Source organism: Bombina bombina, chromosome 4 (genome assembly GCF_027579735.1).
Source record: "Bombina bombina isolate aBomBom1 chromosome 4, aBomBom1.pri, whole genome shotgun sequence".
In the NCBI taxonomy this organism is placed as follows: Eukaryota; Metazoa; Chordata; class Amphibia; order Anura; family Bombinatoridae; genus Bombina; species Bombina bombina.
In genome coordinates, this window is record NC_069502.1 from 698,513,450 (window position 1) to 698,585,538 (window position 72,089).

Below are 72,089 nucleotides of genomic sequence, written 5' to 3' on the forward strand. Positions count from 1 at the left end.
GCACTCTTCATCATCTTCGTCATCTGCTAGAAGTTCTTCTCCAACCTAGATGGATCCCTAGAAGGATTCTTTCCTGTCTCAACCTCAAGTTTATTCATTCTGTTTTCAGAAAAATTTTAATTTTTTTGTATTGGTAGTTCTTTTTTCAATTGTTTTTGTAACCTTTTTCTACCTTCTTTAATGTCCTTACCTTTTCACATCAAACAAGAAAGAGGAGGTATTGGTGCGCTCTAGACTGTTTATAGACATTATGAGCATGCTGATTTCATCTTCTCTATCCATTGTCCTTTCCTTATTGTTTTCTCTCCTTTTTCACATGGTGCGTGTTTACTAATGTTTTAAGTCTATATACTTTCAAAAGCTGTCAGAGCAGTAAATTGAAAGTGAAGCAAAATATTCGTCTCTGTGTCTTTAATAAAATCTAAATTATAGCTACACTAAAGCTAGGATAATCAGAATTTTCATTATAATACTGAACTTGTGCACAGGTGAAATAATCAGCTGATTAGTGACCATGGTTACTAACCTGTTCTCACCCATCTGCTGATTATATCACCTGTGCTCTAATTCAGCTATAATGAAAATCTGGCCTGTTATGGGAACTTGAGGACCATAGTTGAGAAACACTTTATTACCCAGTAAGCTCATCAGGAACTATACAGTGCAATGTATATACTCTTCTTATGCAGATATTTTATGTTGGCTGTCTATAAGTGCACATTAGGGGCTGCATCAGTGTATACATGTATGCTGATAATCATCTTGCATCTGCCAAACCTGTGCCTAGTGGTGAACACAGTTTCCTTCCAGCTAAACATACCAAAATACCTACTGAAAATACATAGCAAGTATGGCATCTGCAAATGTTAAAACCACAAAAACAAAAATAAAATATCCATCTTGTCAAAACTTGTTTGTTACTTACTATTTTTTATTTCCACTCAGCTACAATACTGATAAATATGACACAATTTTATTATGACTACCCTGCATCAATTATTTCAGTTGAACTCTGTAGCAGCAATTGTCATGACAAATATAAATAGGCTGTAGTCAACTCTGAAAGATATTTCACAGTATAGTGAATGTAATAGAAAGCTAGATGGTGGAAAGTGATTCAACCCAGATAATAATGTAAAATGACTTGGTGCTGGCGATCCTGTTTCATTTTGGCCAAGTTACAACTCTGCCTTTGGTGATCCTGTTAATATCAGTGTGCTGTTTCTCCATCTGTTATTTTGCATTTTGTCAGGATTGCTTATCTTTAACTTACTTTTCAAATGCGCCTAGTCTCTCTAGTTCCCTGTTGTTTTACTTCAGCTCAGCCAACTTTCTGTTACTAGTTAAATAACAGCTAACTCAAAATCACTCAAATCTATATTACAAACTTAAAGTGAATGTAAATTTAGATGATAAAGTGCCAGTTTTTTAAAAAAAATCAGATTAAAATCAAGGACACTTTAATTCATCAAAATTTATATTTCACTCGTGTTGTGAAAAAAATTACCTTTTAATCTTGACAGCCGCTCCAGCGATTCCCCAGGTCATCATGCCATAGTCATGGCTTAATGTGCATATCAAGTCAGCCTCTTTAAAACAGGTAAAACAGAACCTTATTGGTGCACCGCAGCATGACATCATTCAGACATTTAAATACTTAAAGGGACATGTATCTATCGGTACACTTGTACCAGTTATCTGAAGTTTACACCTTCTAATGGTTATATTCTAGTTTCTAATACCTAACCATCATAGTATATTAGCAATGTTTCCCTAATCTCTTCTTAAAGGTACAGACTAGTGAGGTTCTATAGGAGAAAACTACAAGTTTACACAGTAACTTAAAGGACCAGTCAACACATTAGATTTGCATAATCAACAAATCCAAGATAACAAGACAATGCAATAGCACTTAGTCTGAACTTCAAATGAGTAGTAGATTTTTTTTAACAAATTTCAAAGTTATGCGTATTTCCACTCCCCTTGTACCATGTGATAGCAATCAGCCAATCACAAATGCATATACGTATAGTCTGTGAATTCTTGCACATGCTCAGTAGGATCTGGTGACTCAAAAATTGTAAATATAAAAGACTGTGCACATTTGTTTTAATGGAAGTACATTGGAAAGTTGTTTAAAATTACATGCTGTATCTGAATCATGAAAATTTAATTTAACCTGAGTGTCCCTTTAACAACAATTCAAACAAATCCCTATATCACTAATGTTCCTACAAAGGGGATACTATGATCTGATGTTATAGAATTTACATATATTCCAAATATATATAAATATTATACAAAATGTGTTAGGGTATTGTTGTTTCAGTTATTGTACAATACTCCCAATAAATTATCAAGTCATATTCAGTATTCAATCCAGCAGGTAATCTGGTTCCTAATTGGAAAATCCAGAACATTTCACGTTTATTTAGGATTTTATCCCTGTCATCCCCTCTCTTTGGTTTCTGTACTTGTTCTATTACTTTCCACCTGACATCACTACAGTAATGCTTCTGAGCAAAATACTGTACCAACGGTGTTGTTAAATAACCTATTGAGATGGAAGACAAGTCTTCCCTTATATGCAATTTAACATCCCGATAAGTAAGGCCTACATATTGTACATGACAGGATACACATGACGCTAGATATATGACATAAGAGGAGGTACAATTTAAATATCTCTTTATGAGATAAGTTTTCCCAGTTGTCACTGATGTAAACGTATCTCCAACCTCGATATAGTCACATGTTCTTCACCTAGTGTGTCCACACCTGTACATACCACAATGTGTAAGCCAAGAGCTTTGTGTAGTAGTTGTAGATTTCAGAACTGACAGTGACAAAATGTTCCCTAGGGATGACCGTCTCCTATATGAGCATCTAACTCCCCTCTCTACTAGCCCTGTTAGTTTGTCATCAGCAGCCAGAATTTGAAAATGTGTCTTCACTATTGTACAGATCTGATCATATTGAGAGCTATAATCTGTTACAAATGTAATACCAGAAGAACCACCCCCATCTTCCTTTGACCTATCCTGTAGTAGACTGTTTTGATCTATCTTAGCTACCTCACATGCATCCTTTTGGATAGCTTTTGCAGAATAACCCCTAGCCTTCTAACATTTAGTCAAATCATTTGCTTGTTGATCATATTGTGAATCTTGTGAACAATTCCTCTTAAGGTGAATGAATTGTCCTTTCGCTATGGCATAGGGGACATGTCTAGGGTGGCTGCTGCTTGCATGTAGCAATGAATTGCCTGCTATTGGTTTACGAAAAACAGTGGTCTCTATTTTTCCATTTTTAAAACCTTTGACTGTCACATCCAAATAGTCAATGGAGTTAATATGAACGGAGGATGTAAATGTTAAATTATTTTTATTGTTACTGATCCAATATACAAATTCACTGGCTTCACTTTCTCCTCCTATCCATTTTAAAATCAAGTCATCAATGTACAGTCTGGTATTGTTTTTAAATGGATTCCCAGATGTATAGACGTTTGACAGCTCCCACCAACTTAAGAACAAGTTGGCATAGGAGGGAGCAAACTTATCCCCCATTGCCATCCGACACCTCTGCAAATAGAATTCACCATAAAATTTGAAGTAATTGTCAGTCAATAGGTATAAAGTTACATCTTTAACAAATTTTTGGAAGGGAATGGTATAATTTGAATACATTGTCAAAAAATATTTTATAACCTCAATTGCTTTATTGTGAGGTATAGAGGAATATAATGAGGCAACATCTATTGTAAGCCAATTATACTCTTCCCTCCAAGATTCCATCTGTAGAAAGCCAAATAAATGTTTGGCATCTCTGAGAAAGCTGGGTAATGCTGATACAAATGGTTGTAGTAAAGCATCTAGCAACTGTGATAGATGTTCTGTAAAAGATCAGATACCGCTAACAATGGGCCTACCCTGTACATTAGTCAAGGTTTTGTGCACCTTTGGAAGGTGATGAAAGATGGGAGTTACCGATGAGTCAACCTGTGGAAATTCAAAGGTGGATTTATCAAAAAAGCCCTGCTCATATCCATCAACTGATAAATCTTTGAGCTCTTTTTTAAAACTTTGTAATGGGATTTCCCCTAAGCTTCTCATAGCCTACAGCATTGTTGAGTTGTCACAAAGCTACACTAATGTAATCTTGTTGATTCAGGAATACAACCCTTATCTGCTGATTTGATAACAATCTGTCTATTCTCTTGTAGCTTACTAAAGCACTATTTTTCTGATTTAGACAGATTGCTAGCAACAGGTACCCAGTGACTCTTGTGATTTACAAGATCAGACTCAACCATTTTGAAAAAAAGTCTCCAATGTACATTTCCTTACTCTGAATAGGATAGAAACTGTTTCTTAAAACATGAAAAAATGTTTATTCTTGAAGAATCTGGAATAATTTGATTATCTCTCAATAAAGCATGTAAGTAAATGTGGATGTTGTAATGTTGGAAATATTCATCAATAGCCCAGATGAATCCTCCACCCTTGCACATTGATCACCAAAGTGTTTTTTCAGGGTAACATTTTGTATGAAATGGTTGACATCAATCATGGTTTTAAATATGTCAAAATCTTTACTGGGGACAAAACCTAACCCATATCCTAAAACCTTCTTATCCCATTCTGACAAGGTAATACCAGATAAATTAATTACTTGATAGGTTTGTATCTCTGTTTATAGATTTAGATTTATAATTCTCCTCCCTCCCCCTTTTTGTGCTGACCCTGGTACGGAAAAAAACCTGTTCTACATCCCTTCTATCGATATCATCTTTATTCTCTGTGCTAGAGGGAGAAGCTCTATAGTTTGTGACAACTGAGTTTTAAGAAACAGCCTACTTTCTATCCTTCCAAATGTACAGGGTAGGGCAATTGTTAGCGGTATCAGATCTTTTACAGAACATCTATCACATTGGCTAAATGCCTTACTACAACCATTTGCATCAGCATTACCCAGTTTTCTCAGAGATACCAAACATTTACTTGTCTTTCTTTAGATGAAATCTTGGAGGGAAGAGTATAATTGACTTACGATCGATGTTGCCTCATTATATTCCTCTATTCCATACAATAGAGGAATTGAGGCTATAAAATATTTTTTGAAGATGTATTAAAATTATACCATTCCCTTTCAGAAATGTGTTACTGAGATAACTTTATTCCTATTGACTCACAACTTGTACTTAGGTTAGTGGGAGCTGTCAAACATGTATACATCTGGGAATCCATTTAAAAACAACATCAGATTGCACAAAATATTTAGTGATGACTTGATTTTAATATGGATAGGAGGAGAAAGTGAAGCCAGTGAATGTGTACATTGGATCAATAACAATGAATATAATTTAACATTTACATCCTCTGTTCATATTAACTCAATTGACTATTTGCATGTGACAGTCAAAGGCCTTCAAAATGGAAATATAGAGACCACTGTTTTTCGTAAACCAATAGCAGGCAATTCATTGCTACATGCAAGCAGCAGCCACCCTAGACATGACCCCTATGCCATAGCAAAAGGACAATTCATTCACCTTAAGAGAAATTGTTCCCAAGATTCACAATATGATCAACAAGCAAATTATTTGACTAAATGTTTGAAGGCTAGGGGTTATTCTCCAAAAGTTATACAAAAGACTGCATGTGAGGTAGCTAATATAGATTGAAACAGTCCACTATAGGATAGGTCAAAGGTAGATGGGAGTGGTTCTTCTGGTAATATATTGGTAACAGATTATAGCTCTCAATATGATCAGATCTGTACAATAGTTAAGGATTTTTTTAATTCTGGCTGCTTATGACAAACTAACTGAGCTAGTAGAGAGGGGAGTTAGATGCTCATATAGGAGAGGGGAATCCCTAGGGAACATTTTGCTACAACTACTACACAAAGTTATTGGCTTACACATTGTGGTATGTACTGGTGGGGACACACAAGGTGCAGAGCATGTGAATATGTCAAGGTTGGAGATAAGTTTACATCAGTGAAAACTGGTAAATCGTATCCCATAAAAAGATGTTTAAATTGTTCATCCACTTATCTCATATATCTGGCTTCATGTGTATCCTGTCATGTATAATATGTATGCCTAACTACCTGTAATGTTAAATTGTGTATAAGGGAACACTTGTCTTCCATCTTAATAGGTACTTCAACAACACCGTTGGTACAGCATATTGCTCAGAAGCATAGCTGTAGTGATGTCACATTCATGTGGAAAGCAATAGAACAAGTACAGAAACCAAAAAGAGGGGGTGACAGGGATAAAATCTTAAATAAAAGTGAAATGTTTTGGATTTTCAAATTAGGGACCAGATTACCTGCTGGATTAAATACTGACTATGACTTTATACATTTTTGTGAGTAATGTACAATAACTGAAACAACGATACCCTAACACGTTTTGTATAATATTTATGTATATTTGGGATATATGTAAATACTATAACATCAGATCATAGTACCCCCTTTGGAGGAACATTAGTGATATAGGGATTTGTTTGAATTGTTGTTAAATTACTATGCAAACTTGTAGTTTCTTCTATAGAACCTCACTATTCTATACCTTTAAGAAGAGATTAGATAAACATTGCTAATATACTATGGTGGTTAGGTATTAGGCATTAGAATATAACCATTAGAAGGTGTAAACTTAAGATAACTGGTACAAGTGTACCTATAGATACATGTTCCTTTAAGTATTTAAATGTCTGAATTATGTCATGCTGCAGTGCACCAATAAGGTTCTTTTTTAACTGTTTTAAAAGAGGCTGACTTGATATGCACATTAAGCCAAGACTACGGCTACGTGCTGAAATGCGTAGCCTTTTACCTGCATGACACATTGTTTGTGTCTTCACTCCATGGGGCCGATTTATTAAATATCAGATGGCCATTTTGGTGAAATGCTTGTGTAATGCCACCCCGTGCACATTTGGGGCCAATCGGCTGATAGCATGGGGTGTCAATCATCCCGATCGTATCTGATCGGGATGATTGCAGTCCGCCACCTCAGAGGTGGTGGATCAGTTAAGGCTTTCTCAGAAACAGCTGCATTCGCAGCTTCATAAATTGTCCCCCTAATGTTTTATTCACCAATAAAGGTTATGTTTTATCTTTTGAATATCACTGAATTTTTTCTTTCTTTGATTTATATATATTTACAGACATATAAAATACAGAGAAGAGGAGTAGAGTTGGGATGGTCCTTTAAGATTCAAATTACTTTGTGAAGGAACTAGTAGATTATGTGTATGTACACAAAAAGTGCATCAGAATAGGCCAGAAACTACTCAGTAATTATATAAATTTAAGCAGTGAGTGTATCTTGGGCGTCTGCTCCGTCAGCCAATCCGTGTCGACCTTTTCCAGTGCTACAGTAAAGCAGTTATAGCCCTTGGAAACTGGATGCTCTTGCAGGAAACAACCCCAGTGGAGATCCACAGCTACACATCAAAGGAGGCTCGTTCATAAATACTTAACTTTATGCGTCCTGGAACAGCATCGGCTCCAGCAGTGGTATGAAGCTCACGATGGGAGGCAAGGGGGGATATATGCTCTAATGATGGCAAAAGGAATAATGAAGAAACAAAGCAGAGCAACATCCAAGTATCCTTTACATAAAAGTTAGTGTTTATTCTTGGTAAAGTTAAAAGTCCACAAGTATGGTAAAAATGATGAAACAAATGAACAGCTGTGCAGGAGATGCTTACGAGTTTTAGATAAAGAGTCGTAGTCATAGCTTAATGAAAAACATAGGAAACACACTATTTAAAACCCTTCCTTCACACCTATTGGGTAAAAGACACAATACACAGCTGAAAAGGTTTTGCAAATTAACCTTAGAGAGAGTTATCCATCTTAGTCTGGATACTACAAAAAAATATGAAGACCCAATGTTATATAACGATTAAATCGTAATACTAGAGAGACTAATTTAACAGTATATTTTCTCTAGTGAGCTGATAAAGATAAAATCTAGGCTATACAACTATTGTAGGGCACATATATTCTCTACATATTGGGATACTGAAATGAAATTAATTTACTGTTAGTTAAAAAAATAATAGTTGGCTGGAGGAGAGAAGCCATTCCTAACATATGGGCCTCTATTTATCAAGCCGTCAACTTCCCTGCATTCGACGGCCCCAATACTCTCGCCTAAGTTCGCCTAACTTCGCTGCCACGGACCTGAATATGCTCTCCAAAATTATTTAAAAAGCTGTCAAAAAGCAGCGCACCAAGTACGGAGCGATGAGCAGCGGACTGTTGTTAACTAACAGTCATCAATCTCGCTGCTCTTCGGCTTTTTTACAGCTTTCTTGCTACCCTGTCACTAAGCACCCACACTATACTATACTGTTTACCCCCTAAACCGCCGCTCCCGGACCCCGCCGCAACTCTAATAAATATATTAACCCCTAAACCGCTGCTCCCGCACCCCGCCGCAACTCTAATAAATATATTAACCCCTAAACCGCCGCTCCCAGAGCCCCCCACAACTAAATAAAGTTATTAACCCCTAAACCGCCGCTCCCAGAGCCCCCTGCAACTAAATAAAGTTATTAACCCCTAAACCGCCGCTCCTGGAGCCCCCTACAAATAAATAAAGTTATTAACCCTTAAACCGCCGCTCCCGGAGCCCCCCGCAACTAAATAAAGTTATTAACCCCTAAACCGCCGCTCCTGGAGCCCACCGCCACCTACATTATATTTATTAACCCCTAATCTTCCCCCCCCTACACCGCCGCCACTATATTAAATGTATTAACCCCTAAACCTAAGTCTAACCCTAAACCTAACTCCCCCTAACTTCAATATAATTTAAATAAATCTAAATAAAATTACTATAATTAACTAAATTATTCCTATTTAAAACTAAATACTTACCTGTAAAATAAACCCTAAGATAGCTACAATATAACTAATAGTTACATTGTAGCTATCGCAGGGTTTATTTTTATTTTACAGGCAAGTTTGTATTTATTTTAACTAGGTAGAATAGTTATTACATAGTTATTAACTATTTAATAACTACCTAGCTAAAATAAATACAAATTTACCTGTAAAATAAATCCTAACCTAAGTTACAATTACACCTAACACTACACTATAATTAAATTAATTAAATAAATTAAATACAATTAAATAAAATTAAATAAAATTAACTAAAGTACAAAAAAAACAAACACTAAATTACAGAAAATAAAAAAATAATTACAAGAATTTTAAAATAATTACACCTCATCTAATCCCCCTAATAAAATAAAAAAGCCTCCCAAAATAATAAAAAGCCATACCCTATACTAAATTACAAATAGCCCTTAAAAGGGCTTTTTGGGGGGCATTGCCCCAAAGTAATCAGCTCTTTTACCTGTAAAAAAAAATACAATACCCCCCCAACATTAAAACCCACCACCCACACACCCAACCCTACTCTAATACCCACCCAAACCTCCTTAAAAAAACCTAACACTAACCCCTTGAAGATCACCCTACCTTGAGACGTCTTCACCAAACTGGGCCTAAGTCCTCAATGAAGCCGGGCGAAGTCTTCATCCAACCGGGCAGAAGAGGTCCTCCAGATGGGCAGAAGTCTCCATCCATGCGGCATCTTCTATCTTCATCCATCCGACGAGGAGCGGCTCCATCTTGAAGACGTCCGATGCAGGGCATCCATCCAGACCGACGTCTACCCGACGAATGACTGGTCTTTTAAATGACGTCATCCAAGATGGCGTCCCTTGAATTCCGATTGGCTGATAGAATTCTATCAGCCAATCGGAATTAAGGTAGGAAAAAACCTATTGGCTGATGCAATCAGCCAATAGAATTGAAGTACAATCCTATTGGCTGATTGTACTTGAGGTCCGTGCACCAGCAGCTCCTCCTGAGGAGAACATCCCCCCAGAGGTGCCAGAGGTGGAGATCCTGAGGAACTTCCTTGAAGAGATGCGTGCCTCCCGGAGGGAACAGGCAAAATACAGGGTGTTCATGACAGGAGTAATGAACCAACTGCTCGAAGGACAAACTAATATCTTGTATATGCTAAATACTATGTTGCAGGTCCTCCGGGAGGTGCCAAGCGGAATGGGGGAAAGAGCATCTGCTCCTAGACCATCTGCTCCTGGGCCTTCATCTTCTCCTCTGCCTCAATCTCCTCCTCAGCCTGGTGATCCCTTAACCACTCATAGTACTCCTCCTCCCCTTGTTCCACAGCCATCTCCTAGGAGAACTTGTCGGAGGGGGCAGTTGCCCTCCCCAGAGCCTCCAGCTCGTGGGAAGAAGGGAAAGAGGAGGAAGTAATTATGAATATAGATATATTTTTTGTAATTTAATGTGTAAAGGATAGGTATGTGATGATGTTGTCTTCTTAAACTTGTGGAGCACACTCTGTATTTTATAGGCTTCTATGGGACCGGGTCCATGGAGGCATATTGTTTGCAGAGTGTGTTTTACATGTGTGTGGATACAACATCATCACATGCTGTCCTTGTTGATTAGATCGTTTTTGCTTTGTGATGTCCAAACTGTTCTCCTAATACAAAATATTGACCATTACTATTTGATAATGAGCCTGTATGCCATATTTCTCTTGATGTGTTAAATACATTGTATATTTCTCAAGCTACATTATAGTGTTTCACTCATTTATTAAATCTATTTAATTTAAAAAGTGTATGAAAGCAGAACATTCGCTTACATGATTTTGACAGAGCATAACATTTTAAACAACATTCATATTCAGGCAAATTATCTTTTTAGCTTTTGCTGAAAGGTTTATCTAGGAAAGCTCAGGGGCAGTTAAGAACATAGCTTACATCTGCTGATTGGTGGAGGCATATATCTACCGATTGTCATTGAATCACCCATGTGTTCACTTAAAAAACAGTAGTGTATTGCTGCTCCTTCAAAACTTTATACCAAGAGTCTGAAGCACATTTTGAGAATAGAAGAGAATTGGAAACCTGGTTATAATTGTATGTTTCACATAACTAATGAAAGATACATTTAGTGTTTCATGTCCCTTTAAAAGTTACATTTGAAAGATATGCTCACAGTACTATATTTGGAGAAAAACAATGTGGAATCGATACATGACATGATATTGAGCATTTACATTAAGAAGAAATATCAGGACATAACATATAGAATAATTAGACATCTCATATATATTTATCAGATTATAAAAGTCAATGCATATTAAATAATTAAAATCCAAAAGCGCATGTTTAGTAATTATATATGTAGAAAATTAAACACAACACAATAATTATTTGGTAAATTTAAAATATTGTTGACAAACATATTAAACAAGATGGAGTATATTAATCGTTGAACATTCATGGATTAGCATTTGCCTCAAAATATATTCTGGATCAAAAACACATTGCCTTCATTCGTTTCTTCCACGAGACAGCCAGGAATAGATATTTATTTGCTCTTTATCATCTATGTTTCAACAATGTACATGATTGACATAATCCATAATCTAAGAAAATCATGGTTTCAAACTTGTATTCTCATTCGCAAACGTGGCAAATCCAATCAAAGGACGGATTTGACACCTTTGCATGAGACATCTTACGCAACATGGCGCATCCGAGATCGCGTAAAAATGTCATCCAATCAAAGGACAGATTTAACACCTTTGCATGAGACGTCTTACGCAACATGGCGCATCTTAGATCGCGTAAAAATGTCATCCAATCAAAGGACGGATTTAACACCTTTGCATTAGACGTCTTACGCAACATGACGCATCCGAGATCAGGTAAAAACATCATACAATCAAAGGACGGATTTAACACCTTTGCATGTCAATAACAAATGTATTTATATTTTAAAAAATAGAGTATGTGTTATATTGTCATCTATGAAGCGTGTTTGTTTCATGTAATGCACAGCTTCACATAATGTAACGCTAGATAACATAATACTCTGATACATGAAATATAATCCATTGATGGTAATAAGTATATATTTCATTACAATAGGAAGATTAGGAAATACTTTAGAAGCAGCAGGGATTAACAAAAATAATGCTACTATATACATTACGAAAATGTGGATTGTTTATACATTATATGTTACCTATGTAGCAATATATTGTTGTATAATTAAATATAATCACAAATAACAAAAAGAGATTAATCATCTAAAATGTGTGCATTACACACAGTGATTTCTTTGGTTATACTACTACAATAAGATGTAAGGAAAATTGGAATAAATGTGTTGTCAACATTCAGATGTCTGTTTTAAAGATATTATATGTGTATGTTGATGTCAAAAGAAATAATTTTAAAATGTTCATTATGATTGCATATCCATAAATTAATAATTGTGGTCAGCATCTTTTAGGGATTATCAACATAAAATATATTTTATTAGAAATGACATTAATAAATAAAGAAGAAACATAACAGTTTAATGACATTCTTTTTATTTTGATAAATATGATTTATGAATGTAATAAAACATAAAGAAATAAGATAATTTGAAAAACAAGTCAGAAAGAGAAAACAGCCCCTTTGGAGCCATCTGACAATGTGACATAGTGCATCACAGTCCTTGGAGGGAGTTGACAAGGGCAAACAAAGGCCAACACAGCCCCTTTGGAGCTATCTGACAAGGTGACATAGTGCATCACAGTCCTTGGAGGGAGTTTACATGGGCAAAAAAAGGCCAACTCAGCCCCTTTGGAGCCATCTGACAAGGTGACATAGTGCATCACAGTCCTTTCAGGGAGTTGACAAGGGCAAACAAAGCCCAACATGGCCCCTTAGTATAAATCTGACAAGGTGAAATAGTGCAACAGGCACAACATTAAAAACAAAATAGGACAAATGGCAACAAATTCGAAAAACCAAATAACAACATGTGGATGGAGGAGTTATTATTTCTCCCTCGGGCCATCTCCGGATCCTCCGCTTACGGGGCATCTGCATCACCTTCATCGTCCTGCGCCCCTCCAGCTGTGGCTTCATGCATTGCCTCTAACCACATTATTCAGGCTAGAGTCAAGCGATGAAGCCGCAGCTGGACATGCATGGTGTCATGCATCCTTCCCAGCAACTGATTGGAACTCAGCATTGTTTGCTCAATCTGAGCTAGAGCCTCTAGCGTTAACCATGCTGAGTCACAACCTAAACAAAAATAAATAATAAAAATGAATAATAATTACAGATTATAATAAAAATAGAGCAAAGAGACATTGTACTAATTAAAATACAAATCATTAATATAATAAAATATGCTATAGAGAAGAAGATTTACACATTAAATATGTTCTTCAGAGATAAACCATTAATATATTAAGAAAAACCAAAGCACTATCAATCTTGAAAAAAATCTTTCTTTGGTTTATGACACACTTTGAAAAGGGCGGTGATAACAAATCCAAAATATTGTCATATATACATAATAGATATCCAACATCTAGGCAATATCATTTAGATATTACAAAATGTGGATGTTGATTTCAAAAACTGTAAATCAGAAAGATTTACATTAATCAAATAAATAAAAGGGTTATGAAAACATTTTCTATTCAAAATCAGTTTATGTATAATTAGATCAGTATAATGTCCCTTTAAGAATGTATGTTCTAATGTTGATTTGTAATGATTACTTACAATGGTGGCTGTGAAGGACAATCCGACACCCAGGAAAATGAAGGTGGGGATTAGGGTAAAGGTGTGGCTGGGGAGGGATGGGGCGAGGGATGGGGTGAGGGGGAGGGATGGGGCGAGGGGGTGGATGGGGTGAGGTGGGGGATTGGGTTCCTGCACAGCTGGGGAGTCATGGGCTGGGGGATTTTGTGACTGTGTAGGTGGGGTGGAAGCAGGACGGGCAGAATGGGGAGAGTGGCGAGGGAGGGCAAGGATTTCTTGGGGGGAAGGGCAGGGAGAGGGGTCAGGACGGGAAGGGCCGGGAGAGGGGTCAGGATGGGAAGGGCCGGGAGAGGGGTCAGGATGGGAAGGGCCGGGAGAGGGGTCAGGATGGGAAAGGCTGGGATGCTGTTGCCCAGAAGTGGAAGTTCCATCTGAAATATTTAATACAATTTTATAAATACATATATTATATGAAAATATATTATTATCTTCAAAGAATTCAATATTCACCATCATTTAAAATCTGTATTCTTGTTCTCAGAAAATATTTATACAACGTCACAATAATGACTATGTTTAAAGGTATTGATTGATTGGAATCAAGTCTAATTTATAATAATATTTAATTGATCCTTGAAACTCTGATTGTTCAATGGTATTTTTAATGGAACATTTGATCAATACATCAAAAACTATATTTTTCAAAGTCAACATTATGTGCTAATCTATATGATTATGCATTTGAGATTGAAACGCCATAGAGTTCTTTTAGACATATGCCCGTGGATTGACTTTGGAGACTTCAACAATTGGATAATATGGGAGTGTGTAATATAATCAAATCTAAATGGCCACTCCACATAGCATTTGAAACAAGGTAATCACTGATTAACATATAGATTAAGATGATTGCCTTTGTAATCTAAAATAGAATTATTTTAAGCTTGATGGTTCAATCAATTACTATTCAGAATCTATACATGGTAGATACTTCCGTTCATATTAAATATTAAGAATAGAATGTTATCTATCTGACATTACTTTTACAGAGTATGTTTTGTGAATATCTCTTTTACATTAGGATTAAATATATGTCATCCCAATATTAATAGACACATTAAGAATTGCATTTTCTAGGTTAGAGGAATATTAATGTTTGTTTGAGGGAAATGGACACTCTACACATAAATCATTTGCAAATCCCTTTACATATCATACATCATGAAATTAAATTAATGAATTTCAACATGATTATGTTTTATGTATACTTAGAAGTGACTGAGAAGCTCAGAACAGTGATGACATAATGAGATAGTCTGCATCTAGGCACTCAGATGAATAGCAATGACTGCCTGTACAAACATAAGATGATTATTGGGGATTTGGATGTAATATGCATGTGACATCATGATGTCATTCATGACAATTCATACATAAATAGGAAAAGAAATAAAATATATGTCCATGCTGCATGATATAGAAAGGGGGGCAGTAGTGTATTGAAAAAATAATGGAATAATATATTTTAAAGGGGCAAAGCTGTAGACTGTATTTTTCTTCAATATTATGATTTGGAAACAATAATACACGTTAGATACATGTTATATATATTTGACGTACTATCAGACTCAAAGGGAGCCACTTCCTCCTCCATCACACATGTTGTTACATCAATATCTGTAAATCATAATATGTTGTGTACACATTAAAATCAAATATTATAACATGTGTTACTGGTGCTCAAGGACACACATCAATGTTGCATTTAAGAGATACTTAACCAAAGTTAGGAATGTCATAATTTTGATGGATAATTATCGATGATTAATAATTAAATGTGATTGTCTGTATTTTTAAAATCAGGAAAAAAGCATAGTACATGGAACATTTAATAGTTCTCATGTGTGTATCGCTTGATGATTGTTGTCTACATTTATCCAAAATATCAAAATGTGCTAGCCATGTTCTGAAGCACAAAGGTGTAGACTAAGAAGCTTTGAGATCTTAACATTAAAATAACAAATATATATATATATATATATATATATATATAATTAGAGGAGTCCATTATAAGTTTTATTTAAATGGAATGCTTCATCATAATCATGATCAGAATATTTTTGAAAAATACACCTTTAATGACATATGAATGAGTCAATGGACTTACCAGAACCCTGCAAAGGCAGGTCTGTGTCAGTGCTGGATCCCTCTGAGTCTGTCACAATAACTAAATGTCAGGGTGCCAGGAATCAGACTGAGACAAGAAGTGCAAAAATAATCATACCTTTCTTAATAGCAAAAAATAATAAAAAGTCCACAAGTCAAATAACAAGCCAGGAAACAAAACCAGAACTGGTAGTCAGACGAGCTGAGTCAAGAGCCAAAGCAAATAGTCAGACGAGCCGGAATCAGGAACAAGGAGAACAGCAGAGTCAGGAACAAGCCAGGGATCAGGAACCAGGAGGGACGTCAGACAACCAGGTAATACACAGGAGCTCTCACAAACAGGTCTGAGACAACGCAAGGGCAAAGCATACTGAACAGAGGCCCTTTAAATAATAAGTGATAGCATCACAATTCTGAGACTGCATCCTGTCTCACACAGATGATGTACACCAGTCTGGCCATAAAAGGAAGTGCAGGAAATGAGCAGCATCACCCAGTATGCAGCAGAGTCAGCAAGAGAGGTGAGTAAAATGGCTGCCAGCAACACATGGCAAACAGATCAGGGAAAAAACCCTGACAGTATCCTCCCCTCAATGACCCCACGGGAGGACAAAAGGCTTATTGGGATAATGGGCATGGAAGGCACGGAGGAGGGTGGGAGCATGAACATTAGAGGAGGGAACCCATGAACACTCCTCCGGACCGTAGCCCCTCTAGTGAACCAAATACTGTACGCGGCCCTGGACATACGAGAGTCAATAATGCTGCTGACCTCATACTCCTCATGGTTGTCAACAAAGATAGGGCGGGGACGAGGCAACACAGTGGTAAACCGATTACAAACCAATGGTTTCAAGAGGAAGACATGAAAAACATTGCAGGAGGAAGGTCAAGAGCGTAGGCCACAGGATTGACCCGTTGAAGTATTTGAAAAGGACCAACATAACGGGGAGCCTGTTTATTGGAAGGCACATGAAGGTTCAAGTTGCGGGAGGACAGCCAAACTCTCTCACCAATCTGGTAGGAAGGTGTGGGCAGACGCCTACGATCAGCCTGGAACTTTTGGCGCTGCATAGAACGATGAAGGCAATCCTGAATCTGCACCCAGATGGAACAGGGTTGCCGGAGATGCTCCTCCAAAGCCAGAATACCCTGAGACATGAATGAATCGGGCAATAAGGATGGTTGAAACCCATAATTCGCCATGAACGAGGATATACTTGGAGGAAGCATTAATAGCACTATTACGAGCAAACTTTGCCCAAGGTAACAGTTCAGACCAATTAATGTGGTGATCTGAGACATAGCAACAGAGGAACTGTTCCAGAGCTTGATTAGACCGTTCCGCAGCCCCATTGGATTGAGGGTGATATGCCGAGGAGATGGAAAGCTGGATGCCCATCTGAGCACAAAAGGAACGCCAAAATCTGGAGACAAACTGGCTACCCCAGCCCGACACTATCTCCTTGGGTAACCCATGTAAACGGAAGACCTCCCGGGTGAAAATTGAAGCAAGCTCCTGAGCGGTAGGCAACTTCTACAAGGGAATGCAATGTGACATTTTAGAAAAACGATCAACCACCATAAGGATAACAGTATTGCCATTGGAAACAGGGAGCTCGACAATGAAGTCCATGGAAAAATGTGTCCAAGGATGCTCACCATTAGCAATAGGTTGAAGAAGACCCACAGGAAGATGTCGAGGACTCTTATTCTGTGCACAAACTGAGCAGGAGGCAACATACGCAGCAACATCAGAATGAAGAGCTGGCCACCAGAATTGTCGATTGACAGACCAAATCATTTGGTTCTTGCCTGGGTGACCTGCGGCTTTAGGATAGTGGTAAGTGTGCAAAAGTTTAGTTCGAAGATTCTCAGCAACAAAACACTTACCACTAGGTTTCTCAGGAGGTGCATTGGTTTGTGCAGCCAGGATCTCTTCCCCCAAGGGAGAAGTCAAATTAGTATGTATGGTAACCAAAATATGGTCAGGAGGTATAACTGGAGTAGGTACAGACTCATCCTAGGACAGAGGCAAAAACTGTCGAGAGAGGGCATCAGCCCTAATATTCTTACTACCAGGCAGGTAGGAGACCACATAATTAAACCAAGACAAACGTTTTGCTTCAGATAGATAAGTTAAATTCTTTTGGTCAGTAAGAATGAGCACTGGCACGCTAGTACCCTCGAGAAGATGCCTCCATTCCTTAAGTGCCAAGATTATGGCCAGTAATTCCCTGTCACCAATTTCATAATTGCACTCTGCTGGAGACAATTTCTTAGAGAAGAAACCACACGGATGCAAGGAACCGTTAGGCGTAGAACATTGAGACAAGAGGGCACCTACTCCAGTCTCAGAAGCATCAACCTCAAGAGCGAAAGGAAGGACAGGGTTAGGATGAGCCAGAACTGGAGCGGCAGCAAAGGCAGTCTTAAGACTATCAAGTGCCTTAATGGCAGAAGGTGACCAATGGAATGGATCATTCTCTTTACAGGTCATGCCTGTGATAAGTTTGACCAAGGAAGAAAAGTTTTTAATAAACTTTCTATAGTAATTGGCGAACCCCAAAAAACGTTGAATAGACCGAAGACCAACTGGGTGAGGCCACTGCAGAACTGCAGATAACTTGTCAGGATCCATGGAGAACCCTGCAACGGAGATAACATAACATAGGAAGGTTACTTGAGTCTGATGGAACTCACATTTCTCAAGTTTACAAAACAGGCCATTCTCACATAGTCTCTAAAGAACCTGTGTAACATCAGAACGATGAGCCTCAAGTGTAGGTGAGTGTATAAGGATGTCGTCTAAGTACACCACAACACACTGTTGCAATATATCTTGTAGGACATCATTAATAAATTCCTGGAAAACAGCAGGAGAATTACATAGGCCAAAGGGCATTACAAGATACTCATAATGCCCGCTCCTGGTGTTAAATGCTGTTTTCCATTTGTGGCCCTCCTTGATCCTAACGAGATTGTACGCTCCTCTCAAATAGACAGAGGGTAAACCCGGCCCCGAGGAGGAATGGCTCCGGGTTGCAGGTCTATGGCACAATTGTAAGACCGGTGAGGAGGAAACGTACTGGCACGCACCTTGTAAAAAACATCTAGGAACTCTCTGTACTCCTCTGGCAATTGAGATACCGAAGAAGTGCACAAGACTTTAACTGGTGTCCGAAGACAAGTGGAAATACATTGCGGAGACCACGACAAAATTTCGGACCTGCACCAGTCGAGACTGGGATTGTGCTTTTGGAGCCAGGGATAACCCAGAATAACCGGAAAATGTAGAGTCCCAACAGCCATGGATAATGGAGCAGTTTCGTGAGTAACGAGTGCGGGTTGAAGGGGCCTGCAATCAATGGCCTCAATAGCAAGCGGGACGGACCGAGGCAAATCAGGAATGTAGTACTTAAATACAAAAGCACTGTCAATGAAATAACCCGCAGCACCGGAGTCCACCCAGGAAAGGACAACCGTGACCAAAGGTTTCTCCTTTAGTGGTTCCGGGGACGAGGATAAACCACCCAAGGTCTGCCCCCAACAGGACCTTAGGTGTGAGCGTTTCCCGGCCGTGTAGGACAAGACTTCAAAAGGTGGCCCTGTAACCCACAATAGAGGCAGAGCCCCTCCCTCCTCCTAAATGCCCTCTCCGCCGCGGAGAGATGCGTGAATCCCAACTGCATCGGCTCAGCAGTACCTGGTGACTCGGGACCAGGAGGCATGGGAGGAGAAGGAGGCATGGGTGGGAACGAACACGTAGGAGACAACGGAACAGGAGTCTTCCGCAAGCGCTCCTTGAAAGAGGGCCTCTCACTTAGTCTGATGTCAATTAGGATCAAAAAAGACACCAATGCCTCGAGATCTTCTGGTAAATCTCTGGCAGCAACTTTGTCTTTAATCGCATCAGAGATCCCATGAAAGAAGGCGGCAACAAGGGCTTCATTGTTCCAACCTCTGTTGCAAGCGTACGGAACTCAATGGCATACTGAGCAACAGATCTTGTACCTTGTGGAATGGACATGAGTCGTTTAGCAGCAGAGGAGGAGCGAGCCGGAACATCAAATACCCTTCGAAAGGAGGCCACAAATTCAGGGTAATTTGAAATCACAGGTTTATTAGTCTCCCACAAGGGATTATCCCAGGCAAGAGCTGTGTCAGAGAGTAACCTTAGTTCTGTCAGAGGGAAACGCCTGAGGTAACTTCTCAAAGTAAATGCCCACCTGGTTCAAAAACCCTCTGCACTGATTAGGATTGCCTCCATATCGCTGAGGTAGAGGTGCAGAACCAGACATGTTCCTGGTAGGACTAGGTGCAGCAGAGGAAACAGGAGCAGCCATAACTTGCGTGACACTTTGGTCCAAATAGGCAGTGCGAGTCAGCAGGGTTTGCAGGGCTAGTGCAAATTGATCCAAGCGGTGATCCTGTTCATCCATCCTGAAAATTATGGCAGGTAAAGGTGGATTATTAGCACCATCAGGATTCATGGCCCTTGCGTAATGTCAGGGTGTCAGGAATCAGACTGAGACAAGAAGTGCAAAAATAATCACACCTTTATCAATAGCAAAAAATAATAAAAAGTCCAAAAGTCAAATAACAAGCCAGGAATCAAAACCAGAACTGGTAGTCAGACGAGCCGAGTCAGGAGCCAAAGCGAATAGTCAGACGAGCCGGAATCAGAAAACAAGGAGAACAGCAGAGTCAGGAACAACCCAGGGATCAGGAACCAGGAGGGACGTCAGACAGCCAGGTAATACACAGGAGCTCTCACAAACAGGTCTGAGACAATGCAAGGGCAAAGCATACTGAACAGAGGCCCTTTAAATAATAAGTGATGACATCACAATTCTGAGACTGCATCCTGTCTCACACGGATGATGTACACCATTCTGGCCATAAAAGGAATTGCAGGAAATGAGCAGCATCACACAGTATGCACCAGAGTCAGCAAGAGAGGTGAGTAAAATGGCTGCCAGCAGCACATGGCAAACAGATCAGGGAAAAAACCCTGACACTAGATCTATTAATGATATAAATAAATATTATGTAACACAATTTGTACATCAACTTTAAATATACATATTTGGTATTCCAAAATGACATTATTCTAAACTATTAGAAATAATTTATTTGTTAAATGATATATATGTTGAAATGTGAAGACTAGACCACTATTATGAAAAATAAATTCATTCGTTTATCAAGGTGAGTGGAAAGAAAATTATGTCTTTCACATATGTCCGAATTCTTTAAATATTAGACAGCCAATTCTTATCATATTAATCTATGGCATATCTACAATTAACTACTGATCCCTGTGGGAGTTTTGCGGTTTAGGGGTTAATAGGGTAAATAGGTTTATTGCGATGTAAGGGTTTTGCGGTTTAGGGTTTAATAGGATAATTAGGTTTATTGCGATGTGGGGGTTTTGCGGTTTAGGGGTTAATAGGGTAATTACGTTTATTGCGATGTAGGGGTTTTGCAGTTTAGGGGTTAATAGGATAATTAGGTTTATTGAGATATGGGGGTTTTGCGGTTTAGGGGTTAATAGGGTAATTAGAAAATATTTTTGATATATTTAAGACAGTAGTCCATTAAAATTATAGTATTGCTACACCTGTAGCTTAAATATTTATATAAAAGAAGAGTTACAAAATAGGTTGTTTCTACATCTGTAGTTTAAAAAATAGTTAGACTGTCCTCTGTGCAGGCTTATCGACTAGTCAAATAATTTAAATTGTATTAAAAACAAGAGGCAAAGAACATTTATTTTCAATAGTCCTCACTCAAAAAAGTGTGGGGCATATATTCAATGTAGTCTAGATTATTTCTGTATCTAATTATTGCTGTTTCATTTCAAACAATTTATTTGTCATAATATAATGCATTTCTTTCATGTCATATTTTGATTTCTGTATATTGTTTATTTTCAGTGTAATTGCCAGCCAAGAATAATTACTGGATTATTTGGAAACCCAGGCTAAAATAATTGACATAAAAAACTACTATGTTCATATTAATTAAACTCAAACATAAAACTGTATTGCTTTGTTTCTAAATTTAAATATTTTCATAATGAAACAAATATAGATGTAAGCAATACAACCTCTGAAATAAGCATTTTTTTTTCATGTCTACCAATATAGTTTAATAGAATTCCCTTAGGAACTTTGCCTTATATCATGAGTTACTTTGACTTTGTTGGAGTTTACAATAGAATATGACTTATTATAAATTATATAGAGAAATGTGGGAAGTCCTCTTCTAATATGCAATATGTAAGTGCAAATGCAAGGTGCATACAGGTGAATACTGTTGTGTCCGGGACTTACCCTTAAGGAGCCTAACCGCCCCCGGAATCTGTATGTGCCGTGCAGTACCTCAGACTGGAAATCAAGAATGCCGGGGGACCTCCGTGGTCAAACCGAAATCGATTCGGTGGGCTGTCTGCTCCAAACCAACCGGCAAAATGTGAGAATCTCCAGCAGCGCTTCAGGCTGAACACAGGTGCACCGCGTTGTCTGTTTGTGACGTAGCAGGATCTCCGGTAGGGGGGCGGTGCTCTTGCTTCACCCGGGTTTTACAACAGAAGTGCTCCGTATGTAAGGGCTATAGGCTGATCCAACTGGTGCGATACAGGCAATCAAAGAAGAAGTATAGGATCCAGCTTTATGCAAATAAAATCCATCTTTATTGGCAAAGTTAAAACGCCAAGAGTGGCTCAGCGAACAGCATACATAGATAGTAAGCAAAAACCAGTGTGTGAGCGTGACACCACGGCTTACATGTTTCGGCACTCAGCCGTAATCATAGCCATAGGTGTCATGCAGGTGAATGCAAGTTTAAAAAACTGTGTTACAATTGTGATTGGTTAAAAACAATGAATACAAAGCACGCCCACACCAGGTAAAGAGTAATTTGATTAACCCTTAGTATCCAAGCTACGCTACAGTAAGAGTGTCTTTCAATATCTATTCTGAACTATCCTTCCATACGTATTGAAGGTTACACTTCAGCTTGCCCTGCAAGCTGTGCGAATATATATGCGTATCTCGCACGTACCTGTGTATGTATGTATATTCACACATGCGAACACATAACTACATTCTTTAATGGGGTATATACCTGGGAGACATAATACTGTAAGGGTTCTTATTACAGTTAATTAATATTATTACTACTCTACATTCAAGTTTCAAGTTGCCATTTGAGAATCTGTAAAATGTAAAACATATACATGATGCTTTAGTGCTTGCTAACTATAATGACATTTAGCGTAGAAATAATTTGCGACAGTTAGGGTAATTCTTCCCACAATGTTCCCTTATCATCATTACGAGTTTTCTATTTTAGATATTTGTTCATATTTCTAAGGATTTATCTTATATATACTTTAGTGTGTGTACTCTTACTGTAGCGTAGCTTGGATACTAAGGGTTAATCAAATTACTCTTTACCTGGTGTGGGCGTGCTTTGTATTCATTGTTTTTAACCAATCACAATTGTAACACAGTTTTTTAAACTTGCATTCACCTGCATGACACCTATGGCTATGATTACGGCTGAGTGCCGAAACATGTAAGCCGTGGTGTCACGCTCACACACTGGTTTTTGCTTACTATCTATGTATGCTGTTCGCTGAGCCACTCTTGGCGTTTTAACTTTGCCAATAAAGATGGATTTTATTTGCATAAAGCTGGATCCTATACTTCTTCTTTGATTGCTTATTATAAATTAGAAATATATCACCACAAAACGGCGGACTCAAACTTCCGCTACTGTTCGCGAACCGGCGAACCGGGCGAACCGCCATTGACTTTAATAGGCAGGCGAACTTTAAAACCCACAAGGACTCTTTCTGGCCACAATAGTGATGGAAAAGTTGTTTCAAGGGGACTAACACCTGGACTGTGGCATGCCGGAGGGGGATCCATGGCAAAACTCCCACGGAAAATTACATAGTTGATGCAGAGTCTGGTTTTAAGCCATAAAGTGCATTAATCACCTAACATTCCTAAAAAAATTTTGAATAACGTGCTAGCAAAATGATGTAAAAGTTTTTTTTTTGAATTTACAATAATGTTAAGCAGATATCAGTGGTGGCAGAGAGCAATTAACCACAGTATATGCTGTGTGAGCCTGACACACAGGACTGATTGAAAATGAAATTAGATTACACTAGCAAAATGATTTAAAAGTTTTTTTTTTAATTTACAATAATGTTAAGCAGATATGAGTGGTGGCTGGCACAGCAATTAACCACAATATATGCTGTGTGAGCCTGACACACAGGCCTGATAGAAAATGACATTAGATTACACTAGCAAAATGATTTAAAAGTTTTTTTTTTAAATTTACACTAATGTTTGTTAAGCAGATATCAGTGGTGGCACAGAAAAATTAACCACAGTATATGCTATGTGAGCATGACACACAGGCCTGATAGAAAATGAAATTAGATTACACTAGCAAAATGATTTAAAAGTTTGTTTTTTTTAATTTACAATAATGTTAAGCAGATATGAGTGGTGGCTGGCACAGCAATTAACCACAGTCTATGCTGTGTGAGCCTGACACACAGGCCTGATAGAAAATGAAATTAGATTACACTAGCAAAATTATTTAAAAGTTTGTTTTTTAAAATTTACACTAATGATTGTTAAGCAGATATCAGTGGTGGCACAGAGCAATTAACCACAGTCTATGCTGTGTGAGCCTGACACACAGGCCTGATAGAAAATGAAATTAGATTACACTAGCAAAATGATTTAAAAGTTTTTTTTTTTTTAAATTTACAATAATGTTAAGCAGATATGAGTGGTGGCTGCTGGCACAGCAATTAACCACAGTATATGCTGTGTGAGCCTGACACACAGGCCTGATAGAAAATGAAATTAGATTACACTAGCAAAATTATTTAAAAGTTTTTTTGTTTAAATTTAGAATAATGATTGTTAAGCAGATATCAGTGGTGGCACAGAAAAATTAACCACAGTATATACTATGTGAGCCTGACACACAGGCCTGATAGAAAATGAAATTAGATTACACTAGCAAAATGATTTAAAAGTTGTTGTTTTTTTAACCCCTTAATGACAACTGACGTACCAGGTACGTCATGCATTAACTAACAGTTAATGACAATAGACGTACCTGGTACGTCAGTTGTCTAAGAGAGTGCTGGAAGCGATCGCAATCGCTTCCAGCAGCTCTCAGGGTATTGCAGTGATGCCTCCATATGGAGGCATCCTGCAATACCTTTTCAGAAGACTCCGATGCAGAGAGAGCCACTCTGTGGCCCTCTCTGCACCGGTAGCGATGGTGCTGGTTCGTTGGTGGGTGGGAGCATATCAGGGAGGCGGGTGGGCGGCCCATCGCTACCCGGCATCCGGTTCCTGTAAGTGCTATGTGCACGCCGGGTGCCGGGAGCGTGCGGGGGCGAGCGGGGGCGTGCGTGCGCGCCCGATTACATGGCCACTGACACCAATGAGAAAGGAAGAGGGATGAAAAATAAATAAATATATAAGGATCTGGGAGGGGGAGGGGGTTGGGGTATTGTGGGGGGCTGCTACACTACAGAAAACATTAAAAATGGCCAAAAAAGTGCAAAAAAAACACTTGTTTTTGGGGCAAATTGGGTACTGGCAGACAGCTGCCAGTACCCAAGATGGCGGCAATTAGGTAGGGGAGAGGGTTAGAGAGCTGGGGGGGGGGGGATCATGGAGGTTGGGGCTAAGGCAGGGGTCCATCACAGCTAAAACATTTTAATTTTTTTTATTAAAAAAAAGAAAAACTCCTTTTATTTAGTACTGGCAGACTTTCTGCCAGTACTTAAGATGGCGGGGACAATTGTGGGGTGGGGGAGGGAAGAGAACTGTTTGGGAGGGATCAGGGGGTGGGATGTGTCAGGTGGGAGGCTGATCTCTACCCTAAAGCTAAAATTAACCCTGCAAGATCCCTACAACCTACCTAATTAACCCCTTCACTGCTGGGCATAATTTACGTGTGGTGCGCAGCAGCATTTAGTGGCCTTCTAATTACCAAAAAGCAATGCTAAAGCCATATAAGTCTGCTATTTATGAACAAAGGGGATCCCAAAGAAGCATTTACAACCATTTGTGCCTTAATTGCACAAGCTGTTTGTAAATAATTTCAGTGGGAAACCTAAAGTTTGTGACAAAATTTGTGAAAAAGTGAACTTTTTTTTTTATTTGATGACATTTGGCGGTGAAATGGTGGCATGAAATATACCAAAATGGGCCTAGATCAATACTTTGGGTTGTCTTCTAAAAAAAAATATATACATGTCAAGGGATATTCAGGTATTCCTGGCAGATATCAGGGTTCCAATGTAACTAGCGCTAATTTTGAAAAAAAGTTGTTTGGAAATAGCAAAGTGCTACTTGTATTTATGGCCCTATAACTTGCAAAAAAAGTAAAGAACATGTAAACATTGGGTATTTCTAAACTCAGGACAAAATTTAGAAACTATTTAGCATAGGTGTTTTTTGGTGATTGTAGATGTGTAACAGATTTTGGGGGTCAAAGTTAGAAAAAGTGTGTTTTTTTCAATTTTTTCCTCATATTTTATATTTTTTTTTATAGGAAATTATAAGATATGATGAAAATAATGGTATCCTTAGAAAGTCCATTTAATGGCGAGAAAAACAATATATAATATGTGTGGGTACAGTAAATGAGTAAGAGGGAAATTACAGCTAAACACAAGCACCGCAGAAATGTAAAAATAGCCATTGTCATTAAGGGTAAGAAAATTGAAAAATGGTCCGGTCATTAAGGGGTTAATTTACACTAATGATTGTTAAGCAGATATCAGTGGTGGCACAGAGCAATTAACCACAGTCCATGCTGTGTGAGCCTGACACACAGGCCTGATAGAAAATGAAATTAGATTACACTAGCAAAATGATTTGAAAGTTTTTGTTTTTTAATTTACAATAATGTTAAGCAGATATGAGTGGTGGCTGGCACAGCAATTAACCACAGTATATGCTGTGTGAGCCTGACACACAGGCCTGATAGAAAATGAAATTAGATTACACTAGCAAAATTATTTAAAAGTTTTTTTTTTTAAATTTACACTAATGATTGTTAAGCAGATATCAGTGGTGGCACAGAAAAATTAACCACAGTATATGCTATGTGAGCATGACACACAGGCCTGATAGAAAATGAAATTAGATTACACTAGCAAAATGATTTAAAAGTTTTTTTTTTTTAATTTACAATAATGTTAAGCAGATATGAGTGGTGGCTGGCACAGCAATTAACCACAGTCTATGCTGTGTGAGCCTGGCACACAGGCCTGATAGAAAATGAAATTAGATTACACTAGCAAAATGATTTAAAAGTTTTTTTAAAAAAATTTACACTAATGATTGTTAAGCAGATATCAGTGGTGGCACAGAGCAATTAACTACAGTCTATGCTGTGTGAGCCTGACACACAGGCCTGATAGAAAATGAAATTAGATTACACTAGCAAAATGATTTAAAAGTTTTTTTTTTTAAATTTACAATAATGTTAAGCAGATATGAGTGGTGGCTGCTGGCACAGCAATTAACCACAGTATATGCTGTGTGAGCCTGACACAGAGGCCTGATAGAAAATGAAATTAGATTACACTAGCAAAATGATTTAAAAGTTTTTTTGTTTAAATTTACAATAATGTTAAGCAGATATGAGTGGTGGCTGGCACAGCAATTAACCACAGTATATGCTGTGTGAGACTGACACACAGGCCTGATAGAAAATGAAATTAGATTACACTAGCAAAATGATTTAAAAGTTTTTTTTTTTTTTAATTTACACTAATGATTGTTAAGCAGATATCAGTGGTGGCACAGAGCAATTAACCACAGTCTATGCTGTGTGAGCCTGACACACAGGCCTGATAGAAAATTAAATTAGATTACACTAGCAAAATGATTTAATTTTTTTTTTTTTTTATTTACAATAATGTTAAGCAGATATGAGTGGTGGCTGCTGGCACAGCAATTAACCACAGTATATGCTGTGTGAGCCTGACACACAGGCCTGATAGAAAATGAAATTAGATTACACTAGCAAAATGATTTAAAAGTTTTTTTGTTTAAATTTACAATAATGTTAAGCAGATATGAGTGGTGGCTGGCACAGCAATTAACCACAGTATATGCTGTGTGAGACTGACACACAGGCCTGATAGAAAATAAAATTAGATTACACTAGCAAAATGATTTAAAAGTTTTTTTGTTTAAATTTACACTAATGTTAAGCAGATATCAGTGGTGGCACTAATCACAGTATATGCTGTGAGTCTCACACACAGGCTGACAGCCAGGCAAATGCAAATACAAAAAAAAAAAAAAAAAAAAAAAAACGACTGAAGTTCTAGCCCTAAAAAGGGCTTTTTGGGCTGAAGTTCTAGCCCTATAAAGGGCTTTTTGGGGTGCTGTCCTTACAGCAGAGATTAGATGAGTCCTTCAGGACTGTAGTGGACACTAAATACACTAGCCTAGCTATCTATTTCCCTATAATATTAGCAGCAGCAGCACTAAACCTCCTCTCACTAACAATGCAAGATCGTAATGAATCTAAAATGGCTGCTGCCCAGGAGCTGGGAGGGTCTGTGAGGGAGTGTCTGCTGCTGATTGGCTCAAATGTGTCTGAAGGCTGTGAGAAACAGGGTCAAAGTTTCCTCAATGATGACGAATAGGGGGCGGATCGAACATCGCATATGTTCACCCGCAGCGGCGAACGCGAACAAGCTATGTTCGCCGGGAACTGTTCTCCGGCGAACTGTTTGCGACATCACTACAAAATTGTTAGAATATAATTAAAAGATTGGAAATAGTGTATGTGTTAAATACTTGCCAACTGCTTTTTGTTGTGTAGGGTAATATTTTAAGTAAGAGGAGCGAAAGCGATATTAGCGCTCTACTGAGTAATACCAGCACACGCTAATGTGCGCAGGTATAACAATGTAACAACAATGCGAATGTGAGCTCACGTTCACATTGCTGGGAAGCATTGCGCTCACAAGAGTGCGCTTCCATAGGCTCCAATGGGATCCTTGTTCTGATGAAGTCATACATGGCATCAAAACTAGCACAGCGAATGGGGTAAGTAGCACAGCGATGGCCAGCATATTGTAATTGTATATGAATATATACATATATATTTATGTGTTAATATATGTAAATACACATATTAACACATAAATATATACAGTATATATGTATGTAAGCATATACATATATATTTAATGGGAACACACAGTTCCCATACACCGCAAAGTAAAGGAAATTTTCATTGCCATTTTTTTTCTAATACCCCACATTCACCAATTTTAGCCCCCAATAGCTTCTAAGTGCAGTTTTCTTTTCTACATTCTAAAAAAAAACAACAAAAAAACTAACACTTGATATTAGGGGCATTAGGGGCAAATTTATAAAATTAACCAGAGATCTGATCTCTAATTAATGTTGTAAGCATTAATTGCTATCGCAAGCTCGAGGTAGCAATAAGCAGCAACTTGTAACGGCTGGTTATTTACCGCGGCCGCAAACGGGCAAATATGCCCGTTTGTGGGCGCACAATAAAATAGCTGAAAAATGTTTATGAAATACGGAGTAAACAGACATTTTATTTATGTAAAGGCTTGTGAGCCTTACAGGGTAGGATCAGAATAGGTCAGGGTGAAATCAGTTGTGACTCAATATAAAAAAATAAATACTATTGTTACATCTCTACAGCATAGGCTTAGCAAACAAAATCAAAGGAAAAAAACATGAAAGATTATAGCTTCTGGAATTTGGCTCAATCTACCCTCTTGTATATGCTAATGAATAGTACCAAGAAGATCTATTGTATCTATCAAACTATCTGTCCATCCATCCATCTATCTATCTATCTATTTGTCTGTCTATCTATCTATCTATCTATCATCTATCTATCTATCTATCTATCTATCTATCTATCTATCTAGGACAGACAACATACCATACATATTGGTATCTATTTATACTTTGTCACAAACCCAATACTATAAGGCCCTCATTAAAAGGATACTAAACCCAATTTTTTTCTTTTGTGATTCAGTCAGAACATGCAATTTAAAGCAACGTTCTAATTTATTCCTATTATCAAGTTTTCTTCGTTCTCTTGCTATCTCTACAGGGAGTGCAGAATTATTAGGCAAGTTGTATTTTTGAGGATTAATTTTATTATTGAACAACAACCATGTTCTCAATGAACCCCAAAAACTCATTAATATCAAAGCTGAATAGTTTTGGAAGTAGTTTTTAGTTTGTTTTTAGTTATAGCTATTTTAGGGGGATATCTGTGTGTGCAGGTGACTATTACTGTGCATAATTATTAGGCAACTTAACAAAAAACAAATATATACCCATTTCAATTATTTATTTTTACCAGTGAAACCAATATAACATCTCAACATTCACAAATATACATTTCTGACATTCAAAAACAAAACAAAAACAAATCAGTGACCAATATAGCCACCTTTCTTTGCAAGGACACTCAAAAGCCTGCCATCCATGGATTCTGTCAGTGTTTTGATCTGTTCACCATCAACATTGCGTGCAGCAGCAACCACAGCCTCCCAGACACTGTTCAGAGAGGTGTACTGTTTTCCCTCCTTGTAAATCTCACATTTGATGATGGACCACAGGTTCTCAATGGGTTCAGATCAGGTGAACAAGGAGGCCATGTCATTAGATTTTCTTCTTTTATACCCTTTCTTGCCAGCCACGCTGTGGAGTACTTGGACGCGTGTGATGGAGCATTGTCCTGCATGAAAATCATGTTTTTCTTGAAGGATGCAGACTTCTTCCTGTACCACTGCTTGAAGAAGGTGTCTTCCAGAAACTGGCAGTAGGACTGGGAGTTGAGCTTGACTCCATCCTCAACCCGAAAAGGCCCCACAAGCTCATCTTTGATGATACCAGCCCAAACCAGTACTCCACCTCCACCTTGCTGGCGACTGGAGCTCTCTGCCCTTTACCAATCCAGCCACGGGCCCATCCATCTGGCCCATCAAGACTCACTCTCATTTCATCAGTCCATAAAACCTTAGAAAAATCAGTCTTGAGATATTTCTTGGCCCAGTCTTGACGTTTCAGCTTGTGTGTCTTGTTCAGTGGTGGTCGTCTTTCAGCCTTTCTTACCTTGGCCATGTCTCTGAGTATTGCACACCTTGTGCTTTTGGGCACTCCAGTGATGTTGCAGCTCTGAAATATGGCCAATCTGGTGGCAAGTGGCATCTTGGCAGCTGCACGCTTGACTTTTCTCAGTTCATGGGCAGTTATTTTGCGCCTTGGTTTTTCCACACGCTTCTTGCGACCCTGTTGACTATTTTGAATGAAACGCTTGATTGTTCGATGATCATGCTTCAGAAGCTTTGCAATTTTAAGAGTGCTGCATCCCTCTGCAAGATATCTCGCTATTTTTGACTTTTCTGAGCCTGTCAAGTCCTTCTTTTGACCCATTTTGCCAAAGGAAAGGAAGTTGCCTAATAATTATGCACACCTGATATAGGGTGTTGATGTCATTAGACCACACCCCTTCTCATTACAGAGATGCACATCACCTAATATGCTTAATTGGTAGTAGGCTTTCGAGCCTATACAGCTTGGAGTAAGACAACATGCATAAAGAGGATGATGTGGTCAAAATACTCATTTGCTTAATAATTCTGCACTCCCTGTATTTGAAAAAGCAGGAATGTAAACTTAAGAGTCAGCCCATTTTTTGTTCAGCACCTAGGTAGCACTTGCTGATTGGCTTGCTACATTTAGCCACCAATCAGCAAGAGCTACCCAGGTGCTTAACCAAAAATGGGCCGGCTATTAAGTGTTCATTCCTGCCTTTTCCAATAAAGATAGCAAGAGAAAGAAGACAAATTGATAATAGGAGTAAATTTGAAAGTTGTTTAAAATCACATGCTCTATCTGAATCATGAAAGAAAAAAATTGGGTTTAGTATAAAAAATACTTTATATACACAAACATGGGTAAAGGGTTGTGACACCCAAACATTTTGAGATTCAGAGCAAACATTTTTTTGTTTGCCATTTACTTCTATTGTCCAATTTGCTTTCTTCCCATGGTATTCTTTGTTGAAGAGATATCTAGGTATAGGTGTCTTGAGAACTACGTGGCACAAAATAGTTCTACCATCTAGTGCTCTTGCAAATGAATAACATTCTTGCAAAAATGCTGCCATGTGGTGCTCCAGACACATGCAAGCTCCTGAGCTTATGTCTCTGCTTTTCCACAAAACATATCAAGAGAACAAAGAACATTTTATAATAGAAGTAATAAGAAAGTTGTTTAAAATGACATGCTCTATCTGAATCACAAAAGAAAAAATTTGGGTTCAGTGTCCCTTTAAGTATTTCTTCTGAAATATTACAAACTCTGGGTCAGATTACAAGTGGTAAGCTAATTCACTTTTTCATTCACACTGCACTTGAAGTAAAAAATGTAGCCCATCCGGGTGAGTTAGCTTTTTACAAGTTGAAAGTAAAATGTTATAGTTTTTGCAAAAGTCCAATGCACGCTAACTGTAGGAATTCAGATACCCCGACTGCGCTAACCTTTATGGGGCACGCTGTAAATAAAATACAAACAAAAAAAAAATTACACCACTTTAGACCAACTGCGTTAAAGGGACACTAAACAATTTTTTTTCTTTCACGATTCAGATAGAGAATGTAATTTTAAGCAACTTTTTAATTTACTCCTATTATCAACTTTTCTTTGTTTTCTTGCTATCTTTATTTAAAAAGCAGTATTGTAAAGCTTAGCAGCCGGCCCATTTTAGGCTCAGCACCATGGACAGTGCTTGCTTATTGGTGGCTGACATTTAGCCACCAATAAGCAAGAATAACCCAGGTTCTCAACCAAAAATGGGCCAGTTCCTAAGCTTTACATTCCTGCTTTTTAAAATAAAGATAGCAAGAGAATGAAGAAAAATGTGATAATAGGAGTAAATTAGAAAGTTGCTTAAAATTCCATGCTCTATCCGAATCATTAAATACAAAATTTGGGTTTAGTATCCCTTTAAACCTGAAGTGAGTTAGAAATACTTTACATTCCAATGTACTTTGCATAAAAGAAATGTATATTGAATATACAGATATATATAGAAATATTGTAAAAAGGACACTTTTCATATTTCTATTCAAAACACAGTAAAACATATTAAAAATAAATAAAAATTATATTGCATGGGGGCGGAGCTAGCACTGAAGCTGAACAGTTGCACATTATGGAAGTTCCGGCTATATTCTATATTCGATAATGAAAACAAGCTTTGCGACCGTCATGTATTTTAATGATTTTGAGAACCCATAGACTTAAGGGACCTTAATACCTAATATCAAGGAGAATGGTACTTTGGAGATAGAGTCTCACTATTCTAAAGCCAATCTTACTGAGTGGAGTTTTTGGGAGCAGCCATCTTCTCACCCACGTGGCAACCAACTTGAGAGCTTAGAGCGGCTGACCGCAATGATTCTACCCAAGAACAGATTGACCACAGTGTGCATGGACAGTCGAAAACTGTATATTGGCTGTCTCCCTATTGCCGAGAGTTAGGAAATTGGCAGCAATCTACGATGGTGGTGCTGAGCTGCAACACTTTTCTCAACAGATGCCCTCTACATTGATGGCCTATTGAGCTACATGTGAGGAGCGGACCTTGCAATCTTCTCCACTATTTCACCTGCCAGCAGCTACAAACTGACACAACTATACATGAATCGCCAAACGAAGCTGGCACCAGCGAGGTGCTCTGAAACCTACAACGGCTGATTTGAGAAGCCGGGAGGTGCTCATTCCTCAACACAGAGACTATAATTTATTTGATGGACTCAGTAGCAGAAACCTACCATAAGGGCTGGTCTAACATGAAACAGACCAAGACAGATGTAACCAGATGGATTTTGGCGATATTACAACCCTTACAAGACCATCTCACCAGTCTTGAGTGGCAGCTCATTGAGGTATGTGGAACCATGCCTGGGGACAAAGAGAATCTAGTGCATGCCACAGAATATCTGAATACACTTTACCTTAATCGATCACCTAGTGGAGTAGCAGGTGGTGATCCCAACAACGGAAATATGCTTGATCCCCAAAATTACAAAGCTGCTGTGTTTGCCCCGGATCACCAACTGCAAGAGATCATGGACCTTCACTTATTTTAATGCCTCTTTCTCTCAATGCTTACCGAACTTACATAAATGGGCTAAAAATTACAAAAAAGAAAATTGAGGCTAGAGACTGATCTAATATGGTGGTAGTTTTAAAACTCTGTTCCCAGAATAAGAAATTTGTCGACAACATGATTCTGTTTGAGGCTAATATTTCACAGCTGTACCTAGATGAGAAGGCAACTCTACCATCTCATAGATCTGGAATAGGTTAAGGTCATGGGTTATACCTATTATAGACGTTAAAATGCATACCATATGTACAGTGGGGTTATTCAATGTTTACTGTTAAATGTTATACTGACTGAAGTTAATGCCTAGTTTTTGTTTGAGTGTTTGAGTTGCAATGAGATCTCCCAGATCAGCTATATTGTTCAGCTTAGTTTTAACACTAAACTAACACCTAATACCAGCATCTTATTAGCATATATTATCATAGCTTTTGTGAAGAGACATGATAGCACCTTGTAGACCATATAGTCAGACTACCTGCGACCGAGGTAGTCATTAATGATCATACCATGATATATACACTCTTATATACTCATACATGTCCCAGGCAAAGCTAAATTTAATTTCTATAAGCCACATATGCTACACCCTAGGTGGCATAAAATCTATACAAGCTGCATAAACAGTTAAAATACTAAGTTGCTATTCCACGCTAAAGTTGAATTGTGTTTTTTGAACTATTAGCTAGGGAGTATTAAGTTAATTCTGCTATATATGTTATAAACACACCATATATGTTATGAGTACTTTTTAATGTGCATTACCTATAGACGAACCTGATAAGTTAATTCTATCTCTTTTTACCCACTGTCCCCACAAGGTAAACGGTACTACCCTTCAAGGTACAGACGTGTTTAAATCCTAGTAGCGAACCTTTTAAATCTAATTTTAGTCAGATGACTACTTATATTTGTTTCTAGGTTCGTCTTTTATATGAAACTTCTTAAGGCTCTCTACACATGCTACATGACAAAACTCTATATAATCTCATATGACACCACATAATTTGTGGCATTTATCACTTATCTTATATAATGTACTAGATTGTATTTTGCTTTTTAGTGAGACCTCTTATATGTACGGAGGTTTCGAAATTAATATAATACACTAGCCCACAGCTAGATATTTCAAGCATTGGACCTCCCCCCTCACCATTAAAGTTTACTGAAGTAAACAAAGGAAAATATATCCCTCTGACCAATCCCCTCAAATTACTATTTTGGATGTTTATGAAAAGTCTTTAAAAACAGTCCCTTTCCCCCCCTATATATTCTCACATAACACTATCATTTATCACTCCCTTGCATTTTAATAGGCTATGTATTACACAACATTACTATCCTTCACTACTTAAGCTCCCATCGTTAAAAGCCATAAAGTGGCCATTAAATATAAAGGGATATAGCCAAGATAAATCTAAACGAGGTTTGATATGGGCTCTGATTTGTGGTTATTGATTAACTAAGACACTCTGTCTAGAACGGTTATGCTATCCATAAGATATAAGATAAATAAGTTTAGAATCTTGTCATGCTACCCAAAGAATGTCATGTTACAGTGTTGAACGCCATCAGACTTGCAATTTTACTGCTCTTTGTTGTTATTTATACTTTAAAACCTCAATAAAAAGATTTATATATAAAAAAAGGTATTGCATGTTTACCAGGAAGGGCTCAAAAGTGCTTACAAATGTCTATATAAGCATATACATGAGTATTTACAGTATGTATATATATATATATATATATATATATATATATATATATATATATATATATATATATATAGGCACAAAACAAAAAGTGATATCCAGGCTGCATATATTAAAACAAAAGTCTTTATTAAATTCCACTTGGGATAAAAGATGAAACAGGGGGATCCAGCATATCAGTGTAACCAAAAAAGCTCCGCTAACATGTTTCGGTGAAAACCGTAATCATAGCTAATTGGAGACTGGTGTGCTGGCTACTTAAAAGACAAAAACAACACTCATTGGACAATGTTAAAACCAATGAAATGGTTACACGGGTAAATTCAAACAATAGTTAAAATGAAAAACAAACACTCCCTGACATCTAAGTAAACAAACTCACATGCCACACCACAAAAGACAATCACTTAGGTGGAGGCTGCGAGCGCAAACAGAAAGAAGAAACAGCAGAAACGAGAACACATGTAAAATATTAGATGTTAGATCCTGCACCTACAACGTATGGCAATTTTAACAGATAAGAGAACAAAACTATATATTTGGGACATAGAATACTCACATTGATCGAATTAAAACACACTTCTAAATACAGAAAACTCCTAGCATATGAATAAGTATATATGAATGTATGGGCAAAAATATATGTAAACAAGTGTAAATACAAAAACATATATAAAAGGTAAATATATGTATGCACATATACAAACACATTTGGTATGTTGCAAATGCAAGGTATATCTAAATAGGGCCTGCTGTAATAACTAAATAGCCTAATCCCAAACATAGTGTTTATTTATTGTATATATATATATTCTTCATTATACTTAGCATTTAATTCTCTACCATGTTAAAATAACAGGTGTGTATCAATACACGGGGGTAACAGTGATCCATATGTATATGGAGTTAGAATAGTTGAAAGTGCAACTACACTAATCAGAAAATACTAAGAGAAGTAACAATATATGATATTCATAAATATAATGGGACATATGATGTTCAAAATATAAGGAACTATGAAAGTACACTACAAGTAGGTGTGGATAACAATGTGTATGCCCCATTCTTAAATAATGTGTTAGGATAGTTAATAGTCGATTACCAAACTTTAAAGTATTGTATGATTTTAAAATTCCAAATATCAAGTATCAAATTTGATATATTGGATGTTAAATAATAATCCCAAATAAGGAGCAAAAGTATAGAGAAAAAGAAAAGGAAAAGAGAGAGTGTGTGTAGTCAATGTGCTCGGCAAGCGTGAGATGCAAATATCACCATAGATGTTATTTCCAATAATTAATCAAATCATATTCAGAGTTTAAACCCTCTGGTACTCTAGTACGCAATTTAAAGATCCAAAACATCTCACGCTTGCCGAGCAGCTGATTCCTGTCACCTCCTCTAGGTGGTGCCTTGACATGTTCAATAGCCTGCCATCTAAGTGTGGCGTTACTCTTGTTGTGAAAATTTCGGAAATGTTTAACCAAAGGGGTACTGGCTTCACCCAGTTTAATTGTAGAGAGATGGTTTCTAATTCTAGTGTTTACGTCAGTAGTGGTGAGCCCTACATACTGAAGATGACACTCCAAGCAGTATAGTAAGTAGATAACATAGGAGGATGTACAGTTAAGGCAGGAAGATATCTTAAAGATCTCTCCAGTAACCTCTGATCTGAAATCATCTGAAATAATGATGAACTCACACGGCCTGCATCTGGATCTGCAGCACCTGTACATCCCCCTATGTTGCAACCATGAGCTCTGTCTGTCTGGTTTCTTTATCTGAGGGGGCTAGAATATTTCCCAAGGTCCTGTTCTTCCTGTAGGAGCAACGTAAGCCTCCCTCCACACAACTAACAAGGCTGTCATCTGCAGATAGCAAACTAAAATGTTTCTTGACAATCCTACAGATGTCCCTGTAGTCAGTACTGAAATCCGTCACAAATGTGACCTTGTGTTGTGCGTTGGTATCCGCACTTGTATTCTCTCGATTGGATTCGTTCAAAAGAGACTGACGATCCAGGAGATCTACCTGTCTCTGTGCTCTGTCTATTATGTGTCCAGAATAGCCTCTTTCTCTGAGTCTGTTTTGCATGTCTATACTTTGTGCTCTATAGGTATCACTGTCGCTGCAGTTCCGTTTAACCCTAATGAGCTGTCCCTTGGCTACTGCCATAGGGACATGTACGGGATGGCAGCTTTTTGCGTGAAGCAGAGTGTTTTTAGATATAGGCTTCCTGTACATATTGCTCATAATTTTGCCATCATCCCCTGCGGTCAAAGTAAGATCCAAGTAATTGATGGTCCTAGAGTTCATCTCAAATGTGAAACGAAGACCAACATCGTTGGAATTTAAGAGACCAACGAATTCAAGAAGAGAGGCCTCAGATCCCTGCCATATGAAGAGCAAATTGTCAATATATCGCCTATAGAAGGCGATATGGTGTCTATGTACATTGCTATCTCCATAGATGTGGGACAGCTCCCACCAACCCATGAAGATGTTGGCATATGAGGGCGCAAATTTGGCCCCCATAGCTGTCCCACATCTCTGGAGATAGTATTGCTCCCCAAAGCGGAAATAGTTGTGAGTCAAGGCAAAACTAGTTGCCCTCACCACATATTTCACCAAATCACTATCCAAATCCGAAAGGTTCTCCAGCATAAAAGACAGAGCCTTTAGACCTTCCTCATGTGGGATGGTGGAGTATAATGACGCCACATCTATTGTTAACCACATGTGCCTGTCAGCATCCCAACAAAAGGTATCCACAAGATTCAATAAATCCTTGGTATCTTTTAGGTAGCTCTGTAGGGAGGTGACTAGAGGAAACAGTATGCTATCTAGCCACTGGGATAGGTGTTCCAAAAGGAAACCTATTCCACTGACTATAGGCCTTCCCTGTACTCCAATTAGGGATTTGTGCACCTTTGGAAGATGGTGGAAGATGGGCACTACCGGATGTTCCACCAACAGATAGTCATGTGTGTCTTGGTCAAAGAACCCATCCTCCAAACCATCATCCAAAAGGCACTTAAGTTCTTTCTGAAAGCGCCAAGTGGGATCCCTGTCTAGTCTCTGATAGTTTACATCGTTATGGAGTTGCCTATGGGCCTCTTTGACATATTCAGATTTGTCAAGAACTACAACCGATCCACCTTTATTGGCGGATCGAATGACCAAACTGTCATTTTGTTGTAGCTCTGACATTGCCTGTCTCTCTTTAAAGGACAAATTGGGCCTCCAATTCTTGGTCTCAGTTTTAATAGAGGCCAGGGAAGTGAGGTCTCTCTCAATCCTTTTAAAGAAAGTCTCTAAGACCGGACCACGGCACTGCAATGGGTAAAAATCAGATGGTTTCTTAAAACCACTGTGACATCTTATAGTCCCTGTTGCAGTATCATTGGTCCCCTGTCTATTAAGTTCATGCAGTGACAACAAATCACAAGACTCTGAGAAGGAAAATTGTGCAGCATCAGGAATGGGCTTATGTGACTGTGTCAAGAATTCACTAGTGTCTGTGGTGTTATCAGAACTGTGAAAGAATTTTTTTAAAGTTAAATTTCTAATTAGCCTGTTAACATCTAACATTGTATTGAAAAGGTTAAATGAGGTTGTGGGAGAGAAATTCAGGCCATAGCTGAGAACCTTTAGTTGCGTATTAGATAGTGTGGCAGTGGAAAGGTTAATTACATTGTAGATGTTATCATTAGTAGATGTTAATGATATTTGGTATTTTTGTTTATCCTCTGTGGGTACCTCTTCTCCTGCCCTATCCCAGTTTTGTTCTGTACCTGATGAAAAACCTGATCAAAGGCCCTGCGATCTTCCCCTAGGGTATTCATCTCATTGGCTGTATTCTGATTAGTATTGCTTACATATTTCGTGCCTTTGGCAGTGTGCATCTTGTTTTGTGTATTTTTAACAGTATTTGCACCCTGTTTGTGTGAAGCTTTGGGTATCACAGCTATAACATTAGTAGAGTCATTTATGCTCACTTGTTTGTGTGTGCCTTGTGTGTTTTTCAGAATACCCCTAGGCATTTCTGCAAAATCCTTGCCACCTGAGGCGCCATTGTCATCACCTGAGTCCCCCTCACTACCTGAGGATTTATTAGTACCTGAGTAGTTACACGAAATATGTAAGCAATACTAATCAGAATACAGCCAATGAGATGAATACCCTAGGGGAAGATCGCAGGGCCTTTGATCAGGTTTTTCATCAGGTACAGAACAAAACTGGTATAGGGCAGGAGAAGAGGTACCCACAGAGGATAAACAAAAATACCAAATATCATTAACATCTACTAATGATAACATCTACAATGTAATTAACCTTTCCACTGCCACACTATCTAATACGCAACTAAAGGTTCTCAGCTATGGCCTGAATTTCTCTCCCACAACCTCATTTAACCTTTTCAATACAATGTTAGATGTTAACAGGCTAATTAGAAATTTAACTTTAAAAAAATTCTTTCACAGTTCTGATAACACCACAGACACTAGTGAATTCTTGACACAGTCACATAAGCCCATTCCTGATGCTGCACAATTTTCCTTCTCAGAATCTTGTGATTTGTTGTCACTGCATGAACTTAATAGACAGGGGACCGATGATACTGCAACAGGGACTATAAGATGTCACAGTGGTTTTAAGAAACCATCTGATTTTTACCCATTGCAGTGCCGTGGTCCGGTCTTAGAGACTTTCTTTAAAAGGATTGAGAGAGACCTCACTTCCCTGGCCTCTATTAAAACTGAGACCAAGAATTGGAGGCCCAATTTGTCCTTTAAAGAGAGACAGGCAATGTCAGAGCTACAACAAAATGACAGTTTGGTCATTCGATCCGCCGATAAAGGTGGATCGGTTGTAGTTCTTGACAAATCTGAATATGTCAAAGAGGCCCATAGGCAACTCCATAACGATGTAAACTATCAGAGAATAGACAGGGATCCCACTTGGCGCTTTCAGAAAGAACTTAAGTGCCTTTTGGATGATGGTTTGGAGGATGGGTTCTTTGACCAAGACACACATGACTATCTGTTGGTGGAACATCCGGTAGTGCCCATCTTCCACCATCTTCCAAAGGTGCACAAATCCCTAATTGGAGTACAGGGAAGGCCTATAGTCAGTGGGATAGGTTCCCTTTTGGAACACCTATCCCAGTGGCTAGATAGCATACTGTTTCCTCTAGTCACCTCCCTACAGAGCTACCTAAAAGATACCAAGGATTTATTGAATCTTGTGGATACCTTTTGTTGGGATGTTGACAGGCACATGTGGTTAACAATAGATGTGGTGTCATTATTATTATTATTATTATCGATTATTTGTAGAGCGCCAACAGATTCCGCAGCGCTATAAACAAAGGGGGAGTACAACAAAACAATTATAGGGTAGAGGGCCCTGCCAAGAGTTGCACTGTTGTAGTCAGCTCTAAGAAGGTGATCTACGGACAGCTGGACTTTTAGGCTTACATGCTAAGAGGGTTCAGGGGATTGCAGTGGAGGAGAGGAACTGGTATTAGGAAAGGTTAGCGTAGGTTGTATGCGTCCCTGAACAGTAGAGTCTTTAGGGAGCACTTGAAGCTTTTAAAACTAGAAGAGAGTCTTGTGGAGCGAGGCAGAGAGTTCCATAAGATGGGAGCCAGTCTGGAGAAGTCCTGTAAACGGGAGTGTGATGAGGTGACAAGAGAGGAGGAGAGTAGGAGGTCATGAGCAGAGCGAAGGGGACGGGAGGGAGAGTATCTGGAGACAAGGTCTGAGATGTAGCGGGGAGCAGTGCAGTTGAGGGCTTTGTATGTAAGAGTGAGAGTTTTGTGTTTGATCCTAGAGGCAAGAGGAAGCCAGTGAAGGGATTGGCAGAGAGGCGCAGCAGATGAAGAGCGACGTGTAAGGAAGATGAGTCTGGCAGAGGCATTCATTATGGATTGTAAAGGAGCTAGGCGGTAGGAGGGGAGACCAGAGAGGACAGAGTTGCAGTAATCAAGGCGGGAAAGAATGAGAGAGTGGATTAAAATCTTAGTTGTGTCTTGTGTAAGGAAGTGTCTAATTTTAGAGATGTTTTTAAGGTGGAAGCGGCAGGCTGTAGCCAAGGACTGAATGTGAGGAGTGAAGGAAAGATTTGAGTCAAATGTGACCCCGAGACATCGGGCATGCGGGGTAGGGGTAATGATGGAGTTGTCGACAGTTATAGAGATATTGGGGGTGGAGATTTTGGAAGAAGGGGGGAAAATGAGGAGCTCAGTTTTGGAGAGATTTAGCTTGAGGTAGTGAGAGGACATCCAGGAAGAGATGTGAGAAAGACAGTTAGTGACACGGGTTAGCAAGGAAGGAGATAGTTCTGGTGCAGAGAAGTAGATTTGGGTGTCATCGGCATACAGATGATATTGGAAACTGTGGGACTTAATAAGGGAACCTAGTGATGACGTATAGATTGAGAAGAGAAGGGGACCGAGGACAGAGCCTTGCGGTACTCCGACAGAAAGGGGTGACGGGGCAGAGGAGGCCCCAGAGAAGGCTACACTGAAGGTACGGTTTGACAGGTAGGAAGAGAGCCACGAAAGGGCTGTGTCACAGATGCCGAAGGATTGGAGGGTTTGGAGCAAAAGAGGGTGGTCGACAGTGTCAAAGGCTGCGGACAGATCAAGGAGGATAAGCAGAGAGAAGTGGCCTTTTGATTTAGCTGTAAGTAGGTCGTTGGTGACCTTAACAATAGCTGTCTCTGTGGAGTGATAGGGACGAAATCCAGATTGCAGCGGGTCAAGAAGGGAGTTTAACATAAGGAAGTGGGATAGGCGTGCATATACTAGTTTTTCGAGAAGCTTTGAAGCAAGAGGGAGGAGGGAAATTGGGCGGTAGTTGGATGGGGAGGTAGGATCAAGGGAAGGTTTTTTGAGGATAGGTGTGACCAGTGCATGTTTCAATGATGAGGGAAATGTACCAGTGCTGAGGGAGAGGTTGAAAATGTGTGTTAGTATAGGGGTAAGGGTAGCAGAGAGAGAGGGGAGCAGCTGTGAGGGGATAGGGTCAAGGGGACAGGTAGTGAGGTGAGAGCGCAGTATAAGTGCTGAAACTTCGTCCTCAGTAACAGGGGAGAATGAACTAAGTTTCAGGTTATGAGGGTTGTGGTTGAGTGAGAGTATTTGAGGGGGGGAGAGAATGGAATTGTGTTGAGAGCTGATTTCATGTCTGATGGAATCAATTTTGTTAATGAAGTGACTGGCAAAGTCTTGAGCTGACAGAGAAGTTGTATTAGGAAGTGGGGGAGGGCGGAGGAGACTATTGAAAGTGGAGAACAGACGTTTTGGATTTGAAGAAAGATTAGAGATAAGAGTAGAGAAGTAGTGTTGCTTGTGGAGATTAAGGGCAGAGTAGTAGGAGTTCAAGATGAATTTGTAATGAAGAAAATCAGCTGAACTCCGTGATTTTCTCCAATGCCGTTCAGCAGTACGGGAACATCTGCGTAGGTACCGTGTCAGAGGAGTATGCCAGGGCTGGGGATGAGTGTGTGATTTCCTAGCAGTGGTAAGAGGGGCGAGATTTTCAAGGACGGATATAAGGGTGGAATTATAGTGGCAGATAGATTGTTCAGGGCAGGAAAAGGAGGAGAAGGATGAGAGGAGCGGTTGAAGGGAATTAGCAAGTTGTTGCTGATCTAAAGACCTAATGCTTCTGTGAAGTTTGGTGTGAGGAGTAGAAGGTGGGAGAGTTGTAGGAAGGGATGATATGTTGCAGGTAAGGAGATGGTGGTCAGAAAGAGGAAAAGGGGAGTTTGAGAAGTTTGAGAGAGTGCATCGATAGCTAAACATCAGGTCAAGGGAGTGACCGTCTTTGTGAGTGGGAGAATCAGTCCATTGTGACAGACCGAAAGAGGAAGTGAGTTGCAGAAGTTGTTTAGCAGATGAGGCAGTGGGATTGTTAATGGGGATGTTGAAGTCACCAAGAATGAGGGCAGGGGTGTCTGAGGAAAGGAAATAAGGAAGCCAGGCAGCAAAGTGATCTAAAAATTGAGTTGGGGAGCCAGGGGGGCGGTATATGACTGCAACATCTCCACCATCCCACATGAGGAAGGTCTAAAGGCTCTGTCTTTTATGCTGGAGAACCTTTCGGATTTGGATAGTGATTAGGTGAAATATGTGGTGAGGGCAACTAGTTTTGCCTTGACTCACAACTATTTCCGCTTTGGGGAGCAATACTATCTCCAGAGATGTGGGACAGCTATGGGGGCCAAATTTGCGCCCTCATATGCCAACATCTTCATGGGTTGGTGGGAGCTGTCCCACATCTATGGAGATAGCAATGTACATAGACACCATATCGCCTTCTATAGGCGATATATTGACGATTTGCTCTTCATATGGCAGGGATCTGAGGCCTCTCTTCTTGAATTCGTTGGTCTCTTAAATTCCAACGATGTTGGTCTTCGTTTCACATTTGAGATGAACTCTAGGACCATCAATTACTTGGATCTTACTTTGACCGCAGGGGATGATGGCAAAATTATGAGCAATATGTACAGGAAGCCTATATCTAAAAACACTCTGCTTCACGCAAAAAGCTGCCATCCCGTACATGTCCCTATGGCAGTAGCCAAGGGACAGCTCATTAGGGTTAAACGGAACTGCAGCGACAGTGATACCTACAGAGCACAAAGTATAGACATGCAAAACAGACTCAGAGAAAGAGGCTATTCTGGACACATAATAGACAGAGCACAGAGACAGGTAGATCTCCTGGATCGTCAGTCTCTTTTGAATGAATCCAATCGAGAGAATACAAGTGCGGATACCAACGCACAACACAAGGTCACATTTGTGATGGATTTCAGTACTGACTACAGGGACATCTGTAGGATTGTCAAGAAACATTTTAGTTTGCTATCTGCAGATGACAGCCTTGTTAGTTGTGTGGAGGGAGGCTTACGTTGCTCCTACAGGAAGAACAGGACCTTGGGAAATATTCTAGCCCCCTCAGAGGAATTGATAAAGAAACCAGACAGACAGAGCTCATGGTTGCAACATAGGGGGATGTACAGGTGCGGCAGATCCAGATGCAGGCCGTGTGAGTTCATCATTATTTCAGATGATTTCAGATTAGAGGTTACTGGAGAGATCTTTAAGATATCTTCCTGCCTTAACTGTACATCCTCCTATGTTATCTACTTACTATACTGCTTGGAGTGTCATCTTCAGTATGTAGGGCTCACCACTACTGACGTGAACACTAGAATTAGAAACCAACTCTCTACAATTAAACTGGGTGAAGCCAGTACCCCTTTGGTTAAACATTTCCGAAATTTTCACAACAAGAGTAACGCCACACTTAGATGGCAGGCTATTGAACATGTCAAGGCACCACCTAGAGGAGGTGACAGGAATCAGCTGCTCGGCAAGCGTGAGATGTTTTGGATCTTTAAATTGCGTACTAGAGTACCAGAGGGTTTAAACTCTGAATATGATTTGATTAATTATTGGAAATAACATCTATGGTGATATTTGCATCTCACGCTTGCCGAGCACATTGACTACACACACTCTCTCTTTTCCTTTTCTTTTTCTCTATACTTTTGCTCCTTATTTGGGATTATTATTTAACATCCAATAAAATCATACAATACTTTAAAGTTTGGTAATCGACTATTAACTATCCTAACACATTATTTAAGAATGGGGCATACACATTGTTATCCACACCTACTAGTAGTGTACTTTCATAGTTCCTTATATTTTGAACATCATATTTCCCATTATATTTATGAATATCATATATTGTTACTTCTCTTAGTATTTTCTGATTAGTGTAGTTGCACTTTCAACTATTCTAACTCCATATACATATGGGTCACTGTTACCCCCGTGTATTGATACACACCTGTTATTTTAACATGGTAGAGAATTAAATGCTAAGTATAATGAAGAATATATATATACAATAAATAAACACTATGTTTGGGATTAGGCTATTTAGTTATTACAGCAGGCCCTATTTAGATATACCTTGCATTTGCAACATACCAAATGTGTTTGTATATGTGCATACATATATTTACCTTTTATATATGTTTTTGTATTTACACTTGTTTACATATATTTTTGCCCATACATTCATATATACTTATTCATATGCTAGGAGTTTTCTGTATTTAGAAGTGTGTTTTAATTCGATCAGTGTGAGTATTCTATGTCCCAAATATATAGTTTTGCTCTCTTATCTGTTAAAATTGCCATACGTTGTAGGTGCAGGATCTAACATCTAATATTTTACATGTGTTCTCGTTTCTGCTGTTTCTTCTTTCTGTTTGCGCTCGCAGCCTCCACCTAAGTGATTGTCTTTTGTGGTGTGGCATGTGAGTTTGTTTACTTAGATGTCAGGGAGTGTTTGTTTTTCATTTTAACTATTGTTTGAATTTACCCGTGTAACCATTTCATTGGTTTTAACATTGTCCAATGAGTGTTGTTTTTGTCTTTTAAGTAGCCAGCACACCAGTCTCCAATTAGCTATGATTACGGTTTTCACCGAAACATGTTAGCGGAGCTTTTTTGGTTACACTGATATGCTGGATCCCCCTGTTTCATCTTTTATCCCAAGTGGAATTTAATAAAGACTTTTGTTTTAATATATGCAGCCTGGATATCACTTTTTGTTTTGTGCCTAACATTTCCAGCGCTCTGGGCTGCATCAGGAGCGTGCCTCTATTCCACTCCCCCTTCACCTCTCTACACTGTGCATCCCCTCCTACGTTGATTTCTGCAAGCCTCCTGGTAGGCAAACGGATTCCATTGGCTGTGACGCCCGACGCTCATCACGTGACCGGAACCGGCTGGATTGTGGCATCAGGGCTGCTTTAGACGCAGTGGATAACGAAGCACATAGCACGATTTTTTCACACGAGTTGTAAGTTCATGACTACAAGCAAGAGCGGTGAGTTACACAGCTACTAGCTGTTTGGGTATTATTACAGATATCCTGTGGCAACGCTGCATCGTTTGCATGAGGGTGACGCATCCTCAGTTGTCTTAGATGAGACTCACCAGTCTGCTCTGACGAACGTTATCTCTGCTAATATTGCTTGAGGGGGTTTTGCACATTTTGTGACTGGACACTCTGGCTTTTTACAGCGAACTGTCTTTGAAGCTCGTATAAGGGGTTGAATGGAATAGACATCCACATGGTGGCTTATTACATACTTATCCCTTGGAGTCCCTTTACCTCTTTCTTTTTGTTTGCTATATATATATATATATATATATATATATATATATATATATATATGTATATTTACACATATAAACACATAAATATACACAGATATAGACATAGACATATACTGTATATACATACACACATAGACACATTTTTATAGATAGATAGATAGATAGATGATAGATAGTTTCCCTCTTTTGTAATAATGCTCAATATGTTCATATTCCTTTTTGCTACCTTTTGTCTCTATAACAAACTACTTTATTCAATCACTCCTTCCCCCTCACCACCTGCACTGTTCATTAGCCCATCTCTCTTAACCTCATCTTACTTTTGTATTCATAAACTTCACACATTTCTAAATACTCTCTCTCCCCCTTGAACTTCATCCTAAAAAACATTACTGCAAATCTGCATCTCATCTCATCATTACTGCAAATCTGCATCTCATCTCATGTCACTCTCCCTCTTGCTCATACTAGCTGCTGGTGACATCTCCCCTAATCCTGGTCCCCCACAACCTCCTAGCCTTGCACACCCATGTGTGCCTTTCAATAGATTTCAAAAACAAAACTCTGGTAACCTTAATCTCATTCCTCTTGTATCTAAAGCCACCACCCCCTGCACTCTGAAACTCTCACTCTGTTTGCAACAAGCTCACTTCTATCCATGACCTCTTTATCTCCCACTCTCTCAATCTTCTGGCTCTCACAGAAACCTGGCTCTCTCCTTCAGACACAGCTTCTTCTGCCACACTGTCACATGGGGGTTTCCACTTCAGCCACACTCCTAGGTCTGATAATAGACAAGGAGGTGATGTTGGTATTTTACTTTTCTCTCGTTGCACCTTTCACCAAATACAGCCCTTCTCTTTCCTCACATTTTCTTCATTCGAAACACACATAATTCACTTATTCTCTGCCCTCTCTATATGCGTTGCAGTAATATACCGCCCCCCTGGCTCCTCAACTCTATTTCTAGATCACTTTTCCGCCTGGCTATCTTATTTCCTTTCCTCAGATACCCCTGCCCTCATTCTTGGTGACTTCAACCTCCCTGTTGACAATCCCACTGCCTCTTCTGCAAAACAACTTCTTCAGCTCACTTCCTCTTTCGGCCTGTACAATAGACTGACTCTCTCAAACTTCACAAACTCTGCTTTTCCTCTTTCTGACCATCATCTCCGCATTTGAAACATCACATTCCTCCCTACAACACTCCCTCCTTCTAACCCTCACTCCAAACTTCACAGAAGCATTATGTCATTAGATCAGCAACAGCTCGCTAGCTCTCTCGAACCTCTCCTCTCTTCCATCCCCTCCTTTTCCTGCCCTGATGAATCTATCTGCCACTATAACTCCACCCTTACATCGGTCCTTGACAATCTGGCCCCACCAACCATAGCTCGGAAATCATACAATTATCCTCAGCCCTGGCATAATCCTCTGACATGGTACCTAGGCAGATGTTCCCGTACTGCTGAGTGACAATGGAGAAAATCTCAGAGTTCAGCAGACTTTCTTCACTACAAGTTCATCTTGAACTCTTACTATTCTGCCCTTAATCCATATAAAACACAGAAAGCGCCCCATACTCTGAGTGGCGCTTGCCCGCTGACATTCCCCCTTCCCCCATACGCTATTAACTCTATCCGCATTTGTGAAGCCCATAAGGGGCTGCCCACTTGGCTATCAGATGTTTATTTTTCCTATCCTAGTACATTTGGCCTGAAAGTGGCCTTCTAAATAGTCAATCTTTTTGCTAATATATCAAAAAATCTGAGGTTCTATAAGCCTATGTATTAACTATTCTAATACTATTTGAATATTTTGTTAGACTCTTTTTGTATGTATGTTGGCAAAAGGCAATCATTGTATGATTTTTGTTATGTACAACCTCAATAAAACATTATAATAAAAAAAAAAACACAGAAAGCACCTGTCGACAACATGAAAATAATGCAGAACCTGCGAACTCTGTAATATCTGGGCCTCCCTAATCTGATGATGGAAACTCTAGAAGAAGAGTAATAAAGCTTGCTCCCTGACTAGAGCAACACAGTATCCTTTATCTATATTTGTATACCTAGAATGAAGGACATTGCCTAGGTGATGACATGTGTAAATTGATATTTTAGATAATACTGTAATGTTTTTGTAACATGGTGTTTACAAATAACCACTGCGACTCTACTGTATAACCTATTATTATTAACTTGGGGTTTACATTGACCGTAAATAAAGGTCATTCTCTCTTGAAATGGACCCATATCACACAGTTTGACATATACAAAGACACAGTAGGAAAACAGACACCCATTATAAGCCCTGATATTCTATTGTAGCTTAGATCAAGAATAAATAGACAGTAGCACTAGTAAGAACATATGCCAAGGGACTTATAGAATTGTAATGCAATGACACCCTACTGTGTTGTAAATGCAAACCTAACGCAACAGCTCTTTCTAAAGATATTATATTTTAACACTCACACTGATAGCACACATCGACTTAGGCCTCCCCAGTCAGGTAAGGAATATCTTGAAAAGAGTAAAAAATTTGCATCATCACAACTACGAACATGTGGACATGTCAGGGTTCAGCCTGGAATTGAACCTGGGACCTGTCTCTGTTTCTGCAGCTGTTATTTCCCAGCCTGTTGTTTTACCACTATGCCACCAGATGGTTTGATCACAGCAAAGGAATATTGTGTTTTTCTGTTTGCTGCAACTTTGGCTCTCTGGCTCCACCTGCTTGCCAGCTGAAAGAAATCATTTCATCAGCAGCCTGCTTTATCTGGGGGGTTTGTTTGCAATTCTGTGCTTTCACATTAAGAGTGATACTCTGAAAGACTCTCTGCTCCTGTATCCTGTGAAAAATACAGATTTGTTGGATTTCCTGGTTCCTGATTTCTGCTTCAATTACTGACTACTCTTCTGGATAATCCCTTGGCACTGTGTTTCATTTTTGGACTGATTTCCTGGCAATTGAGCTTGCCTAAAACCTTCTTTCCTAAGGACTGACTCAGGTACCTTTTCTTGCTTGTTTCCTGATACTACAAAGTTCCAAATTGCAGTCTATGCAAATATCCTGTTTGTTACTACAAAGTTCCAATTGCAGTTTATGCAAATATCCTGTTTGTTACTACAAAGTTCCAATTGCAGTCTATGCAAATATCCTGTTTGTTTCTACACAGTTCCAGTCTACAGCATATGCAAATATCCTGTTTGTTATTACAAAGCTGCATTCCTGCTTGTTATTACAAAGCTCTGCTTTCCTGAGTGTTATTACACAGTTCCAGTCTACAGCATATGCAAATATCCTGTTTGTTATTACAAAGCTCTGCATTCCTGCTTGTTATTACAAAGCCCTACTTTCCTCAGTGTTATTACACATTTGCAGTCTACAGCATATGCAAATATCCTGTTTGTTATTACAAAGCTCTGCATTCCTGCTTGTTATTACAAAGCTCTGCTTTCCTGAGTGTTATTACACAGTTCCAGTCTACAGCATATGCAAATATCCTGTTTGTTATTACAAAGCTTTGCATTCCTGCTTGTTATTACAAAGCTCTGCTTTCCTGAGTGTTATTACACCGTTCCAGTCTACAGCATATGCAAATATCCTGTTTGTTATTACAAAGCTTTGCATTCCTGCCTGTTATTACAAAGAACTGTATTCCTGCCTTAAACTACAACCTATAGACTTTGTCTTATCTAATTGCATATCTCTACATTGCTTTATCCTATAAATAAAACCATCTCCTTTATTTCCTAAAACGTTGTACCTGTTTAATTATGCCTAAAGGGAAAGACTCACGCAGACAAAACACAACATTAATCCCAAAACCTGACACCTCTGCACAACAGCTCCTTACTCCTGAACCTTCTCCCTTGCAGAGTATGACAGGACAATACAATTTAGATACATAATCACCTACTTACCCCAACTTCCCCTTCCACTCCCAACAAATCCTACCCCACATGCCATATCAAACTTACTACCCAAGTTTGTGAATGCACAATTCTTGGGCACATTATGTTTTAACAAGTTGTCCTCGTTTAAAGATTACTACTCCTTTTGAACTTTGTTTACCAATATACGGTAGCTCCCTGTTTAGATAAAGTTTTGCTTGTCTTTCTAATAAGTGTAACCGATTACCTATTGTTATATCTGTTTATTGCCTTGTGTGTCAGGCACCTTACCCAGCTATATCTCATTAGTCTTAATATCTAACCGCTCTAATTACCTAACCCAACTCCTTCTCCCCCTTTACTCTCACCTTCTTCCTATAGGCCCTTAATCCACCCCTTCCCCCTACTCCTTTTTTTTTTTTTTTTTTAAATCTCTCAGAATGAATCTCCAATCCAACAAGTTTAGAACACTTACACCTAGATTTAGAGTTCTGCGTTAGCCGTCAAAAGCAGCGTTAAGGGGTCCTAACGCTGCTTTTTACTGCCCGCTGGTATTTAGAGTCAGACAGGAAAGGATCTACCACTCACTTCCCTACCGCGATTACAGGCTACCGCAGATCCCCTTATGCCAATTGCGTATCCTATCTTTTCTATGGGATCTGCCTAACGCCGGTATTTGGAGTCTTGGGAGAAGGGAGCGGTAGAGCCTCTACCAACAAGACTCCTAACGACAAAAAAAGTCAGTAGTTAAGAGCTTTATGGGCTAACGCGTGAATATAAAGCTCTTAACTACTGTGCTCTAAAGTACACTAACACCCATAAACTACCTATGTACCCCTAAACTGAGCCCCCCCACATCGCTGCCACTATAAAAAAAAATGTAACCCCTAATCTGCTGACCGGACACCGCCGCCACCTACATTATCCATATGAACCCCTAATCTGCTGCCCCTAACATCGCCGACCCCTATATTATATTTATTAACCCCTAATCTGCCCCCCCAACGTCGCCGCTACCTAACTACACTTATTAACCCCTAATCTGCCGACCGGACCTCGCCGCCACTATAATAAATGTATTAACCCCTAAACCGCCGCACTCCCGCCTCGCAAACACTATAATAAATAGTATTAACCCATAAAAACTGCCCTCCCTAACATCGCCTCCACCTACCAACAATTATTAACCCCTAATCTCCCGCCCGCACCATCGCCGCTACTATAATACATTTATTAACCCCTAAACCTAAGTCTAACCCTAACCCTAACACCCCCCTAACATAAATATAATTTAAATTAAATAAATTAATCCTATTTAAAACTAAATACTTACCTATCAAATAAACCCTTATATAGCTACAATATAAATAATAATTACATTGTAGCTATTTTAGGATTTATATTTATTTTACAGGAAACTTTGTATTTATTTTAACTAGGTACAATAGCTATTAAATAGTTAAAAACTATTTAATAGCTACCTAGTTAAAATAAGTACAAAATGACCTGTAAAATAAATCCTAACCTAAGTTACAATTAAACCTAACACTACACTATCATTAAATTAATTAAACAAATTACCTACAATTACCTAAAATAAAATACAATAAAATAAACTATTCTATAATACAAAAACCCCCCACTAAATTACAAAAAATAAAAAATAATTACAAGCAGTTTAAACTAATTACACCTAATCTAAGCCCCCTAATAAAATAAAAAATCCCCCCAAAATAAAAAATTCCCTACCCTATTCTAAAATACAAAAGTAATCAGCTCTTTTACCAGCCCTTAAAAGAGCTTTTTGCGGGGCCTTGCCCCAAAGTAATCAGCTCTTTTGCATGAAAATAAAAATACAATACCCCCCAACATTACAACCCACCACCCACATACCCCTACTCTAACCCACCCAACCCCCCCTTAAAAAAACCTATCGCTAACCCCCTGAAGATCTCCCTACCTTGAGTCGTCTTCACTCAGCCGAGCCGAATTCTTCATCCAAGGTGCGCAGAGGAGGTCCATCATCCAGTAGAAGTCTTCATCAAAGCGGGGCAAGAAGAGGTCCTCCATCCAGTAGAAGTCTTCATCCAAGAGGGGCAAGAAGAGGTCCTCCAGCCAGTAGAAGTGTTCATCCAGGCGGCGTCTTCAATCTTCATCCATCCGGAGCGGAGCCATCTTCAAAGGAGCCGACGCGGAGTCATCCTCTTCTACCGACGGACTAACGACGAATGAAGGTTCCCTTAATCAGCCAATTGTATTGAACTCGCATTCTATTGGCTGATCGGAACAGCCAATAGAATGCGAGTTCAATATGATTGGCTGATTGGATCAGCCAATCGGATTGAACTTCAATCTGATTGGCTGATAGCATCAGCCAATCAGATTTTTTCTACCTTAATTCCGATTGGCTGATAGAATCCTATCAGTCAATTGGAATTTGAGGGACGCCATCTTGGATGACGTCCCTTAAAGAAACCTTCATTTGTCGTTAGTCCGTCGGTAGAAAAGGATGGCTCCGCGTCGGCTCCTTTGAAGATGGCTCTGCTCCGGATGGATGAAGATTGAAGACGCCGCCTGGATGAATACTTCTACCGGATGGAGGAACTCTTCTTGCCCCGCTTGGATGAAGACTTCTACCGGATAATGGACCTCCTCTGCGCACCTTGGATGAAGAATTTGTGAATGAAGATGACTCAAGGTAGGGAGATCTTCAGGGGTTAGTGATAGGTTTTTTTAAGGGGGGGTTTCGGTGGGTTAGAGTAGGGGTATGTGGGTGGTGGGTTTTAATGTTAGGGGGGGTATTGTATTTTTATTTTCATGCAAAAGAGCTGATTAATTTGGGGCAAGGCCACGCAAAAAGCCCTTTTAAGGGCTGGTAAAAGAGCTGATTACTTTTGTATTTTAGAATAGGGTAGGGAATTTTTTATTTTGGGGGGCTTTTTTATTTTATTAGGGGGCTTAGATTAGGTGTAATTAGTTTAAACTGCTTGTAATTCTTTTTTTATTTTTTGTAATTTAGTGTTTGTTTGTTTTTTGTATTATAGAATAGTTTATTTTATTGTATTTTATTTTAGGTAATTGTAGGTAATTTATTTAATTAATTTAATGATAGTGTAGTGTTAGGTTTAATTGTAACTTAGGTTAGGATTTATTTTACAGGTAATTTTGTACTTATTTTAACTAGGTAGCTATCAAATAGTTATTAACTATTTTATAGCTATTGTACCTAGTTAAAATAAATACAAAGTTGCCTGTAAAATATATATATAAATCCTAAAATAGCTACAATGTAATTATTATTTATATTGTAGCTATATTAGGGTTTATTTGATAGGTAAGTATTTAGTTTTAAATAGGATTAATTTATTTAATTATAGGAATATTATTTCGTTTAATTTAAATTATATTTATGTTAGGGGGGTGTTACGGTTAGGGTTAGACTTAGGTTTAGGGGTTAATAAATTTATTATAGTAGCGGCGACGGTGCGGGCGGGAGATTAGGGGTTAATAATTGTAGGTAGGTGGCGGCAATGTTAGGGAGGGCAGTTTTTGGGGTTAATACTATTTATTATATTGTTTGCGAGGCGGGAGTGCGGCGGTTTAGGGGTTAATACATTTATTATAGTGGCAGCGAGGTCCAGTTGGCAGATTAGGGGTTAATAAGTGTAGTTAGGTGGCAGCAACGTGGGGGGGGCAGATTAGGGGTTAATAAATATAGGGGTCGGCGGTGTTAGGGGCAGCAGATTAGGGGTTCATAGGGATAATGTAGGTGGCGGCGGTGTCCGGAGCTGCAGATTAGGGGTTAATAATATAATGCTGGTGTCAGCGATAGCGGGGGCGGCAGATTAGGGGTTAATAAGTGTAAGGTAAGGGGTGTTTAGACTTGTGGTTCATGTTAGGGTGTTAGGTGCAGACTTAGAGAGTGTTTCCCCATAGGAAACAATGGGGCTGCGTTAGGAGCTGAACGCTGCTTTTTTGCAGGTGTTAGGTTTTTTTTCAGCCCAAAATGCCCCATTGTTTCCAATGGGGATGTCGTGCATGAGCACGTTTTAGCTGCTTACCGCTACCGTAAGCAACGCTGATATTGAGGGTTGAAGTGGAGCTAAATTAGGCTCAACGGACCCTTTTTTGAGCCTAACGCAGACCCTCAGGCAACTCTAAATACCAGCGTTGTTGGAAGGGTACGTTGGCAAAAAAAGTAGCATTAGCTACGCGGCTTTTTACCGACAAAACTCTAAATCTAGCGGATGGTCTCACATTTACCACTATCAATGCAAAGTTTCTCAATAACCCAGGTAAGAGGTCCATAGCCTTTCGAGAATTTAAAACAGCCATGTGCTATTTTTCCAATAAACACATTTCCGTAGAGGCAGAGAACCAAAATGGAATCATACACAATATCCAATGGCATATTTTGCCTCTGGCACTGCCAAAAAATGCAGAGTAGGGATACTTGTACATCAGTCCGTCCCCTTGAAACAAACACATGTTGAAAAAGACCCAGATGGGAGACATTTCATTTTAGCGGGCACGCTCTATGAGCATCCTATAACACTAGCAACATTGTACACCCCAAATATTGACCTGCATCATTTCTTAAAACGAGTCTCTAAAATACTTTTAGATCATGCGAAGGGTCCAGTGTTTTCTCACCAGTGATCTCAACCTCCCTTTAGACGCACAAGTTGATACCTCCCAAATAGAACGATTAAATATGTCAATACAACTTTTTCAGACCTTGTATTACACGATGTTTGGAGATCATTACATCCAACAAACAAAGATTTCACTTATTATTCACCTCCTCAAAATAAATACTCACAAATTGATTATATATTTACTGATACAATGGGTTTAGACATGGTTATAGCATGCAATATCGGTCCTATAACCTGGTCTGACCATGCACCTGTCACATGCGCTGTCCAATGGCCTGACATACCTCCAATGACGTATATATCTGGAGACTCGACGACTCACTTTTATATAGGCCTCTAATAAAGACAGAGCTACAAAAATCCCTTACAGACAACCTCACACATAAAGACCCCACTCATACCGAACTAATGAACATGTGTGAAGCCCATAAGTGCGTGATGCATGGAGAGTTTCTTAAGCATAAAGAATGATTACACATACAATATAGAGAGAAACACTTGCAACTGCTAAACACTATCTCAACCTTAGAAGATACACATAAACGGAATCCCCCTTGACGAAGACAAAAATATAATATTACAAAAACAACTGACGCAAAGATGCAATCTGAAAACATGATCTCAAAACAGCAAGCTATTGACCAATACCTTGCCACAATAGATATGCCACAATTAGATCAAGCAGGAAAAGATGGCCTTGATGCGCGTATCTCTTTAGAAGAACTAGCTCAAGCAAAACTGCCAAACGGAAAAAGTCCAGGTCTGGATGGGGCCACCCCAAAATATTATAAATTATTTCTTAAATCCTTAGCCCGATTAATGCTCCAACTTTTTAATAACTTGAGTGACACTACCCCCAACTTGTTAGCTCAATGCTAAAAGTGCATATTACAATCACCCCTAAACCTGGCAAACCCCCAACTACCCCTGCAAATTTTAGGACTATTTCACTGTTATGTAATAACCTTAACAAAAGAGGGAAATAGGATCTATTACAGTCCCATAAACAAAATTATTTACCAGAAAGAATTCTTTATAAAAAAGGATTCTAGAAGTGCCAATAGGGTCTAATAACTCTTATGTACTATTATTGGGTGATGGGGGGTGCTCACTGTCCTGATCAGAGATTAGTTAAACAAGAAGAAAAAAATGGACAGTCTTAGAGCACTCAAAAGAAGGAGAGATACCATTACAACAGTATGAAGCAGGAAAGACCGCCAGGGAAGGTTGACAAATTAAAACTTAACGTTTATTAAGTACTATAATAATAATAAAAAAACTAACAGTGTAGGTGTATGTAAAACTTAGATTAAAAATACAACACAAAAGGGATGAGTACCAGCAAACCCAGATATTACCATTAAAGGGTTAATCCCAATGATAGCAATGGTTAATACTAAATTGGGTATGTACTGAAAACAAATAACACAAGAAATGGTTATTGTGTGCAAGTAAGGGTGAAAAGCACCCATCAATTAGGATAGAACCAAAAGTTAAGTACTAAAGAGTCTGAGGAAAACTATTAAGCTATTAATGAATGGCAAGGTAAAAAAAAGCATCAGGCCAGTACACACCAAAAAATGCTCACGGATTGCACAAGGGACTTATCTGAGAAAAGAGGATAACCTCACAACAATAATACTAGCTAGGTGCAATACTGGAGCAGTGTGTACCGGTCTGAGAGATTACCACCAGTTAGAGGCAATAAAATTCAAATAGAATTTTCCAAAGAATGGTGCTTATAGTAACTAGTATGAAAAACAAATAAGCCGGGTTGCTGGACTCAGAGAGTGCCTGATGCGCATTTCGCGGGACTCAGCTATCTCAAAGGCTAACCTGACCTGGGAAAGCCTTCTTACCTAAATGATATCTATTAGCCGATCAGGGGTGAGTAAAATTACACACCCCTGAGTGGGACCAATAGCGTACATCCTCCTATCATTGGATAGTCCTCGATCACGTGATCAAAATGTCAATGAGATGTATTAGTGCACAGGCAAATTATAATACATGACAGTGTATGAATTTGGCCAGTTTCCACAAATATGTACGATCCATCCAGGGACATAAGTATGCTATAAAAGGCATCTATTTGTTATACGACCGTAACAGGAAGTTACTGATGTCATTAAACGGCAACATATCATATTGTCTGACCTCAGATTCTCTCAATAATGTGAGTGTACGTTAATAGCTATACTGAGAGCAAATAATCCACCAGAGGATTGCGGAGCATTAAACATAGAGCTCAAATAATGAATATCTTTAAAATATCTATATTTATATTGCTCCAATGAATACATATATGGATCAACTAATCCGCGATGACTAAGGGTACATGCCCCTTAGGTGAACTAATCACAGTCATTATAAGCTAACAAATATACATCCATTAAGTCCCTAGCATGTATACATCAAAAATATCTAAACATATTATTTGGGATCAGATTCATAATTGTGTGATTGGTCACATTTCGAAAAAAGGGATGGTAATATCTAAAGTGTATACTTGAGAGAAGACTAGGACAAACTGAAATAATATCTTACAGCTAAAAGGTGTATTATTATTAGATCCAATAACTATGTTAAGATGTCAATGCGATGTTAAATATATAAAGTCAAACAGGGGACTAGATATTATTGGAATATATAGTTTTAATTCATTAAATTTTACTATATTAAAAATTACCCAATTTTAAGACTTATCAAATGGTGGGGTAGAGATTGAAAAATCTCCTACATTGATGGGTGCTTCTATGGAGGATCATAAATAACATATGTATAAGTACACTGTTATTAGTTTATCATCACATAAATTATAGTGAAAGTAAGAAAATTGGCTAGCTAACATTTTATATTCTTATATGATGTTAAGGGTTGAAATATATCCAGTTTACTTGGTTGTGTTTATGTTATATACTATGTATGGGTGAAGTTAACCTATAAAAAGTAATTTACTCTAATCTTTATTTGGTACTTGACTTTATATATTTAACATTGCATTGACATCTTAACATAGTTATTGGATCTAATAATAATACGCCTTTTAGCTGTAAGAAATCATTTCAGTTTGTCTTAGTCTTCTTTCAAGTATACACTTTAGATATTACCATCCCTTTTTTCGAAATGTGACCAATCACACTATTATGAATCTGATCCCAAATAATATGTGTGGATATTTTTGATGTATACATGCTAGGGACGTTATGGATGTATATTTGTCAGCTTATAACTACTGTGATTGGTTCACCTAAGGGGCATGTACCCTTAGTCATCGCTGATTAGTTGATCCATATATGTATTCAGACATCCCAACCTGCAAAAACTAATTTCAGGGAGGTGGCTTCATCCGCTACTGTGCCGCCACCCACCCCTCCCAGTTATATATTGGACACCTTGAAACCCTAAATAAGATAGAGACTTATCATTAAAGTAGCTTCCCACTAAAGTCACGTTAAAAAGTAGCTTTATTGCACAACCACATACAACAAACCTATTTTCCAGTGATCGTACTCTTGTTGAATGCTTAATTATTTTAGAATACAAAGTTTAATTATGTGCAGTAAATAAGGTAGTATTTGTGTTTTATTTTATTAGAATCAGTGGGGACTTTTTGGTTACTGATGCATGCTTTGAGGGTTCTATAACGTCCCAGCAACTAAAGGCATTCCTTAAAGAAACACTTTTCTGGATTTGGGCCACATTGGATCATGGTACTTGGAATTTCACGGAGATTGCATTCCATTTGCTGGCATCAGGGAGCTGCTATTGGAATCAGGGAGACTCCCTGAACTTCAGGGAGAGTTGGGATGTCTGTGTATTCATTGGAGCGATATAAATATTGGTATTTTAAAAATATTAATTATTTGAGCTCTATGTTTAATGCTCCGCAATCCTCTGGTGGATTATTTGCTCTCAGTATAGCTATTAACCTACACTCACATTTTTGAGAGAATCTGAGGTCAGACAATATGATAATATGTTGCCGTTTAATGACATCAGTAACTTCCTGTTACGGTCGTATAACAAATAGATGCCTTTTATAGCATACTTATGTCCCTTGATGGATCGTACATACAGGGAGTGCAGAATTATTAGGCAAGTTGTATTTTTGAGGATTAATTTTATTATTGAACAACAACCATGTTCTCAATGAACCCAAAAAACTCATTAATATCAAAGCTGAATAGTTTTGGAAGTAGTTTTTAGTTTGTTTTTAGTTATAGCTATTTTAGGGGGATATCTGTGTGTGCAGGTGACTATTACTGTGCATAATTATTAGGCAACTTAACAAAAAACAAATATATACCCATTTCAATTATTTATTTTTACCAGTGAAACCAATATAACATCTCAACATTCACAAATATACATTTCTGACATTCAAAAACAAAACAAAAACAAATCAGTGACCAATATAGCCACCTTTCTTTGCAAGGACACTCAAAAGCCTGCCATCCATGGATTCTGTCAGTGTTTTGATCTGTTCACCATCAACATTGCGAGCAGCAGCAACCACAGCCTCCCAGACACTGTTCAGAGAGGTGTACTGTTTTCCCTCCTTGTAAATCTCACATTTGATGATGGACCACAGGTTCTCAATGGGGTTCAGATCAGGTGAACAAGGAGGCCATGTCATTAGATTTTCTTCTTTTATACCCTTTCTTGCAAGCCACGCTGTGGACTACTTGGACGCGTGTGATGGAGCATTGTCCTGCATGAAAATCATGTTTTTCTTGAAGGATGCAGACTTCTTCCTGTACCACTGCTTGAAGAAGGTGTCTTCCAGAAACTGGCAGTAGGACTGGGAGTTGAGCTTGACTCCATCCTCAACCCGAAAAGGCCCCACAAGCTCATCTTTGATGATACCAGCCCAAACCAGTACTCCACCTCCACCTTGCTGGCGTCTGAGTCAGACTGGAGCTCTCTGCCCTTTACCAATCCAGCCACGGGCCCATCCATCTGGCTCATCAAGACTCACTCATTTCATCAGTCCATAAAACCTTAGAAAAATCAGTCTTGAGATATTTCTTGCCCAGTCTTGACGTTTCAGCTTGTGTGTCTTGTTCAGTGGTGGTCGTCTTTCAGCCTTTCTTACCTTGGCCATGTCTCTGAGTATTGCACACCTTGTGCTTTTGGGCACTCCAGTGATGTTGCAGCTCTGAAATATGGCCAAACTGGTGGCAAGTGGCATCTTGGCAGCTGCACGCTTGACTTTTCTCAGTTCATGGGCAGTTATTTTGCGCCTTGGTTTTTCCACACGCTTCTTGCGACCCTGTTGACTATTTTGAATGAAACGCTTGATTGTTCGATGATCACGCTTCAGAAGCTTTGCAATTTTAAGAGTGCTGCATCCCTCTGCAAGATATCTCACTATTTTTGACTTTTCTGAGCCTGTCAAGTCCTTCTTTTGACCCATTTTGCCAAAGGAAAGGAAGTTGCCTAATAATTATGCACACCTGATATAGGGTGTTGATGTCATTAGACCACACCCCTTCTCATTACAGAGATGCACATCACCTAATATGCTTAATTGGTAGTAGGCTTTCGAGCCTATACAGCTTGGAGTAAGACAACATGCATAAAGAGGATGATGTGGTAAAAATACTCATTTGCCTAATAATTCTGCACTCCCTGTATCTGTTGAAACTGGCCATGTTCATACACTGTCATGTATTATAATTTGCCTGTACACTAATACATCTCATTAACATTTTGGTCACGTGATCGAGGACTATCCAATGATAGGAGGATGTACGCTGTTGGTCCCACTAAGGGGTGTGTAATTTTACTCACCCTGATTGGCTAATAGATATCATTTAGGTAGGAAGGCTTTCCCAGGTCGGGTTAGACTTTGTGAAAGCCGAGTATGGTGAAATGAGCATCAGGCGCTCTCTAAGACCAGCAACCCGGCTTATTTGTTTTTCATACTAGTTACTATAAGCCCCTTTCTTTGGAAAATGCTCTATTTGAATTTTATTGCCTCTAACTCTGGTGGTAATCTCTCAGACCGGTACACACTGCTCCAGTATTGCACCTAGCTAGTATTATTGTTGTGAGGTTATCCTCTTCTCTCAGATAAGTCCCTTGTGAAATCCGTGAGCATTTTTTGGTGTGTACTGGCCTGATGCTTTTTTTTACCTTGCCATTCATTAATAGCTTAATAGTTTTCCTCAGACTCTTTAGTACTTAACTTTTGGTTCTATCCTAATTTATGTGTGCTTTTCACCCTTACTTGCACACAATAACCATTTCTTGTGCAACTTGTTTTCCGTACATACCCAATTTAGTATCAACCATTGGTATCATTGGGATTAACACTTTAATGGTAATACCTGGGATTGCTGGTACTCATCCCTTTTGTGTTGTATTTTTAATCTAAGTTTTACATACACCTACACTGTTAGTTTTTTCATTATTATTATAGCACTTAATAAATGTTGTTTTAATTTGTCAACCTTCCTGGCGTTCTTTCCTGCTTCATACTGTTGTAATGGTATTTTTCCTTCTTTTGAGTGCTCTAAGACTGTCCATTTTTTCTCCTTGTTTAACTATTTCACTATTAAACACGGACGTCAACATTTTTGCTAAGGTCCTAGCAAAACGTCTAAATAAATATCTCTCAGATCTTATATTGACCTCTCTGCACCAAAACTATCTCCTTCCTTACTAACCAGTGTCACTAACTATCTCTCTCATATCTCATCTTGGATGTCCTCTCACTACCTCAAGCTAAATCTCTCCAAAACTGAGCTCCTTATTTTCCTCCCTTCTTCCAAAATCTCCACCCCCCCATGTCTCTATAACTGTTGATAACTCCATCATTACCCCAACCTCACATGCCCGATGTCTTGGGGTCACACTTGACTCAGATCTTTCTTTCACTCCTCACATTCAGTCCTTGGCTAAAAACAGCCTCTTCCACCTTAAAAACATTGCTAAAATTAGACATTTCCTTACACAAGACACAACAAAGATTTTAATTCACTCTCTCATCCTTTCTCGGCCTCAACTACTGCAACTCTATCCTCTCTGGTCTCCCTAGCTGCCACCTAGCTCCTTTACAATCCATAATGAATGCCTCTGCCAGGCTCATCTTCCTTGCACGTCGCTCTTCATCTGCTGCACCTCTCTGCCAATCCCTTCACTGGCTTCCTCTTGCCTCCAAGATTAAACACAAAATTCTTACTCTAACACACAAAGCCCTCAATTGCATTGCTCCCCCCTACATCTCAGACCTTGTCTCCAGATACTCTCTCTCCCGTCCTCATCGCTCTGCTCATGATCTCCTACTCTTCTCCTCTCTTGTTACCTCCTCACATTCCCGCCTACAAGATTTCTCAAGACTGGCTTCCATCCTATGGAACTCACTGCCTTGCTCCACAAGAATTTCCCCTAGTTTTAAAAGCTTCAAGTGCTCCCTGAAGACTCTACTATTCAGGGACGCTTACAACCTACACTAACCTTCCTATCTCCACTGATATCCCCTAAAACCCAATAGCATGAAAGCCTATAAGCCCAGCTGTTTGTAGTTCACCTTTATAAGAGCCAACTACAACAGTGCAACTCTTGGCAGGACCCTCTCTCCCCATTTGATCCCTGTAATCGTTTTTTATATACCACCTATGTTCATAGCACTGTGGAACCTGTTGGCACTCTACAAATATCTGATGATAATAATAATAATAATCAGGTGAGTTTTGTACCGGGTAGAGGGGCCCGGGACAACATTTCTAAAATATCAGCTGATAAATTATGCCCAAGCTGAGAGAGTGCCTCAGGCTCTCTTCTCGATGGACACGCAGAAAGCCTTCGACCGGGTTGATTGGCTTTTGGCTCTCTTCTCAATGGACACGCAGAAAGCCTTCGACCGGGTTGATTGGCTTTTTCTGCGTCAAGTCATGAAGGCTATGAAATTTGGGGGGTCCTTTATAAATATGACATTTGCATTATACTCCGCTCCAAATGCTCGGGTCAGAGTAAATGTAAAACTGTCGACACATTTACCATAACAAACAGCACTAGGCAGGGATGCCCCTTATCCCCCTTCTGATCGCCCTATCAATAGAACCATTAGCGCACAGAGTTAGGAATAACTCCAACATTACTGGAATTAGAGTTGGAGATACAGATCATAAGCAGGCACTCTATGTGGATGACATACTTTATACTCTCACAAAAATATATATCTCTATCCAAGAACCTCTTAAAAAAAAAAAATATGGCGTGCTTTCTACTTTCCACCTTAACCTTTCAAAACCTGAGCTACTAAATATTAGCATACCACATGAACAAATACAACTCATGCAGACAAAATACAGGGTCCCCATAGCCACCTCACAATCATGTATCTGGGTATTTTCCTCTCTGCAAATCCCCAAGATTTATATATAAACAACTACCTAAAGCTAAGGGAGAAAATAGTTATTGGGGTGATCAAAATGAACATACTACCATGCATTTTATATATTTTACAGACTGTCCCAATTCCCCTACTAAGAGACTTCTTATCTCATTTACAAAAAACTATAGAGCAATTTGATTGGACAGACATGAAACCAAAGGTCCCCAGAAAAACAATGTATCTTCCTCGAGATAGAGGAGGTTTAGGATCTGGCCACCTATAGGCGCGCAATACTATTACAAAGATTAATAGAATGGTCACGCAATACCACAAATAAAGCGTGGGTATGGCTAGATGGCCAAATATTCAAATTGAGTAATGTTGGCACAATGGCGTGGATCCCATTCTCATTACGTCCAAATCACTACATAAATATCATATGACACTAGAAATATTACGTGAATAGGACAGACTATTTGCCACCAGTACTCATATATCATCCAAACAATCACCACTATTGCCCATTATAGAAAATCCTGAATTACCATATCACAAGCTAGGAACACATTTGAGTAAACCTTATAGTTTGAGAGCAGGCACATTACATTATGCAATTGAAAAGGAAGATTACATTCACAACAGCACATGGCAGAAACATACAGAGAAATATTCTCCTCCTGGTTGAGATATCACCAGTTATCACACTAACTGTCACACCATACAAAAAATGAAAACTTTATCAGAGAACTCACCCCATTCAAACTCTTGTGCACAAGGAACACCCCACCAAGATGACTGATTTCAAGTATATAAGCTATTACTTCTACCCCCAGACACACAATTGCCATCATACACCATGGCCTGGAATAGAGACCTCAACAATGACATAGATTGTGAGGCCTGGCTTAGGTCATTTACACTAACAAAGCATTCTTCAATATCAGCCACAGTACAGGAAATACAGCTTAAACTACTAAGCAGATGGTATCTCACTTCAATAAGGTTACATCAGTATTTCCCATCGGAAAATCCCTTGTGTTGGAGAGGATGTGGCGAGTCTGGCATGCTTATCTACATATGGTGGTCGTGTCCAAGGCTCCAAGGTTTTTGGTCAGAGGTGATGAGACTTATATCTGATAAATTACAGTAATCCCAAACACACCAGAAACAATGTTATTCCTCCATCTTCCTAAATTTAGAGAAACATATACACGGGCCATTCTTCTGATTATGCTTACAAGAGCTAAAAAGCTCATTTCTAAAAAATGGAAATTGAAAGAAGTACCCTCAATTGAGGAATGGTACTCATTGGTTAATGAACTGTTATTATTGGAGAGATTCCATTACTTAAAAACCAACCAAATTGGTACCCATGAAATGATGCTAGCCATCTGGAAAGGCATCCCCCTGTGATAAATGAACTACTAGTTACATATATGTTACATGGAATGTGGCTTGAGCCACACTAGACTTCCCTCCCCTCGACCCCCTTTCCTCTCCTTCCCTCTCTCCTCCAATCTTATCTATCTATCTATCTATCTATCTATCTATCTATCTATCTATCTATCTATCTATCCTTATATTCACTCTCAATAACTGACACACGAGTTAAGGTTTTTTGTATTTCAAGTTTGTAACTGTTTAAGGAAAATGTAAAAATGTCAAGCTCAAAGCAGGATCATGTGAGCTTTAATCTTTATAGATCTACTTTTTTCAAACAGTTCAAGATCATACTGTCTCTTAAATGTATTATTGTGATTGATATTTTACTGCAAGAACTGATTTTCTTTTTTTATCAACAAAACTGTAGACAATGTTGACACCAGGCTGTTGGTGATATAAAATGTTCCTTTTTATTCTACACATGGAAATAATGTTTCAATAAAGCTGGTTTGGGAAAAAAAACACAGAAAGTGGGTGGGATGCTCCATCCGACAAAGCCGTTGCGGTCTTCTGCGCTACTCCTCTGTGAGGATGCTGAGACGTGATGTAATAAGACGGGTGCACATGAAAGGAACACGCCCCTGTCCAGGCATGAAGAGACGATAGCCAAACAAGGATTTCCAGCACTCCGGTATTGTCATGGTTCACTGTCTCTTTAAGAACCGAACCACTTCCTGTTAACATCTATAAAGGTCACTCCTTCAACCATGTTCTTTGCTTGATTATTGTGAGTGTATAGGGACAGTTAGCTTGTCAGTTCTCCTTTCCAGATTGGATTACAATTTCAGAGTTAATCTTTCACCCTTCTCATCACTCAAATATTACCTACTCATACCTGCTTGTCTATCAACTTCACTAGACAACCTCATCATACTTCAGCGTTACTTTTGGACTTACTAATCTGTCATCTCTCCCTCCAACATCGGACTGCCGTTTGCATGTCAGTTTTTCTTTTTTACACTGCCGAGTGACATCACACGCTGTCCGCTCAGCGTTCACTCGTGCAGTCTCCATTGTGATTCAGGAGTGCTAGAGGAAGCATCACACAAGCCACACAGGCCTCTCTCTTAAAGACTAAATCTAAAAACTACCAGTTAAGAACGAAGGTAACATCTTGCTACTAGTCGGTACCGGAGGTGAGTATGAACTGAACACTTAACGGTTTACCATCTAAATCAGGAACCGCAAGTATTAATCTCACTTACCCCTATTCTATATAGAGACTGTGTTTATCCTCACTATCATTCAGTTCCTTTTCTGATTCAAGTCATAAAGGAGTTACTTACCTAAAATGTACTATCAGACCTTCAACACAAAAAATTGTTTTTCATAATAACAAATTGTGATTTAAAAGTTATCCTTATCAAATCAAGTGGACTTATTTCCTCCCATTTTATTTATACAAGCCTTTGCCTAATCTGTATAACACAAGTTAACTAATTGTTATTTTTGTGATTAATCTGAGAAAAACTACACAACTATAAGAACTTTGCTATTTAAGTGGTTAACTTCCTCACTGAATCTAATGTGATTGGAGTCTGCAACAAATAGCTACAAACTATCAATTTACACTCGTATGTATCCATCCTATGAATTGAATAGTGGAACATAACAGGTATAAAAGATAAGTTTCTTTATTATAAACAGGGTAAAAACAAAGGCAATGGACGGCAGTCTGTGTAAAATCAAACACAGGAAAATGGGAACCAAAGCCCCCACTGCATCAGACGCATTTCATGCCACTAGGCCACTTATTCACTGATATTTTGTTAGAAACCGGTTGTCAGCTTATATTGCTTCAATGAGCCAATCATTTCAAAGGTAATTATACCTGCTTTAACCCCTTATGTCCTGAATAAAATATGTGAAAACTGAACATATATACAGATAACATAGTGCAATAATAATTATTTGAAAAAGCCAGTATATACAGTATATTAATAGTATTATTATGGCATGTATGTAACCTCATTATATCCAAAAGAACAATACATAATAATGTTATATAATCCTAAGGCTCAATATATCAAATAGATTTTTAACTTTTAACAAAAATATTGACATCCATCTGAGAGTTTGGGCCAAAGGGAATTCTGGTTTTCAGATGGAAAATCCAAAAGTCCTCTCTTTCATCTAACTTTATCTCCCTATTGCCATGCTTAGGATGTCTGGGAACAAAATCTATACCTTGAACCCTAAGAAGGGAACTGTCAGAGTTATGCTGATCCCTAAAATGCCTGGCATTAGGTGTCCTCGACTCAGGGTCCTCAACATGTTTTAGGAACCTGACTTTGAGAGATCTTGTAGTGCGCCCTGTATATTGTTTGTCACAGACCATACATGTAAGTAGAAGACGTGTGTGGTTTTACAATTTATGAAATAGCGGATGTCAAATTCCTTATCTAATACCTGGGATTTAAATGTTTTCCCTTGAATTACATAACCACAGGTCTTACATCTGGAGGCACAGCACTTATAGAAACCCTTCCTTTGATTCAACTAAGTTGTATGAGTGATTTTGGGGAACATATATGGTGACAGAATGTTCATCAGTGTTTTTGCTTTTTTGGATATAAAATTACACCTGTCTTTTGTTATTTCATTTAGAACAGGATCGTTTTGTAAAATTGGCATGTGCTGTTTGATAATACTGTAAGCAGTAATAAACATAGGAGATTTAATAAAAACATCCTTATTACTAGTGTTAGTGTTTTTATACTGTAGCAATTCTGATCTGGGTACCATATCAACTTGCTCTTTGGCTGTATTTAGTATTGTGCTTGAATAACCTCTATCTGAAAGTATATTGATAGTATCCTTGGCACACTCTTCATAATTTTCCATATTAGAACAGTTACGCTTTACCCTAATCAGTTGGCTCTTAGGAATAGATTTTTTTAAATGTGTAGGATGGCAGAATTGGTAACTCAAAATTGTGTTACCTGCTGTGGTTTTACGATACAATTCTACATCAATCACTTTCTCATCCCTATTAAGTATAACCATTACATCCAAGAAGCTGAGTCTATCCAGACTGTGTTCCATTTTAGCTGTAAATTATTATATTGAACATAAGAAAAAAATTGGTCAGTATTTTCTACCTCACTGTCCCACACTAGGAACAGATCATCAATATATCAGCCGTAAAAAAACACAACATTCTCTGAATGGGTTAGTATCTCCAAAGATGTGGAGCAGTTCCCACCAACCTAAAAATAGGTTGGCGTACGACGGCGTAAACTTCACGCCCATTGCTGTTCCACATATTTGGAGATAGTATTTACCCTCTAACAGAAAAATATATATGGGTAAGTAAGTATTCAATTGCCATAAGTAAGAAAGTGTTAGTACCCTCCTCATAATTGGAACGATATCTCAGAAATTTTTTTTCCAAGGCTTCTAGTCCCCTATCATGGGGAATAGTGGTATAAAGTGAAGAAACAACTAGGGAAACTAGAGTATACGTATCCTTCCATTGAATATTTTGAATGCTTTGCACAAAAGATGTAGTGTCTTGGACATAACTGGGCATGGAAAGAACCAAAGGTTGCAAAAAAGAATCAACCAGTTCTGATAGAGGTTCATTTAGAGACCCTATTCCTGCCACAATAGGGAGACCAGGCGGGTGAACCAGGTTTTTGTGAACCTTGGGGAAATAGTGGAAACTTGCTACAACAGGCCAATTAGGTATCAAATATTCAAGTGTTGCAGAATTAATAATGCCCTGTTTAAATGCAAATTCCACTTTGTCCCCAAGGAGAAATTTAAACTCATGAGTTGGATCAGAAGGAAGAGTTCCATAAGTGACTTTCTGAAAGTTGACGTTTGGCTTCTGCTGTATAGTCACATCTATTTAAGATGACAATATTACCACCTTTTTCCAAGTCACGTATTACTAGGGTATCATCTGTTTTTAATTTTTTAATCACTGCTCTTTCTGATAGTGTCAAATTGTTACTTTGGCCTGTAGTTTTATTTCGACTTTTAATTCAATCTATATAAGCAATATTACTTCTCTACTCTTTCGTCAAACACAAAACGTCTGTTCTCCATCTTCAATGCTCTTCTCTGCCCACCCCCACCTCCTACTACAACTTCTCTCTCAGCTCCAGATTTTGCAACACTACCCGTCCCCTCGACCCCATCCCCTCACAACTATGCCCCTCCCTCTATTCTACCCTTACCCCTATACTTACACACATCTTCAACCTCTCCCTCAGCACTAGTATATTTCCCTCGTCTCTTAAACATGCAATTGTCACACCTATCCTCAAAAAACCTTCTCTTGTTCCAACCTCCCCATCCAACTACTGCCCTATTTCCCTACTCCCTTTTGCCTCAAAGCTTCTTGAAAAGCTGGTATACAGTATGCATGCCTATCCCATTGCCTTACATTAAACTCCCTCCTTGACCCACTGCAATCTGGATATCGCCCCATCACTGTCGACCTCCAATCCTTCGGCATTTGAGACACACCTCTATCGTGGTTCTCTTCCTATCTGTCTAACCGTACCTTTAGTGTAGCCTTCTTTGGGGCATCCTCTGCCCCGTTACCACTTTCTGTTGGGGATACCGCAAGGCTCTGTCCTAGGTCCCCTTCTTTTCTCAATCTACACGTCATCATTAGGTTTGTTAATAAAGTCCCATGGCTTTCAATATTATTTGTATGCTGACGACACCCAAATCTACATCTCTGCTCCAGAACTATATATTTATTTGCTAACCAATGTCACTAACTCTCTTTCTCACATCTCTTCATGGATGTCCTCTTCCTACCTCAAGTTAAATCTCTCCAAAACTGAGCTCCGTATTTTAATCCTTCTTCTAAAATCTCTACCACCATCTCTCTATAACTGTCAACAACTCCATCACTACCCCTACCCCGCATGCCTGATGTCTTGGGGTCACACTTGACTCAGATCTTTCTTTCACTCCTCACATTGATGCCTTGGCTAAAGCCTGCCGCTTCCACCTTAAAAACATCTCTAAAATTAGACATTTCCTTACACAAGATACAACTAAGATTTGAATCCACTCTCTCATCCTTCCCGCCTCGACTACTGCAACTCAATCCTCTCTGATCTCCCTAGCTGCCACCTAGCTCATTTACAATCCATAATGAATGCCTCTGCCAGGCTCATCTTCCTTACACGTCACTCTTCATCTGCTGCACCTCTCTGCCAAACCCTTCACTGGCTTCCTCTTGCCTCCAGGATTAAACACAAAATTCTGACTCTGACATACAAAGCCCTCAGCTGCACTGTTCCCCCTATATCTCAGACCTTGTCTCCAGATTCTCTCCCTTCCGTCCCCTTTGCTCTGCTCACAACCTCCTAATCTCCTCCTCTTGTTACCTCCTCACATTCCCGTTTGCAGGACTTCTCCAGACTTTCTCCCATCTTGTGGAACTCTATGCCTTGCTCGACAAGACTCTTCCCTAGATTTGAAAGCTTCAAGCATTCCCTAAAGACTCTACAGTTCAGCAATGCATACAACCTGCACTAACCTTTCCTAATACCAGTTCCTCTCCTCCATTGCTATCCGCCATGAACCCCCTTAGCATGTAAGCCTAAGAGCCAAACTGTTTGCAGATCACATTAATAAGAGCTGACTGCAACAGTTCGACTCTCAGAAGGGCCCTCTACCCATTTGATTCTTATATATGCTACCTTGTATACCACCTATGTTTATAGCGCTGCGGAATCTGTTGTCACTCTACAAATAACCAATAAAAATAATAGTAATAGATAGATATACCCTAGTCAAAGAGGATGATCTTCCTGGAGTCATTCTGAAGCAAACCATAACTCCAAATTAGTCATCAGAAGCCATCCTAAAGTATGCCCACAGGTCACAATATTTAAATGAGATGACTCTAAAGTCATTCACTGGCTGTTCATGCTAGTGAAGTAATCAGTAAGATTATCTGCTAATCATTCTGAAGTCATCACCCAGAATTTTTTATTTTAGCTCATGACTTTTACAAGCCTGATGATGTCTGATGATGTGCAAATTACTTCTAAAGTAGTTTGATGATCATCAGATGACTCCAGGTTTGGCTCTAAAGTAATCCTGTTTATCTTGGGTAAATATCCCAGTCAAAGACTTAGCCATTTACCATATCCCTTTTAATCCTTTTTATTAGTATTTGAAATATTTGTTTTTATTATAAGGTGTATATACTTTGTTTTTTATGTATTTTGTGCAATTTTTTTTTAACCCCTTTAGTTTACTTCAGGTTTGAAGTCGTGCTAAATCTCCTAGCACAGTTTTGGCTTTCACTAGAGCGTAAACTATAACTTTCAACTTGTAATACCGGCGCAAATTAGTGCGGTTGCGATATTCATTGAAAATAATGGTTACACTCAAACAAAAATCAGTGACTCTAACCCTTCTCTGGTTAATCTTCTTTACCATGGACTTTAATATCATAGTTGTGCTCTAAAGGTAGCGTGGGTGGTAAAGAGATATTGCTTATCACACACACAACATCATTAGCGCGGCATTTGTAATCTGGCCCTATGTATTATTCTGTCTAACATATAGGATACTTATTCTTAGCATGTTACCTATCAAATAAACTTTATAATGAGGCAGGCATAGCATAGTATTTTAGTAAAGATTTAAAGCCCAGATATTGTCTTCCTATTGTATTAGTCTCCTGAAGAGCAGATATAATTATAAATGAAAAGAACCTGCACTTATTTTTTAATTATGCAAAACCCCAAGAGACGCACAAAATATAATTATT